The 71,658-nt window shown below is 36.2% G+C and overlaps 5 protein-coding genes across 14 annotated transcripts; 3 read left to right on the top strand and 2 right to left on the bottom strand.

Moving 5' to 3' along the window:
- The first annotated feature begins 974 nt into the window (after positions 1-974).
- LOC132267254 (uncharacterized) lies at positions 975-11,897 on the top strand. Of its 4 annotated transcripts, XR_009468952.1 has the most exons (9): positions 975-1,396; positions 5,156-5,391; positions 8,791-9,123; positions 9,206-9,240; positions 9,645-9,707; positions 10,671-10,803; positions 11,158-11,217; positions 11,453-11,510; positions 11,616-11,897. XR_009468952.1 is itself a non-coding variant. In XM_059768366.1 (8 exons), the coding sequence occupies exons 2-7, from the start codon at positions 5,265-5,267 to the stop codon at positions 11,172-11,174; spliced, it is 708 nt and encodes a 235-aa protein (XP_059624349.1). In that variant the 5' UTR covers positions 975-1,396; positions 5,156-5,264; the 3' UTR covers positions 11,175-11,217; positions 11,453-11,897. The 4 variants fall into 4 exon arrangements, 2 of the variants coding, with proteins under 2 accessions (XP_059624349.1, XP_059624346.1); XM_059768366.1 differs by having other exon boundaries at positions 11,453-11,897; XR_009468951.1 differs by having other exon boundaries at positions 976-1,396; positions 11,158-11,510.
- An 861-nt stretch (positions 11,898-12,758) lies between these two features.
- Positions 12,759-16,373, bottom strand: LOC132267253 (pentatricopeptide repeat-containing protein At4g39620, chloroplastic). 2 transcript variants are annotated; one of them, XM_059768361.1, is made up of 3 exons: positions 15,670-16,373; positions 15,007-15,044; positions 12,759-14,038 (listed from the first exon to the last, which is right to left on the bottom strand). In XM_059768361.1, the coding sequence occupies exons 1-3, from the start codon at positions 16,024-16,026 to the stop codon at positions 12,934-12,936; spliced, it is 1,500 nt and encodes a 499-aa protein (XP_059624344.1). In that variant the 5' UTR covers positions 16,027-16,373; the 3' UTR covers positions 12,759-12,933. The 2 variants fall into 2 exon arrangements, with proteins under 2 accessions (XP_059624344.1, XP_059624345.1); XM_059768362.1 differs by lacking the exon at positions 15,007-15,044 and having other exon boundaries at positions 12,759-14,046; positions 15,670-16,371.
- A 22,794-nt stretch (positions 16,374-39,167) lies between these two features.
- On the top strand, positions 39,168-41,142 carry LOC132267682 (cytochrome P450 71AU50-like). The gene is made up of 2 exons (XM_059768803.1): positions 39,168-40,049; positions 40,472-41,142. Exons 1-2 carry the CDS (start codon positions 39,168-39,170, stop codon positions 41,084-41,086), a joined length of 1,497 nt encoding a protein of 498 aa, XP_059624786.1. The 3' UTR covers positions 41,087-41,142.
- Positions 41,143-43,956: 2,814 nt separating this feature from the next.
- On the bottom strand, positions 43,957-66,090 carry LOC132267252 (uncharacterized). Of its 6 annotated transcripts, XM_059768354.1 has the most exons (12): positions 65,818-66,090; positions 50,216-52,662; positions 49,827-50,129; positions 49,625-49,724; positions 48,244-49,535; positions 47,930-48,086; positions 47,599-47,803; positions 45,211-45,300; positions 44,946-45,053; positions 44,481-44,816; positions 44,288-44,358; positions 43,957-44,187 (listed from the first exon to the last, which is right to left on the bottom strand). In XM_059768354.1, exons 2-5 carry the CDS (start codon positions 50,713-50,715, stop codon positions 49,077-49,079), a joined length of 1,362 nt encoding a protein of 453 aa, XP_059624337.1. In that variant the 5' UTR covers positions 50,716-52,662; positions 65,818-66,090; the 3' UTR covers positions 43,957-44,187; positions 44,288-44,358; positions 44,481-44,816; positions 44,946-45,053; positions 45,211-45,300; positions 47,599-47,803; positions 47,930-48,086; positions 48,244-49,076. The 6 variants fall into 6 exon arrangements, with proteins under 6 accessions (XP_059624337.1, XP_059624340.1, XP_059624339.1 ...); XM_059768357.1 differs by lacking the exon at positions 50,216-52,662 and having other exon boundaries at positions 65,818-66,083; XM_059768356.1 differs by lacking the exon at positions 65,818-66,090 and having other exon boundaries at positions 47,930-48,000; positions 50,216-53,534.
- Positions 66,091-68,037: 1,947 nt separating this feature from the next.
- On the top strand, positions 68,038-69,715 carry LOC132267681 (cytochrome P450 71AU50-like). Its single transcript, XM_059768802.1, has 2 exons — positions 68,038-68,910; positions 69,101-69,715. The coding sequence occupies exons 1-2, from the start codon at positions 68,038-68,040 to the stop codon at positions 69,713-69,715; spliced, it is 1,488 nt and encodes a 495-aa protein (XP_059624785.1).
- The last annotated feature ends 1,943 nt before the right edge of the window (positions 69,716-71,658 follow it).

The following is a 71,658-nucleotide window of genomic DNA, read 5'->3' as shown; positions in this document are numbered from 1 at the left end:
CCTTCGTTTCTCTCACTGTAAATCAAAGAAATTTCACTTATATAGGGTTTGTGGATTACATACAATGCTTCAGTTTGTGAATTTACAGTGCCTACAGTGAACATCCACACAGAGAGCGAGAAAGGGCGATTTACAAGCTTAGGGTTTGAATTTATATATACACACAAGAACAGAGCTACCATCATGAACACTATGAAGAAATTAACTATAAAAACCTGGCGCGTGACCACACGTTGGGGAGAGTCTTCAGACGTGCAGCGTGGCAGGAAGGAGCATTTTACGCGCAGAAGTGTGCGATGTGTTGAAGCTCATTGTGGTGAAAGAGAACATAGATACATGGTGAACTCTTCGACGCGTGTTAACATGGCTGGTGAAGACTGTTTAGCGGTGAGATTGTGTGCGAATCCGACGAGAAGATCGGGTGAAGGTGATGATCTTAGTGGCAAGATGAGGTCGGCGTTGTCCTTGGTAGCGGAAAAATTAGATGTAGCCTGGACCACCGAGGCCGGAATTGCTGCATAATTTTCTGGCGATGGTTGAAGAGATCAGCTTTGTTTGGGTCGGCTACAACTGTGAGTGTGTTCAGTGATTGCGCTATTGTTGTTGCCGGAGTTGTTGGTGTATTGGAGTGTTGGTAATAAATTATAATGGTCATAAGGGCAACTTCGATATTTTAAATTTTTTGGAATGGCACGTGATCAACTATGGCATATTTAACGGTGAGAAATGACCGGAAGTCCACCGGCGGGTAAATTTTGCAAAAAATTTGATAGTTCAGGAGATTATTTGTAAAAAAAAATAGTTCAGGGGAGTTTTTAGGGAGAAAGAGGAAAGCTCAGAGGGGTTTATTACATTTTACCCTTTAATTTACTTGTTATTAAGAGACTCAATTTGAAATTTATTGAATTCTAAATTTTAAATTAGTCAAAGGTTATTATTATTCAATTCTTATACATTTTATATTTACAACCAAATACTAAATAATAGAACGTGAATAACCATTCTATTCACATTCTCATTTTATTTTCACATTTCATTGCTGAAACCAAACGCTGCATGAGAGTATGTGAGGAGCATGCGCTAGACTGGAAAGTTAGACATTCAGAATTATGGATTTTTAGCGGCTCAGATTTGGGCTTGAAAATGAATTGTGTGACGTTTTGAACATTTTTAGTTGGACAGATTTGGGCTTAAAAATTCCAAATATGAAGAGGGAAACTTCTAAAAGGAACACAAAATTTCAAAATCAACAAGAAGAATCTGCCCTTCACTGCAAGAAAGGGATTTGTTCGCATACGAACACCTACAAACCGCGCACTCTCACACCTCCCGCGCACTCTCACGGCGAGGTCAGTCTATCGGCCACCGTCGACAACCGAAGTCCTTAAACACGCTTGTGAGTTTGTTCTCTAGATATCGCTCCTTAAATTTCTGCTTTTGAATTTCTTCATTTTAGTGGGAAAAGCTTTATGAGCAATCAATTCTTTGCCTGTGGGACATTATTGTTGAACAATGGAATTAGGGTTTATGTTTGTTAGTTGAATTTGGGGGTATAGTAGGGTTCGTGCCTGCTTTGAATTATTTCAATGTTGGTTTGCGAAATGCTTCTCTCCGGGCCTTTGTCATAGCGCCTTGAGAGACTGTATTAGTGTGTCAAATGTCACATGAAAATGGGCAGTGGCGATTTGTTCGTCCCATTGGGTTAAACAGTTAATTGGGATAGTGTATTGAACAATATACAGTGTTTTAAGGACTAAAAATCATAATGGCTTGTTTAGTTTCTTAACTCGTTTTTCAAAATCCTTCTTGTGGTTTTACCATCTCTCTTCATTTTTCCCACCACATTGATCTAGTTAACGCGGATATTAGGTATATATTTCTATATTTCAAGTTCTGTTTGGTGGAAATATTGATAACCTATTTGGCTATCTCTGTTAGCCAATGACTAGGATTTCCTAAGCTCATGGTTGGAGCTTAGTTTTGTTTATTGCTCATGTATACTTAGTTTATAAATGGGTTATGCCCCGATTAATTGCTCTTTTGGGTACCTTGGAGGAAGCTGTAGCTTGTTTCTGGAGTGTGATATCTGGGTAGTAATGTAGAGACTTGTCTTGGCACCTTTTCTATATAATGTAAACCAGGCTTCTAGTTTATTGCCCTTTCTTCCATAAGCTTTATCATCTCTAATGGAGTTGTTATGAAGAATGCCTTATTGACTTGCCTGGTTGGAGATTCACTTGAGTTTCTGAAAAAGAGTGCTGCTGATGTGTTGTAAAATTCTCTCTTTCTCTCTATGTTGCTCATTTTGAATTTCATAATTAATTGTTCTATTATTTTTGCAGACCAGGTGAACAACATTTTGTTCCTACATCCCATCTACATGAATACCTTTTGGGGGCTAGGCTTGTACTCGGTTAGGAGGTTTTTTTTTTTTTTTTATAAGTAATACTTGGTTAGGAGTTGGGACTGAGGAGGATTCCACAGGGATATGTACCCCATCAATACAATACCTGGTTGCGGCAACAACATCAACCATTGGTTATGGTGTCACTGTTGGTACTAAAACTGTGACGACCTATTTGTTAATACGATGTCATACCTAAAGTAGTCATAAAGAATTCAAATTAACTAGGAAGAAGAAATATATTATTATATATGTGCAGTATACAATGCATTGGGGCAAATACATATTCTATTATATAATGCACAATCCTGAAGTTCACTACATGTACCTAGTCTATGACACATAAAACTTGAATTTAAAATATCATTATATTTAGTGTCACGATATGAAAATATTTATCATGCTTTTTTCTACCATAAACTTCTTTGTTCCCCTATTCTTTGTTTTTTTGATAAGTTCTTTGTTCCCCTATTCTCTTGACTAATTTACCAAATAGTACATTTTTATACCGATAACATAGGGTGAGATGTCTTCTTATTAACCAACACTTCAGACCATGTATACTGAATATAGTATTGGCTTTACTAGGCAAGTGGAATTTTTTTTTATAGATATTAACAACAATGCACAAGGCTTTAAGCAAAAGCATACCTTTGCAGTACATATAGTCTCTGAAGAACCCAAATAAAACAAAGAAATCGAAATGCACTACAAACATAGAACAAAGACAATAAGCAAAGATGGATCTATTGCAGAAAATAGAAAAAAGATCAACACAGCTTCAACAGCCGTAATAACAATTAAAAAAAAAAAAAAAAAAAAAACCTTCTAGAGCTGTAAACCAGCTAGGTCTTGCACTTCCCATTAAACCAGTCTGGCCACTTCTGCAAAAGGTATACTAGAGTTCTGGTACAGTCTCGTGCTCCTTTCTCTCCAATATACCAAATGACAGTAGCAATAATCAATTTGTAAGCCTTCTGTGAAAACTGTTGATAAAGAAACCTGTCCACCAACTGAAGCATGGAAGTGCAGAGAGGCAAGTTCCATGACAGCAGAGAGGAGAACCAGTTCCAATTTTCAAATATACTTAGCAAATGAAAAATTCACAAACAAATGGTCTGTATTGTCGTATGCAGACCAGCAGTTATGACTTATAGCTGTAAGACAGAGTCCTTTCTTCCTCAAATTAGTGAAGGACAATAGCTCAAGTGAGAATTACAGCTCAAAGTCTGCAACCAGCCCAGCATAGCTGATACCAAGATTCACTCAAGGACAGAGTTCTCCAACAATTCCAAACACTTGAAAGGAAAAGAGTCCATGATTTAATTTAATTGAATCAGGATGAGGGTGAATCTGCACATCTAATAAGAAGTTCCTCCACTATTGTATAGCAGAAGAGGAAGAAGCTGGAATTTTCCAAGATCCATGGCAGACTATGCTAGAAAGTGTATAATTATTTAGCAAATTAGATCTTCTATCAACCTGTTTCTGAACCTGGCCAGAAGAGTCTGATCTTGGTACCCATTTCCTACCTTTAAAACGACATGCTAAAGCATAAAATCTTGAATCTCTAGCATATTTCTTTAGATCACAGAGTGAGCAAAAGAGGGATAACAGCTCCAGTATGAAGCATTGAAAGTGTAATTACTCCTAAACCTAGCTATCTTTAAGCAGTCCTTGACATGAAGTCATTCCCACACCAACCTGCGAGTTGACGCTATGCTAATGTCCTCCGGATTTCTTATCCCAAAACTTCCCTCAGATTTAGAGATGGTAACTATGCTCCACTTCAGACAATGCGAACCCCACAAGAAATTCCTCATTCTCGCAGAAGCAGGCAACTTGAAGACTGAACACTAATAATATGCATCAGAAGTTAGTGCAATTCTCACCAGCTCTAGCTTGCCAGCCAAAGATTAATTCAAACCATCACAAGAGGAAAGCTTCCTAGTGAACTTATTAACCAGAGGAATGCATGATACATTCAAACCATCCATTTGATTGCATATCAAATTTGATTCATTGACCCATAGTTGATAAAATTTATGGGTTTAACTCTAGGTAACTGTAGTTGAGCTAGATATGATTAGTAACACCCATATTTCAAGTTATTAAATTGAAATTAATGACAGTTATTCTACAAAACCAAATCAATTCCACCTGTCCACTGTGACTTCATTGTTGCTTGCCATCTTAACTAATTTGCTAGCCTGACAAACCTTCCACCCTTGTTGCATTCAATATGTTGTCAACACTGCAATTACATTTTGTGCATGCATCTTGTATGCCACATTCGCATCTATAGCACATCTAGAGAAAATGTTCAACAGTTTCCCATGCCACAATCCTCTCTCTCTCTCTCTCTCTCATGCTCTACATCTAAAGGCCTAGTTATCATCATTAGGGATTCCATAATTAATTTGAGTTATTTGTGACAATGATGTTATATCTCGTGTGCTGCTGCCGTTAAATCCTTCTGTTCATATAGTTTTAGTTTGGCATATGTTTTTAAGGAAACTACATTGTCCTGCACACTACTGTACAATTTTTTTAGGTGTTAACATCATTTGAAAGATTTAAACTGGTTTTCTTTTGACATTTATGGAGATGCTCACAAATCCTGCACACTAGTATACAAAACTTGCTTAGGTATTAGTACTATCATTTGGCACATCAAACTGGTTAGTCTGGTTTTCTTTTGACATTTACAGAGATGTTCACTCACATTATTAGAATTTTTTTTTATCCCAGGTCTGGTATTAAGATATGGCTTGTCAATGATGTACTCACTTTCTAAGGAGTTCCTCCTGATAGTGGCAAAGTTAGATTAAGTTCTTCTGAGTTAACATTGCCTTTCTCAATGGCTAAGCGAAGAGTTAAGAGAACTGTTAAACCATCTGCTTCATCCCCTGTAAGCAATGTTGATGGTGCTGGTCCGAGTAAGCCCCCAACTGAAAAGAGAGAGGATGCATCTAGAGACCAGGAAGGTATGTGTTTCATTGCGTGTTTTTTCTTATCTATAAACAAGCTGTTGCTCATATACAATATTTGTCCTTAATGGTTGTTTGTTTATATTTTTCTAAGTAACTATAAGTATTTCGATGAAAAAAGGGAGTGCCATGCTCGCTGAATAACCAAGGTATACTAGGGGTGGAAATTCTGCCCTACCTGGTGTGTTTCCACCCCGCCTCATCCCTAATGGGATGGGAATGGTGATATATGAACTGGAAAAGGGGTGGGTATGGTAAAACAAAGTTGAACTCAATCCGGATTTGGGCAGGAACAGCCGAACAGGTACATTAGTGTTCCGCCACACCCCCACTCCACCCTTTTTATATAGTGCAAGAGAACCATACCCTTTTTGTTTTGTCATTCCTTAATTCTTAAATATCCTCATATATATGGTATGTCTTTATTCACTAGGGTTTCATTTCATTACTGTAAGTGATGCCTCAGCCTCCCGCTCTCTCTCTCCGGCCTAGCTGTTTGAGGCACTCATCTTCTTTGGCAGCAAAGTGGCAGTGAACCTCTCTCTGGCTTGTCCCTAGTTGCAATGGTGTCTTTTCGCTTGCCAGCAATCTGGTTCTAAACCTGCCTTGTTGCCATCCCTAAGTTATACAAACACAAAAGAAGGAAGAGTTGCACAAAATCAACAAAATACACATAGCACAGAATCAACAAAAACTCATTGGACAAGAGTGGCAAAACATTAAAAAGTCCGGTAACCAATTCTCATCTTGCTAGTATGTGTAGGAGAGATGAATTGGTATTATTTACACAAAATCACTGTTGGGAAACTTGATACTGCATTCCACTCTGGCAGTGCCATTGGCAACAGCTACAATGCTTCAACATAATTTCTTTTTCCAGTTTTAGAAATAAAGCTTTGTGCCATCATCCAAATTCTTTGATTTTCTCTTCTCTAACACAGTAAAAAAATAAAAATAAAAAGAAGATAAAAATAAAAAATAAAAAATAAAAAGGAAAGAGGGGCTTTCTTACATAGAAAGTGTTTATTGGCTAGGGTTACATCCCGTGCCAACTATCCTTCTCTTTACTTGATAGGTTGATAATAGATTGGGCAACAATCACGCTAACAAGACAAAGTAGTAGTGAATGAGGTCATTATCTGCCAACTTGGCATCCTCCCCGCACATGCTACATCCATTCGCATGAGGCTGTCTCTATTTATTGGTTGTTTAAAATTTAATTTTGTCAGTAACTAGGAAAATGATGTAATTTCCAGAGGGGCAAGCATGCTCCAAACTGTGTTCCTAGGAAGGACTCTTTCCACTGTTTTTTTTTTCCTTGGCAAGAAAATACTCACCCATTTGCCCCTATGAGAAATTGAACCCTTACCTTCCAGGTTGGGAGGTATAACAGATGCCACTAGGCTACAAGCCTACAATCCTTGGTGATCTTTCCAAGGCACAAAAATGGTTTAACATAAAACCTCTCTTCCCAGTTTAATTTCCATTCCATGACATCATCATCTTTATTCGACCACAACCAAGAAGAATCACAGTTAGTGATCAAATGGATAGTTAACTAGTAACTTTTGGGAAGGGTGAACCTTTGTTGTCTGTATGGGAAGTTTATTTTGATGTCTAAGGAGCTGGAATTTTTGTGCATCTATCAACCAAATTTCTCACCAATCTTCTTGGAAGAAGCATGCAAAGAAAGTGCTGACTAGTGGTCTTCTTCTTATTATTCTTCTTGCTTGTTACTTGTGATTACATTGTTATGGATAAGGATGGCACATGATTTGAAGTATTAGTTCCAGTCATAATATTAGTGTGAGACTGTTTATTTCCCTGTCACTGGTAAAATCCTTTCTTAATTTGTACTCTGTGAAGTGGAAATCTTAGGAAAGCAATCATGTAGTAAACTGTACTGAATGAATTGTTGAAATGAATAAAGTTTGTTGTTTCTCTTTCTCCTTTTCTAATATTGACAAGTAACAGATTTTAAGTTTTTAATAAATAATTTTGAAACTGGGTTTACATTACACATTGGGTAAATATATTAGCACTCTTTTTTTGATAAGTAAGAATATAATAGAAAGCGTTCAAAAGGGGAACGCATCCCAGAGAGTAAATATAGTAGCATTTGAGGCTCAATTTATTCTAGTGAAAAAGATTTGCTTTTTAACTATTCTGATTGTGCCTCTATTGTTAATATAAAAAAGAAACTATGTGTCATCATTCCTTTCACCACCAATTGTTTCTTATCAAATCGTCCTTCAAGCCACTTATGTAATTTTCAAAATGAAAGAGATTATATTTACTAAAAATCTTTTTAATTTGCTTATTGAATTTATTTGTATTGCAGAACAAATATTTACCTATTGATTATGTATTGGCCAAGATATGGCTTCTGAATCTGTGACATGACAAGGCTTCACTCGGTATTATAATCATTTGAGGCATTATAATTTTGTTTGATTTATGTATGGGGATATATGGTGATATGTCTTGTGTTGGCTGGTGGCATGGTTCTTTAAACCATGGCTAGTAGCTCTTATGATTTCGCACATCGATACTCCCTGATCCACTGAGCTGATTACTCATGCAACCACCTATGAGACAATGGATTCTTCTATTAGTCATGTTGTAAACCATGTTCTGATTTTACCTCTTTAATTAATTAAAAAACTGTGTGTCATTGTTCCTTTCACCATCAATTGTTTCTTATCAAATCGTCGTCGGTCAAGCAGCTTATGTAATTTTCAAAATGAGAGAGATTATTTTAAAGGATTATAAATTTTCTCAAAAATCTTTACTTTCTTATTGTATTTATTTGTTTTGCAGTAAAAAATATTTACCTATTGATTTTATATTGGCTAAGATATGGCTTCTGAGTCTGACATGACAAGGTTTCACTCGGTATTGTAATCATTTGCAAGATTATAATTTAGTTTGATTTATGTATGGGGGATATATTGTGATATGTCTTGTGTTGGTTGGTATCTTGGTGTTTTAAACCATGGTTAGTAGCTCTTATGATTTTGCACATCGATACTCCCTGATCCACCAAGCCGAGCTGATCACTAATGCAACCATTTAAGAGAAAACGGATTCTTCTATGATTCATGTCGCAAACCATTCTCAACTCTCTTTCTCTCTCTCTCTCTCTCTCTATCTCATGTTTTCAACCATCTTTGATTTCTCCAAACTATTGAAATGCTGTTTTGATGCTAGCTCTCATTGACTTTTTTTTTTTTTTTGCAAGAGTGACTGAGTTACAGTATTTTTTTTAGTTTCCTGTTTTTATGATTCATATAATAATAATTTCTCATAAATGAGAAGGAAGTGCAATAGTGCTTAAAATTCTTTTTACTTCTTTTACTTTTCTTGTTTAATTATTAGATATTTATCATTTTACAGTTGAACGACAAAGTGCCGCAATCAGGGCCATCCGTGATATGGAGATTGATCATTTGCTGACTGCATTACGTTTGCTCCGCTCATATTTCAATAAGGAACAACTGCAGACTCCTGTTCTGCAATTTTTCAGGGAAAACCTTCCTGATCTGTCAATAGTGAGAAAAGATGGAGAGTATGAAGTGCAATGGAAGGACAAAGATGGTAACTTATCAATGAGCCAGGCTGATAGAAGAAGCATACATGCTTCTCTTCTGCATAGGATGTCCATGGTTTATCCTGACTGCTCTGCCGCAATGCCGCCTTTCGGTGGCTTTGAATTTTCAAGCAAAGCAGGTATTATAGCTCTGACTTGATACATGTGAAATTCGAGTTCTTACTTTGAATGTCTTTTAATGAGTTATTTGGTTGGTGGTAGGGAAAGCAGGCCCTTTTGGTGTGGACAATCTGCAGGTAAGTGATTTTGTATGTCCTTGAATGAATTTTGTTGCATTTATTAATGCACTTCTTTTCCTTGATGTAGTATGGATTTTTTTCTACTAAACAATGCTCCCTTCTGGTACATTATTACTTGGTGGGTGATAGGAAAATTTGGTTATAGTATATTGCTGTAGTTTCACTAAGCTTTAAGAGAATGGTTATTGAATTTTCCATGTTTTCTTGCCTGGAAACATTTTGTTGTTGTTATTGTCGTTTTGTTTTTTTTGGCTGCATATATAGTAGGTATTTTTACTTTTTTATTAAATGCACATATATGTGATTATAGCATTTAACTATATATAGCATGCTTTAATGTCGTAATATGAACATTTTTTTCCTCATTCCTCATATTCTGCTTTAATGTTTCCCTCTTGTAGGTTTTGGAAGAGCCATCAGATACTCAGATGTTTGGCTTGCAAGATGGTCTCCAAACTCCAGCGGTTTGTGCTGCTTGATCATTTCTGGATGATTCTTTTTGGCTGCTCTTTGCTGTTTATTACATTCCTGGAACTCTTCTTTCGTTAATCTAAAACTGAAGAACCAAATTCATGTTTCATTTGCTGAAATAGATAAAAGGGATCATAAATTTACTGGACTGCATAAGTGAGTTCAGGACTTTAATTTCTTTAGTTTTACTCCTAGACCCTGAAGAACTTCCAATGGGCATGCAGTATGTATTGAAAATCTACCCAGATGCTTTGGTGAAAACATACTTGTCACAGCCCCGCTTAGGTGAAAATATAGTTGTCACGACCCGCTCTTCAGTGTAGATGTTGTCCACTTTGTGCACACTCTGTGATTATTGTTTTCAAAATGTGTCTACACAGTTAGGAGATGTTCACACATAAAATGCCAACAAACTCTCCCTTGCCAAACCAACCGCCGCCCCCTGACCCTCATGGACTTGTGCATGCTTCCCCCATTTTGGCTGTGGATTGACTCTGATACCATCATTGTGTATAGATTGTCTGCTTTACACATTTTATGTATCTACACAGTTGGGAGGCATCCACACATATAAGTGCCAACAACCTCTCCCTTCCCAGGTGATGTGGATAGTCTCAATACTCTTGATGGGTTCCATGAGATGACAAAGTTTTAGGGGAGTGCCTGTTGCATACCCATTTCTCTATTTTGTGGGATTCTGAAGTTGGATTGTTAAAATCAAAATAGACTACATCATTTATTTTAAGGCTTTGCAAAATTTTCAATTGGATAGAGGAAATAAGAAAATGTATCCTAATAATTAGTTGGTTAGATTAGTCAAGTCGAAACTCGAAGGACAGCTCTTTGGAAATGTGGTACTAGTCAAAAACTTAATGGAATATCTAGATGGCTGTATGCTTGTTTTTGTAGTACCTGAGATCCTGGAAGGACTCAAGTGGATATCACTGTAACTGCAGGTGAGTAGCCAGAGGTTGTCTGTTGGAATGACACCCAAAACTCTAAGGCTTCCTAAGCACGGGGAGATGCTTTTATCTGTCCATGGCTCACCGCTTGGTGTCTATAAGGAAGACAATATGGAAGCCATAAATGGTATGCTTCTCTTTTGGTAAAGATTCTCCCTCTTTCAGTTCAACATGTCAACAACGTTAAAACTTCATGCTTGTTATTGCCTTCTTTTCTTCACTTGTGATTGTGAAATGGCAGATATGTTCCTCTGACCAAAGTGAAAACTGATTCCTAAAATTGTTAGAAGTTGATTGCTTGTTTTTTCCATTAAAAATAATTTGGTTAAAGGAATCCCTTTGCCTTTTTTTCCTTTACCGGTGAAATGGCAGCTATATTCCTGACCAAAGTGAATAATGATACCTAAAATTGGTCTAGAGGTGATAACACATGATTCCAGATCTCTTATTTTTATTTTGATGTGTTATCTCATATTTGCAGAGTCAGAAGAGGGTTAAGCGGCTACTGGTTCAATTAGGCCGGATGGTTGAAGAATTCGTGGTACCTGCCAACTCAAGGCTGTTTTTGAATGTGATTTCATTATTGTATCATCAGTGTAATTGTGCCTATATTCCAATGGATCAAAGTCTGTGATGAGTGTCCCTCCCCTCCCCTTGAGCTTTCTTTCGTATCTTGCACCTCTTCTTCATATATTTGCCTCTCCATAAAGATAATTGCTCAATGAACTTTGTCTTCTTTTTCTTTTAAACTTCACATAATTTACATGAAATATCAGGTTATATATTGATTTCCTATGAGTACATAATTCATCCCATGCTTCCATACCATTTGAGGTGAGTTTTTCTCTCTTTTTTGTTTTTTGTTTTTTGTTTTTTTTCATCCACTTTATCTTTCTCGCTTTTCATTAACCTCTGGTTCTATTCCCCCTTGTTGTGTAGGCATATGAATTTACCTTAGAATGTTTGTGAAGCAGTATGGAGTTATGTCATCTCCATGGGCTGTCAGGAAAGGTCCCCAGGATTAATGTCAGATATGTTGGTTTTGCAATTTACTGATAAATAATGAGACATTTGTTGTCATTTAGATTGTAAGAAAGTTTTGCTTTGTCTGGATGGCTGCTTTGTCTCGATGGCTGAATGTGGGGATTTTGAGAAATCATTACATGGTTTCGGCCAATCACATGCTCTCATGTATGCAATTGTATTGTTTTTATTTTTTTATTTTTTTATTTTATGTAGTCACGTGTGATAGGTCAGGATGGTGGGACCATGTAGATCCAACGGGAACAGCATAAAAGACTCAGGTTCATTTTTGGATGAAAATGGGGATACAGAGAAAAATAAATTAATTAAATTAAAGTTTTTCCTGATCATTTAATAATTTAAATAACCGAAATTGTATCTGAAGAATTGTAAAAAGTTTAGAGAAATATTGGGGTTTATTTATTTATTATTATTATTTTTTTGAAGTGATTCAAAATTTGCCCAAACCATTGGAAAGGCAGCTAATAATGTGGAGTTGATTATTGAGAATTGCTTTGGGGGAAGTTACTTCTATGCCTCCATGTTGAAAAATTGGAGAACTCGAAATTTTTGGAATGATTATGTTGCAAAATATTGTTTAGTACAAAAAGAAGCAGGCTTTATTTTATGTGGAATTCCTTTTAGGCTGGTTTGGCCCTATCCGACTGGTCACGTGAAGTAATGGGACGCAGCAGCCTGTGGAAATTCACAAGTTTGTTTCTTCTTCTTTTTATTTTTTTACGATTTCAAATATATTTCTGAAATTTTTTAATGAATTTCAATGTTGTCAGTGGCCGCTATGTTTCGTGTTTAATTAATAATGATGGAAATGAAAAAATTAAAAAATATATATATATATATATATGAGCTATTGAACTGGTTGACAGTTTATTATGTCAACATATTTTTAGATTTCATGTAAAAATCCCATGAGTTACAAATTTGAATCCTTTTGATATAAAATTAAAAATAAAAAATAAAATAAAATTTGAATTCCAAATTAATACTTGAGAACAAACAGGATGAACAGAACCTTGAAGAAACAGGTTGAACAGAACATTTCAAAAAAATAATAATAATAATAATACAACTTATCATATAGTCAAACAATATGGACTCAGAAGTTCATTAATTTGCTGCTGAATTGCTAATCATTCATATAAAAGCTCTACTTCGAATTTCAGCTTTGTAGAAAATGAGAAAAATACAGCCAACACTCCCAATCTACTTTCACCTATGCCTTGGCAGTATTCTGTACCCTACTCAAACCATTTTTGACACTAACAGAGTCTGCCGGTGCCGGTAAAGACCTGAAAACCCCCAAAGCATCCAGGAAGAACCTCTTATTAGGGATGATACCATCTCCGTCCATGTGTTTCAGCAACTTCTGCAAAAGCTCCTTCATATTGGCTTTGGTGTATGCCTTATAGAGAAGTTTATAAGTAGAGGAATCTGGAAGCACCCCAGCGTTACGTGCAGTCTCAAACAGCATTGCTGCCTCCACTGGTAAACCATTCATGCAGTAAACATCGAGCATACGGTTTAGAGTTGAAGCCTTCACCTCGTTCCCAGACGCCATCATCCCGTCAAATATTTCCCTAGCCCTACAAACACAATCACAAAATCCGTACATCATGATGAGGCACTCAAAGGTAATGAAGCTAGGGGCATTTCCCATATCATTCATCTTCTGAAAAACGAACTCTGCTTTCTCCCTTAGCCGTGCTTTCCCATAATTCGTGATCATTGAATTGAATGTAGGAAGTGTCGGTTTCTCCTTGGAACGCACCAAGCTCTTAAACACCTGTTCCATCTTATCAAATTCTTGCTTCCTCCCGTACGAATCAATCAGCAAGTTGAAAGTGATGACATCTGGCTTACATTGATTACTCTTCATAAGGGAAAGCACGGATTCCATTTCTCGGATCATCCCATTCTTCCCATAGGCATCCATCACGCCATTGTATGTGAAGATATCAGGGGCAATAATGCTCTCGTCAAGATCTTTGAACAAAGCATTAACTTGATCGACATTTCTGGCTTGAGCAAAAGCTCTCAAAAGAATGTTGAATGTCACAATGTTAGGCTTACATCGCGGCATTCCCTTCATCTTGTCAAAGTACCCAAGAGCTTTAGCCAAAGCCTTCGATTTGTCCCTTGAGTGGAGGTGAGCAGTGATGAGTGCATTGTAAACAGAAGTGTCAGGCCGGCACCCACTGTTACGCATCTCCGAGAAAAGCCACATCGCTAGCCGGGTTTGGCCTTCCTTTCCCATAACTGATATTAACTTCGAGTAAATCCCATTATCAGCTATATACCACCGTTGTTTTTGCATCCACCTGAACACCTAAATATAAGATATCTAAGTGAAGCAACCATTCAAAAACGCAATACCAACACTATGTATCATAAACTTGTTTTACACAAATCAAGCTCGGCAACCAATCCACCATGATTATAAAGTAGCATACCTTTTATGGAATTACCATTAGAACATATGCAAAGCAACCATTTATTCAAGTCATTCGCATGTTTGATAAAACCTGAAAATGAAGTACTGAATTTTACGAGCTAGAATTTATGAGTGAGAGTTAAAAATTAAGATTTTTTGATATCTTTCGAATTTTAAGTGTTTAAAAATCGAAATTACTATCACTTAAAATTCTAGCCCATTCTAAGTGGCGCTTTACTATTTTAAGTGGCATTCAAATTGCGTTATCAGGCACACTTAATTGGAGAAACGCTTAATTTGTTCAGAATTAAGTGTTGAATTGGATTATCAAACAACACCTACATGTTTGAGTTCTAACTTGCTTTATATAGAATCCGGCTGGGTTGCAACCATTTCGCCAAAAAACAAAATTCCATATGCCATATGGTATGGTATTGCTTTGAGTTTATATGAATGTAAGAAGGCGGCAATATATATATATATATTTATTGATCAAGTAAGTACTCAAACACACTTTTGCCCACACTTGAGCTTGAACCCCTCCACTCTTCTGAGGATAGGGAGGTTATACCATTGGGCTAGAGGCCCTTTGTAAGGCGATGATGTTAAAAATATGAACTAAATAAAATACAACAATGTTAACAATACAATGTGTAGCAACATAAATTTACAAGTGACTGTGTTGACTACATATTAAATTCTCACTCAGTATATAATCAATTAAGAAATCAAGCAAAACATATAAAAAATCATCAGTGCAAGCAGAACATGAAGAAATTTAAGACACCTAGAAGATTAAAATGCATGAATTTTCTTTTAGAGAAAGAGATAAATGGGGTGCCCCAAAGACCTAACCTCAAGGCACTGACGCCACTCCCTCCTCTTTCCAAGCTCTTCAAACAGGTGAAAACAGTGTTCAGTTCAGACAAATTTGCGCGTGCCATATGGTATGATATTGCTTTGAGTTAATATGAATGTAAAAAAGAAGGCAATAATGTTGAAAATATGAACTATATAAAATACAACAATGTTAACAATGCAATGTTTAGTAGCATAAATTTACACGACTCTGATTAATACAAATTAAATTTGCACTGAGTGTATAATGTATATACAGATATGATATATAAAAGATCACAGTGCCAGTAGAACATGAAGAAATTCAATACAACAGAAGATTACAATGCATGAATTTTCTTTTAGAGAGAGATAAACGGCGTGCCCCAAAGACCCAACCTCTTGCACGCGCCATATGGTATGATATTGCTTTCAGTTTATATGAATGTAAAACGAAGGCAATAATGTTGAAAATACGAACTATATAAATTACAACAATGTTAACAATGCAATGTTTAGTAACATAAATTTACATATGCTTTTGATGACTACATATTAAATTTGCCCTGAGTGTATAATGTACATACAGATATGATTTATAAAAGATCACAGTGGCAGCTGAACATGAAGAAATTCAAGACACTAGAGATAGAGATGTAAAGGGTGCCCAAAAGACCTAACCTCAAGGCACTGAAGCCACTTCCTCCTCTTCCCAAGCTCTTCAAACAGACGAAAACAGTGTTCAGTTCTGACAAATTTAACATACTTGTCCAGTGTGGTCACCAACGGCCTTTTGTCATCGAAATTCATCAGCAGAACACGAACGAGCTCTTCTGTTTCCGAATTCCTCTCCATCGAATTCCTCTTGTATCGTTTCGCAGCACAGGAGATGCTGAAACCGGGTCTCTTCCTGAGAGTACATAGCTGGGTAGTATTGCAATTCTGTTGGGAAGATACAGAGAAATTTGGGGCGAATATGGTATGAACAGGCAAGAATTGCAGAGACCCAGATGATAAATTTACTGAAATGTTCATCATTGTGTCGTTAAATTCAAAGATGAGAGGTTTCGGTGTTGGAACGGAAGTGATTCATTTGGTGTGCGAGTTCTGAGTTTTCGTTGAGGAAAATAATCAAACAAGTGGTGAACAGACTCAAGAGAAACGATCCACAACCGTGGGATGTAATTTGGACTAAAAAGATTTTCAATTTCTTACCTCGAATTGCAAAACAATTAACTTTTATTTGTAGACTGTAGGAAAAAGATAATGTGGAGAGCCTAAAAAAGATGACCGAGGTGAGGATGAGTGGTCCGTGCACTTGTAGCACTTCAGCATATTACGTGGTTCCAAGAAGGAAGAGTCTCCGTAAACATGTCTATCTCAATGATATATTCCATCCAAAAATATATTATAGTACAGTATATATTAATGCATTATTTCTTTTTAAAATTTTATATAAAATACTGTTACTTAAGATTAGTTTTTAAAAATAAATTAGCACCTTTTTACATGACTAATTAATGGAGACAATTTTATTTTAATTTTTCGTTTTTTTTTTTTTTTTTGAAAGGTGAGATAATTTTTTGGGAATAAAGTATATGTATTGTCCACAATGATGGCGTCGAACTCGAGCCTCTTATCTATAAGAGTAATGATGCTAATATCTACTTGTTAGTAGGACTATATATGGACCGAATTGCGGGCTCGGTTCACTAAGGGCTTGGGTTTGGGATCGTTCGTTAAGTGAATAGTCGAGCTCGATCTTAATTTCTAGGCTCGTTTACTAAACGAGCCGAGCCTGATCAGTGTTAAGCTCGGCTCGTGTAGGTTTCGTGAATATGAACTTTTGTAGATTCATTTATATTATGAACATATATTCATATAAGGTTTGTATATGTTCGTGAACAATAGGTTGGTTAATGATTCGTTTACCCTTGTTTGTTTTTAATTTTTTTGTTGGAATTAATAAATTTTTGGAAGTATAAATAAAAAATAATGATTTACTAAACGAGCCTGGCGAGCTTGTAAACGAGCTTGAGTAGATTTTGAACATGAGTTCAATTTAATTTCTTAATCAAGCCGAACCGAGCCCAACCTCTTTAATACCATGACGAGCCCGAGCCAGAGCTAAGTTTTTTGAGCTCGTCAACCGAGCCCGCGCTGAGCTATAAACAAATGAGTCCGAACAGCTTAAAGCTAGGCTCGACTCAGTTCATTTGCTGCTCTACTTGTGAGACTTATTTTTAATAGTGAAATAATTAAAGCTACTGATAGCTGGAGACTTAATTTTGGGCCCCACTTCAAAAAATCATAGATGTCATCCTGTTAAGTACTCCTATTTTTTAGGGTGAAGTGTAAAAAACACCCTCAAGTATGCTTATAGTGTATATCACACCCCTCCAGTGTAAAAAATACCCCTCAAGTTTTAATTTGGTGCAATCAAGTCCCACTTGCAAATTTAAAATCAAATTTGACTAAAGTACCCTTAGTCAATAATTTTATAAAATATATAAAAATACAAAATTTCGTAAAAAGACTAAAAAGGACAATAAATAGCCCCTGCATCTCATGCAATAGCCGGCACTGGCAAGCAAGGAGAAGACAGGCTCCGCCGTCGTTGCACAGCCATTAGTCCAGCCCAGCTTCATCATAGCCGCAGCCACCGCCGAACCAAACCCATCTCACCGGCCGTCCATCTCTGCCGGTCCACGGATCCGAAGCTCACTGCCGCAATCCGTCCCAAGTCGCCATTTCAGCCATCTAGTCCGCTTCTGTCGCTACCGAAGAGGTTGTGATTTTTGCCGGCATTGTGAATCTGGCCGTGAAGAAGAAGCTCAGTGGATGGAGAAGAACCCACTAGCGACTATGGATCCGGGGATGGGCGGGCGGCTAACGAGATCTCACGATTATATTATATTTTGAAATATAATATACTATACTTAGTCTCTGATGGGCTCCAACATGGTTACCGCAACATTACTAGCAATACCATCCGCCATTTTTAACTCACCAGCAACAACCTTTAATTTGTTTCTTTCTATTTTCTCTCTCTAAGCAGACAGGTGCAATACAGAATATGAAGGAAAGCTACAACTTTTTTTTTTTTTTTCTTTTTTTCTTTTTTGGGAAAAGGAAGAAGCTAAGAAATTAAAGGAAGAGACTTGAAGACAAATACAAAGAGTTTGATTTTGAATTAATGACAAACAAAAGTGAAAGATTTTCTTTTTAGGGGATGAAAAGTGAAGATTCACAAGGAGACACTCGAGAGATACAAATTGAGGTGTAAGAGAGTGCCTAATTCAAATTTAACAGAAAAATTAATGGACAGAATGTGGGAAATTGAAGACACTGAAGGGACAAAAAGAAGAAGCAGATGATGCAATACAAAGGAAATGGAAGCAATAGAAACTAATACACGAAGCTAAAAGATAGTTGTTGTTGAGGAAACTAGAAATGAGATTTAAACATACCTCTGAATTAAGCCAATCTTGTTCAGATAATGCAAGCTATATATATCCCAAATCCAAATGCACCAATTGACTCTGACTTTCAATGACAACCAGAACCAAAGAAATCAAATAGATGATTGGAAAGTGAAGATTCAGTAGATGGATGATGGTGAGACTGTGAGATGAGTAAGAGAGATCAGATGTGGAGGGACTGCAGATAAAGAGAGAGAGAAATGCAAATTCAGATGTTAGAGAGAGAGAGAGAGAGAGAGAGAGAGACTCATTACAAGGTAAAGTAAAATGATAATTATTGATTTGAACCAAAAAAGACAAAAATTAAATAAATGAATAAAAAGAAGAAGAAGAGATTAATCTGCTTACCATTATCAATACAATTTCAAAATAGTATAGTCGCCAATTTACTCACCACAATTTTGCGCAAGAGTGAAAGCATGACAGAGAGTAGAGAGTAGAGAGAGAATGAGGGGTATTTTGGGAAGACTAAAAAGGCAAAATGGGTATTACAATAATAATTTAGGGGTGTTTATTGCATAGAGGGGTAATTTTGCACAATTTCAAAAGATTAGGAGTGTTTATTGCACACTTTTTCAATTAGGAAGTAAAAATGCTACAAAAAGTATACTTCAGGGGTGTTATCTGCACTTCCCCCTATTTATTATTCTATAATTATTGTATGCAATTATTGTAGGCAATTCGCATCATAGATGTATTTCCTTTTTTTATTACAATTTGTTTAACAAAATAATTTATGAGAGACTATTATAGAATAATATGAAGTGCACATGGTAACGCATGAACTGCAAGGGCATCCACAGCACAAGCCATTGCGAACACACTTGATGGGCCAACATCAGGTTACCTATTTTTTACATAATAGTGTGGGAGTGAGAAGGGCTCAAAATGGACCTTCGCCTGTATTTTTCTTTTTCTTAAAAAATAAAATGTGCCAAAGTTTATGAGAGAATAATAAATTTAGAAGGAAGAGAGGAGGTGCACATCGTAAGACATAATTTTCCAAATAAAGTGTAGAATTGTTAATATATTTCTCTACTTTTTAAAAAAAGTGCATCATTGCACATCGAATGCTTCGATAAAAGGGTAGTTTGGATTGAGTCGATTGACAAAGTTTTATCACTGCTTTTATTAGTACTACCTACTTGATTAGTACTTTTGGTCATAAAATTCTTAATATTTATTTATTTATTTATTTTTATATGTCCCAAAATTTGTTTTGATCAAGGAAAAAGGTAATTCACTTACCAAAATATTCTTTTTAACTTTTTGAAAATTTAAACTAGTACTACTTTATATGAGTAGTTTTGTAAATTTAAAAAGAAACAAAACTTTAAATATTTATCCTCTTAAAAAGTTGGAATTCCAAAGGTACTCAAAATTTTTGGAGGAAAGGATTGATAGGTAAATTCAACATCAATTTGCCAACTTAATTAAAAGAACACTTTCTTCTTTGAGTTTTATGAAATCAAATAAATGGGTAAATGCAATATTACAAATAAAAATGAGAAAAGACGTTTTATATTGTGTTTTATCTCTGGATTGACGTTATAACTATTTAGTTTCAAAGTTCAATTTTGAAAGGCATAAAACTATGCGAAGCAGCCTTAAAATTAAATAAAATTGGCACATTTAGGCTTAAGTTAAATAAAACGAGCACCTTATGCCTCCTTGTTGAAATGCGCCTAATCAGAATGTCATCGAAGCCTACTTTCAAGACATGATTGATTTTGGGCCATTTCAAGCAAATTGTATAAATTAAGTAAAGTATGTATAAAGTCCAGCAGGGGCTCAACAGACAGACCCTTTAAGGCCCAACCCAAAGTATCTTTCCAAAATGAACAAGAACTTCCTTAGGATGTTGTTTCCTTCTTCTAATTCATGGGTAAGAGTCTTGCTCTGATGGAGCACAAGAACTTCCTACTAGGATGTTGATTGTAAACCTTTGAAGATTCTGGCATTTCGTTCACTCCAGATGTGGTATACTGACGCAGAGAAGGCTAATTTGTTGGTGTGTTTAGTGCATTTTCGTTTTTTTTCCCGTTTTGTGCGCCAGACACCGTGAAGTGTGCCGGTTGTGTCCGTAAGTTAGTTTGGGGCATTTCATTGAGTTCAGGACTCTTTGAAATACAAGGGTGACCATTTTGGCATTTTTTCATTTTTTAGGCCGGACGGTCTCGTGTGGGATCCGCTACCAGAATTGTCGCGTACGGGGGTGTTGGTTAAGCCCATTTGCATCTCATATATATTATTTGATGTGTTTCATATTGATGTGATTTAATATGTGCGCAAATATATAATTGTGGTGTAAAATAAAAGAATAAAAAGAAAATTTTAATTAAAAAGTAGTAGGACCCACCACAACCATTTTTATAGCTTAGAGACCACTTTGGGCTTATTCTCTCTCTCCCTGGCTGTGCACTTCTATCTCTCTTTTCTTGTTCTTTTTCTTTTTTCTTTTTTCTTTTCTTCTAAATTTCAATCCTAGATATCTCCCTCAATTTTTTGAATTTTTTGATGCCGTTTGCGGCAAATTAAAGAGCACGGCGAGATCTACGATTTGATCGGAACAAAAGTGGTTTTGGTGCACCCTAGGAATTTCTAATTCTAGGGCTTAGATTGAGCAAATTGGGGGTTTTTTCAATTCTTGAGGTAGGGGTTTCTAATTCCTAATTTCTTATTCCTTTGCGAATTTTTGTTCAATGTTTGTTGTCAAACATGCTTGATTTGAGTTGATTGCCTTGAAAATGATATTATTGTTGTAGATGAAATTTATGATTATGTGTATTAATTAAATTGTATGAAAAACATGCCTAAATATTAATTTCCATACCATGGTGTTTATTATCTTGCTAGAAATTGCTATGTGGAAGTATGTTAAATTATGTAGTGGAAATTCTTTTATTTTCATGGTAATGATAAAGTATGTGACATGCATTCATAGCATTGGACATGGAAAAGGGCAAAATGATTTAAAGTGAATGAAAAAGAGATTTTGGGGTAAAGTTTTGATTAAAGTGATTTTATGAAAAATTCGGTCGCCATGGAGTCACCAAAGGGCCGTGGTGTTAATGTAACCTAGAGGGAACTAGGGGAATCACCCTAGTGTGGTTGAGTTATCTGGGCCCCAAATGATGCCGCAGAGATACCAAGGGTCAGGGACAGTAGCCAATCCTTCTCTCGTGTAGTTGCGGAGTCACCAACGGACAGGTTACATTAGTAGTTTGTGAAGTGATGGATGATTTTGAAAATGGGGAGAGACATACATGGTCTCGCATTTCATGGCACGACATTGTTTATTTTGAACTTGGAATTGATGTTATATTCTTTTCCGGGATGGCATGACCCTTATCCTCTATTTATATTCATTATTTGGATTCACGGGGTCACAAGAGGTGTGTTTTAGGCACCACTTACTGAGCAATTTGCTCACCCCATTACATTTAACATTTTTCAGGGCTCGGAAAGGAAGTAGTTGACACAAACCCATCACAAGGCTAAGGAGGACTAGAAATCCATTTTTTTATCATCTTTTGCATATTTGTCATTCTTTTGTAAAGTCTCAAACCATAGTAAAGTGTTTGTGAACCGTAGTCATGTATTGTAATTACAACACTTGATCGTATTTTGAAGTAAAATGAGACTATGTAATTATTTCATGATGAATAGGTAATGAAGTTAATATCTTTCAACTATATTATATCATATTCTATTGGTGTGAATTCAGAAATTGATGGCAAAACAGGTCCAGTAGAGTTTTAGCTCACAATTAACATAGTTGGAGTCCATTCTAAAGAGTTTAAGGGTGTGAGGCTTTGTTTCGGCCGGTTGACCCTCACCATCAGCCGACCGAAACCCCAGGTTCTGCCGACCGAACCTCCTTCACCAGCCGACCAATAGGGTATCTTTGGAAAGTCCTGAGAGCACCCATTTTTGATGACCGTTTCAGCCGGCCGACCATGTAGGTCAGCCGACCGAACCTGCCCTGTCATTTGGCTGACCAAGGGTTTCCGGCCGGCTGATTCTTTCCCTTTGACTTGTACATTTGACCATCTTTGTAAAGTTGTGCCATTGGAGCATTTTGGACCATGGACTAATTTGCGTGTCAAGTATTGACATAGAAAAAGACAGTATTGTCCTTAGTTGACCTCGGGTTTGGTTAAGGACCCGGTTAACGGTTCGGACCCACGGGTTTGGGTTGTTACAAAATGGTATCAGAGCAATAGTTCGAAAACCTTTAGGACGACAGGTAGAGGCCTACCTAGGGCTATGTGGGAAGTTATTTGCATTGTTTGTGTGATTATTTGCTAAAGTGTTTTGTTATTTGAAAAGCATGCTTAACTATCTGCTTGTTTACATGTCTAGGTGCTTGAAAAACATGCTTCCTTGCTATGTGATTGCACATTTATATGTTCATATTCTAAAGTTTATGTTACATAGCCATGTACGAGGAATAGTTAGATAATCTAACCGTGTGAAGGAAATGTGAAAGAAAAGAAAAGCATGTTGATTGTATATGAAGAGTATGGTGACGAGAAGTGGTAGGCACAGTGTGTATAGTTCTAATTTAAATGCTAATGTGACAAGTAATGATGCATGGTACATGCTGACATGTTTCGTGAAGTATTATGGGCTTCATTTATTTTTTATACGTATATATCTATATCCTTATGTAGTTATACGGTTAAGCATTGGGATGGTTATTAGTACGGTGGGGTACTTGTCACGGTATTGAGGGTTGTGTAAGTTTTGGCTTGAGTAGGCGAGGAGCTCGGTTGCTCCAGGGTTGTTTGGGTGCCAGTTTTTGTCAAACTAATGCCATGGGCTTCTAGCTCATGGGTTGAGCTATTTGGCGTATAGTCATCCTGATCTTCTTAGTTGCATTTTGTGCGGTGCTTAGAGCATGACTTTAGAACGGGTTCATATTTCATGGCAAGGTGCCCTTGTTGTGTGTGAGTTTCATGTATTAGTGTATGGGTTCTGGTGACTATAGAGGTCAAATGTATGAGTGAGGGTTTCGGTTGACCTTAGGAGATCAGTGTTTGCGACTTAGGTTACGGTTTGGTGTCGGGGTTCTTTTCGAACCGGTAGTGGTAGGTGTGACGGGGGTTGTTTGAGTCATAAATGTAGTTTATGGATTGTAAATGTGTGTTTCGAGCATTTTGGAACGGCTTAAAGAAGTGTGTTGGTTTCGACTGCCGTGGAAACTTGTTGGATTCTGTAGGTCTATGGTGATTTAGGACTAGTTGTTGGATGTAGATCATTTTATGGTCTTGAAGGAGTCTATTTTTGTGACGACCCTGGTTTTTAGGCCAGTGTGTCCTGTGATGAACCATAAGGATGATCCAATAACGGATCCGAATGCGGAAGCAAAAACAGAAAACAAGACTCTAAGAAGTCAAAGTGACCTTTCATGAGGTCGTGGAACTCAACAAGAACTAATGCGGAAGCAAAAGATCGAAAATATGACAAATAAGCCCCCAGGGGCAAAATAGTTATTTCTAAAAACTATGGATTCGGGTGTCACCGAGCACATCGCTGGAAGGACAACGAAAAATTAATCAAGATGGACTCAAGAATCGCATGATTTGGAGTCCGAACGAAGGAGAAACGGTATGACGAAGAAAAACGAGCACTTAAAGCAAAAAGGGTAAAATGGTAATTATCCAGGAAGAACTGGGTGCAACCGAGCACATTGTTGGAAAGATAGCGAAAAATTAGTCAAGCTCAAAAAAAAATTCACTTGAATCGGAGTCCGGACGAAGGAGAAAAGCCCAAAAGAAGAATTGACGTCGCGACGGCCCGACGAGGGGCCATGGCGCACACGGCGCCCATGCGCGAGCCCACCGGCGTGCATGCCGGCGCCCAAAGACATGGCTGGTGGTAGCCCTTGGCTGCTGCTACATTTTTTTTTTATCTGCCCAGAACTGAGGCTTGAAACGGAGGTCAAGACGAGTTTTTTTAGAAAAAACACGAAGAAGAAACCCCCCCAAAAATCGAGTTTTCTACCCGACAATAGGCACGGAATAAAAAAAAACTCACCGTGAAATCCTGAAAATGCCCTAGATTAGAACTGAACAAGAGGGTCATAAAGCTGCTAAATGAAAACTGGAAGCTGAAATTTCACGAGGGATTTCTGGTACCAAGACGACATTTTCTGGAAAAACACGAAGAAGAAACCCCCCCTAAAATCATGTTTTCTAAGCGACCATGTCGAAAGAAGAAAATAAAACTGAGGTGAAAGGTCCATAATGCCCCTAAATTAGAATATGCAAAAAAAATGCGAAATTAATTCACAAGAGGCTCAAAACACAAACGATAAGGTTTTGCCCGGAAACGACCATGCACGCAAACGTAACTTACCTATTTAGATACGCTACAATGGTCCATGGCTTAAAAATATAGCCGATGCAAAATCCGACCCCCCAACGGGCAAAAAGGCAAAAATGGAACTTGGAATGAAAACTCGGAATCCAAAAATACAAAACGGGGTCAAATGACCGTTTGACCCTTGGCCACACTTCATACAAGATTAATAAGACCCTATGAAAGAACGAAAATGGAATTCCCACACCCGATGCAACTATGGTGAACCAATGACTTGCGATTTTTCAAGGTTTTCATAGCTTTTCAAGAAATCAAAAGTTACATAGGATACAATATACATGTCATTGGCCTCCGGCCTTATCTCATACATATCAAATACATTGAAAGGAGTGTACTTAAGTACACATTACATACATGGAATCAAACATACATATTTTGACATACAAGTCTACAAAATGACATTTCATGCTAACATTTGCATGAAATGGAAACTTGAAAGCTACTCGACATCCAAGGAATGCTAGGCTTCACGAACTAAGTCTTCATACCTGAAATATGCCCCAGTATCGTAGGGGTGAGTAACATAAAGCTACTCGTAGGAGATGAGTATGCATCGACCTAGCATTTTACAAATTTATCACCTTAAGGTGAAACATGTTAAAGGGGCTCATGCCACCTAACGTCTATGTCCAAGTGAGACTCGGGGAGCATCCTAAGCCACCTTAGAGTCTAAGCAACAAGAATCATGATATACATACGTGTATGAAACGAATCATGGTTGGGATAATCTAAAGAACACGACAAGAAGAATGCTTGAGCATATATTAACATGAATTGCATTTTCAATACAATTGAACTAGGTCTAGAGTAATCCATACAACATAACAAAAGCATATTTGAATACAAGTTAACAAGAATCACATTATCCATGTAATTCAACAACAAAAGAGCATGTTATACAATGCAACAAGGTTTAAGCTCTTAAAGCTATCAACTTAGAATCTAAAGCACAAAATAACAGTAGTGGTTTATGCCACCTAACGTCTATGTTATAAATGAATCAATAGGATCAATCCTAAGCTTTATTAGAACGTTAAAACACGATTTTCAATATCGATGCAATTTAACCAACATTGGAACTTCCAATACAACGCATAAAGCACAATTTCGCAAAGTTAACATCCTGTAACTTAAAATGGAACGACAAATAAGAAACAACAAGTTACAACATCATCTTGTTATCAACTTGAAAATGAAATGCGAAATCGAACAAAGTGGATACTCGGACGTCACGCCGTATCAGACCGACAACATAGTTACTTTAGGGTTACTAGCCCATGGGTAACCTCCCTATGTGCGCACTAGACCATATAGATGGACTATCCCCCGTACTAGAACCACGTCTTCGCCATAGTCAAACAACGACATCCCTATGTTTCCAAAATCAACAAGTTGTGCAACAACGCATATATCAACAGGAATATGTAAGATAATCAACTATCTACCAAGCACAACCAAATTTGGAAACCTATACAATATATGCTCTAAGTCCACAACTAATATGATGTGATGAATGTCGAATCTTCAGTATGCGATTCGTTACACGCTATGCATGAATGATGTTAAATACGAAATGGGCAAATCATTACACAAGGTAACAATACATTCAAAAACATATTCTCATGAGTATAAACATAACTATGTTATCCAATGCTCAAAACATAACCAAATGAATATACAACAAGTCTAAGTTCATGATTTGAATATAGAAACCACTTCTAAAACACAACTAGATCATGGAGCAAATTGAAAGAATTTAAATAGATAAACACAATTAAATTCTCTAGATTCCGATTCAATTCCAAATAACCTCAATTTAATACAAGTTAAAGGACATGGTATGGTCATCACCTATATCCATTCTAAAACTCAATTAAGTTGTTGGAACAACAAAGTAGAACTTTAATTAAATCTAAAATAACTTCTAATAGTCCCAAATTAATATATACTAGTAAACAAGTCATGGCCAATACAAATATCAAGTTAAAACCTTAATTAAGCTAATGGGACCACAAAATAGATTTTAATTAATTCTTTTAATTAAAATCTCTTGATTTTCAAACTTAACCAAATGCTCTTAAATTAACCTATGTTGGAAAGCATGCCAAGAACTAATGTAATATCACATTACAAGTTTATTTCATTCAATTTAAGACCATGTGAATTAAACTTTCACTAAAGTTAAATATAAATTAAAAGTTGCAATTCTCATGCAATTAATCCCAATTTAATATATGTGAACAACTATACCTAAGCTTAATTTTCTAGCATGCCACAATACAATCCCAAGTGGTATATCACCATGAGGATTAAATCTTAAACATGGAATTTAATTAAATAAAAGGTTTCAAAACCTAACCGAATATTCTAAATCAAATATATGTGAAGCTATATGGTATGTAAATCAAGAATATCAAGTCGGAATTTAAATAGAGTGAATAGTGCACTCGGGGTAAATTAATTAATCAAATTAATTAATAATTACTAATTTTTAAAACACCTCCAATTACTTTCAAATTCAACTATGTTGGAGAGCATGCAAAGGCCTAATTTAATATGCTAACACATATTGATTTTAAGCTAGTTAAGGTCATGTGAATTAATCTTTCACCTAAGATAAATATTAAATAAAATCTTTAATACTTATTCAAATGTTCCAATTTTAATACATGACAATGAGCATATCAAGGGGCAATGTAAAATCATGCTACATGTTTAAACTAAGTCATGAGCAACCGGGAAAATTAGATCCCGTACAAGAAAAATAAATAATAAAATCTCTAGATTTTATATTTAATCATACAAACAAGTAGTATAAGCATCACAAGCATGCTATATAACAAAAATTTAAACCTAAAACATCTCCTACCTCAATTTGAGATGAAAATCTCTAATGCCATCAAAATGGAACGGCTCCGAATCCGACGAAACTACTAGGTTTTGTCGGGGACAACGCCGTGAACATAACCCTCATGAAAGCCCCATCAAAATCATAACTTGACCGCAAAACCAAACTCAAGAAATGGTCAAAACTGAATTCTAATAAGGGAGAAAGGTAGAGCACGGCGAGGGGAACAACAAACGTTAAGGCCAAAAACTTTCCATCAAGGAAAAGTGAACCAAAAGAGGAGAGAGAAGATGGCAGCACCCCTTGGGCTGCCATGGGAGCTCAAGGTCGTGCATGAAGAGGGGAGAATATCAAAAACGAAATATCTCACCCCCTTTTTATAGAAATCTCAAAAAGTGCCCCGAACGGGCCCCGCTAGGTCCGAAAAAGTAAAATTTGAGCAGACACACTCAAATGGCAAAACTTTGTGAATGAAAAAGATTCAAAATGATAAAATATGAACAATGGAAGAAACGACGTCAAAACCCGAGTCCTGAGCAGAAAGTTATGCCCAAAACAAGTTTGGCGAAAACCGGGGCCAGAAACCCTGAAACTGGAAAACATCGACCATGAGGAAATTCCAAAAGTACACAACTCGATGAAATGTAAAAATGAATCTCGTACGAGGATCCAGGCTCAAAACAAGACATTTTTCAATAACTTTCATTAATTGCACAATGGCCTCTCCAAAAAGTGAAAACTGCACTTATGGCCCAGAATGAAAATAACTTTCAAAAATATTTTCTTAAAAACCCCTGAAATAAAATATCTTCAAAAGATATTTACAAAAAATACCCCAAGAAAAGAAAATAATTTCAAAGAACTTTGTATTCATGCCCCCTATGGACACTAGGAGCAACCAGAGTACTTTCTTGCAAAAGTAAAGATACGTATTTCGTGGAAACCACTCAAGATAAAGGCACGCGAAGTCAAAAACCAACTTCGAGCATGAGAAGTGAGGTTGTGCCAACAATGTGACAAATAGGGAAAAGACAGAATAGGGAAAAAGACGAAATAGGGAAAATGACGAAAGACGCATAGTGTCTGAAAAGTGAAAATGCAGAAATGACTCGGTCCTCAAAGGAAGTTGTCAATCCACGGAAAAGAGTCTCATGAACCAATTCCGAGCACTTGAGATGACACTAAGCGACACGAAATAGAGCTCAGAAAAGAAAATTAAACGAAAAAAATTCATTCGTAAAATTTCAGGAAAAAGGAAAGGAGGCAAATGACCGGGTCGTTACAATTTTAGAGATTGGTTTATCGAGGAGTGATTCTCATTTTGGAGAATTACAGGACTGTGCTAAGGGTAATCGACTCTCGGTGAGTCGGTTGCATGGCTCGGTTAATGAGCGAGGTTTTGGGTTGGCGTGGCTGTCTAGAGAGTCTTGAGGTGGTGTATAGTGGTTAGTCTTAGCTGTGTAGTGTATGATTGCACAATAAGGCAGGTAGTAGGGGGTCATTGGAGTGTTTGGTTGTTTGCGGATGAAGTGATAGCTGGTGAGTACTGTGTTATCAAATGAATTGTGTTTTAAAATTTGAAAGCTGTGGATTAGGGTTGTATTTCAAATTACGTCTAGAGTATCAGGAGATAGTGCTTGTTGTTTGAGAATTCGAAGAGATAGAGTAATGATTGAAGTGATTAGGACGAGTTGATTTTATAGGTTACTTGGTAGCTTCATTTGATTTTTTTTATTGGGGCCAAGAATGTTCTAAGGAACAGTGAAGAAGGGAGGTAGTGACGTTGAACCTGGAGTGTGAGGTTTTCTCATTTAGGTACATAGATTGCCTTCGAAAGAGTGGATTGAGTTGTCAGTTAAGTGTTTATGATTGATGGCATCATTGATGGTATTGATGTGACAGTTGGGTGTTGAGCATTTTGGGTTTTATGCTCATTTTTGTTTTGAGGATTTGTCGGCATGGCATTGCCGTATTGAGATTCTTTTCTAATGGTATGCAGTGATTATTATGGGGAGTATCGAGAGTAATGCTTGTTCTTTAGTTACGATGATGTTACCTTAAGGATATTCGAGGAAAGATCCTTTAGTAGTGGCTTGATGGTCTGGTGGGATGATAGAATAAAACTGTAGTTAGAATGAGTGGCAGTGAAGGTGTTATGGTGTTGTAATGTGATTCTTAGTGCTGATGAGCAGAACGGTTTAAGGTATGATCCAAATGCGGTTTGGAAATTACAAGTTATTTGTTGTGTGTTGTTAGGTAGGTAGTGGACTGTGTGCCAGTTGAGGCGATTGTGGACTGTGTGGTCATTAGAGTCAGTGAGGACGATGTTGCCAAATAGGCACCCTTTTCTTTTGGCGAGTCAGTGGGTTATTGTGACTAAGGTCACGGGTCTTGTGCGCAAAGTGTTCGAGGTATTATCACCCTAAAAGTTGGAAGTGGAATTGGTGGTAAAATGTCTTTTTATGACTTAGAGGTTGTCATTTGGGAGTGATAGTTTCCTGATGGAATGGGATGTGGTGTCCGAAGGGCTGTGTTTGTTTCTAGTGTTTGTGTGCCGTGAGTGTCGGTGCTCTTACCTGATTGGTTTTGGTTAGCAGGGGTATTGTGGTGTATCGTATACGAAGTTTCTGTGTTGATAAAGTGTGATGGTCCGTTAGTGGCGAGGTCACCTGGAATCGAGATCCTTGTCCCGTATATGTTTTCAGTTGGTTCTTCTCCTTATGTGTAGGGAGTTTATTTCATCTCAGGTGAGATTAGGTGTCCATGGTTGGACGATTAGTGAGTAGCATGTGATAGGGTGTCTGGTTCATTCAGGTACGAGTCGTCAGTCTCTTGTGAGAGTAGGGTTTGTTACCCTCTCCATTTGTTCTAGTCCTGGTAAGGGCATCGTTTGTCGTGAGTTTTGTTCTCCATTTAGGAGTTGTGCACGTCTGTGGTTGGATGGACCTGTGTGTGAATTATTACATTGTTAGAGTTTATCAGTGGAGGTCCTGGTTGAATGGGTTGACTTACTTCCACGGAGGGATGTGGAGTCTTGGGTTCTTGTAGTGCTTGTTCTGAGAGTGATTTTGACCAGTAGAATGCGAGGCACGGGTTGCCAAATAGGAGTTGTGTTTCCGATGTTTAGTACTAACGATGGTGACTAGAGGATGTGTTGTGAATTGTACATTCGAGGATGATTAGGTGATGTAAAATGAGTCATGTACTTAGGTGTTTTTATTGATGTTAATTTGAGTAGTGTCTTGAGGACTAGTGTTAGTGTTGTTTGAACGTTATGCAATTAGAGAGTTAATGTGGGATTTTATTAAAGAATAATGGGAATGATTGACTTTGGTTTTGAGGTTTCAGACATGAGATAGTCGTATTGTGTGTTTTATCGAGGTCAGAATTGAATCGAATAATGTTATGGAGTTGTTTACCTGGTATGGATATTATGAGAAGATTAGGAAGCTTTAATGCTGATCGATGATTGAGACATTCGGTGCCTTATCGTTTTGTTTGTTATGGTTATATGGTTGGGGTATGATTGAGATTATGAGAATAGGTATACGACTGTATAGTTGTTGAAGTTATGTAGAGTGATGGATTGATAGTGAGTGGATCTCATTGTTGTTTTGTGGATTGTGTGAGATTGTATTTGAGGTGTGGACCTTAGGACAAGAACGGGGTCTGTGCTGAGACCGGATCGAGAATGAGGATGGCTTGGCCAACCATTTCTCTTGAATCAATCCCTCTTTAGCACGATGTCGGGTTAAAGGTCAATGATTGTTTTAAGTCGACACGAATAGTGAGAGTATAGTGTTGGGCGTGTGTCAGTGTGGTGGTGTGAATTCAGGTGGTTTGTCACGAGTGACGAGGTGCGCTAGGTGGGACCAAGTGTTCAATCCATTTGATTATTAAAGATTTTGTTTTGAGGATTTGTGCCCTGGGTGTAAGATAGTACGTTTTATTGATTTAGTGACTAATGTTTATGCAGTTATTGGGTGACTCATTGTTTAATCATCTTGAAGTTGTTAAGTGTAATGATTATCATATAGTGTGATTAGTAGTCGTTGGTGCAGTTATGTGGTGGTGTGGCTACGTATTAGATAATAAGTGTTTGGTCTGTCAAAGATGTGTAGATTAGAGTTGAGATTGATTGAGAGATGGATAGGATTCCTTGTTTGGGGTTTAGTGTGTCTTTTAAATGATGTGTTAAGGTTAGATGTTATCTTTTGGTGGTCTGGTGATTGTTCTTTTCTTAAGCTTTAGAGCCTTTTGTGACTGTGTAGAATAGACTGATATCCACTTTAAGTCAGGCGTAAGGTCTAGTTAATCTTGTGTTTTGATGAAGAGAGAGATGGGTAACCGCATTGGGTTTTGGTGGTAGTGGTGTGTGATTGCCTGGTGATGTCCGGTGTCAAAGGCAATAATGTCAGTGAGTTCATAGTCTCGGGATTTTGTGAGGTGTTCTCGGGAACCGTGTAGCTTTGACATTCTCTATAAGGAGGGTAGATTTCAAGGATGAAATCTCTTTAAGGAGGGTAGATTGTAATACTTCTGAATTTCGTTATTTTCCGTTTTTTCAGAATTTTTGTCGTTGTAAGGGCATTTTTGTTTTTTTCCTGTTTTGTGCGCTGGGTACCATGAAGTGTGCCAATTGTGTTCGTGAGTTAGTTTGGAGCATTTCGTTGAGTTCAGAACTCTTTGAAATACAAGGGTGACCATTTTGGCATTTTTTCATTTTTTAGGCCAGACGGTCCTGTGTGGGACCCGTTACCTGAATTGTCCCGTACGAGTGTGTTGGTTGAGCCCATTTGCATTTCATATATTTTATTTGATATGTTTCATATGGATGTGATTTAATATGTGTGCATAAATATAATTGTGGTGTAAAATAAAAGAATAAAAAGAAAATTTTAATTAAAAAGTGGTGGGACCTACCACCACCATTTTTATAACTTAGAGATGACTTTGGTCTTATTCTCTCTCTCCCCGGCTGTGCACTTCTCTCTCTTTTTCCTTGTTCTTTTTCTTTTTTCTTTTCTTATAAATTTCAATCATAGATTTCTCCCTCAATTTTTGGAATTTTTTGATGCTGTTTGCGGCAAATTAAAGAGCACGGCGAGATCTACGATTTGATCAGAACAAAAGTGGTTTTGGTGCACCTTAGGAATTTCTAATTCTAGAGCTTGGATTGAGCAAATATAGGGTTTTTGCAATTCTTGAGGTAGGGGTTTCTAATTCATAATTTCTTATTCCTTGGTGAATTTCCATTCAATATTTATTGTCAAGCATGCTTGATTTGAGTTGATTAGCTTGAAAATGATATTATTGTTGTAGATGAAATTTATGATTATGTGTATTAATTAAATTATATGAAAAGTATGCCTAAATGTTAATTCCCATGCCATGGTGTTTATTATCTTGCTAGAAATTGCTATGTGGAATCATGTTAAATTATGTAGTGGAAATTCTTTTATTTTCATGGTAATGACAAAGTATGTGACTTATATGCATTCATAGCATTGGCCATGGAAAAGTTCAAAATGATTTGAAGTGAATGAAAAAAGGGATTTTGGGTCAAAGTTTTGATTAAAGTGATTTTATGAAAACCCAGTCGCCATGGAGTCACTAAAGGGCCATGGTGTTAATGTAACCTAGAGGGAATTAGGGGAATCACCCTAGCGTGGTTGAGCTATTTGGGCCCAAATGACGCCGCGGAGGTACCAAGGGTTAGGGACAGTAGTCAATCCTTCTCTTGTGTCGCCGCGGAGTCACCAACAGACGGGTTACATTAACAGTTTGTGAAGTGATGGATGATTTTGAAAATGGGGAGAGACATACATGGCATCGCATTTCATAGCACGACATTGTTTATTTTGAACTTGGAATTGATGTTGTACTCTTTCTCGGGATGGCATGACCCCTATCCTCTATTCCTATTCATTATTTGGATTCATGAGGTCACAAGAGGTGTATTTTAGGCATCACTTATTGAGCAATCTGCTCACCCCATTACATTTAACATTTTTCAGGGCTCGGAAAGGAAGTAGTTGACGCAAACCCATCACAAGGCTAAGGAGGACTAGAAATCCATTTTTTTGTCATCTTTTATATATTTGCCATTCTTTTGTAAAGTTTCAAACCAAAGTAAAGTGTTTGTGAACCGTAGTCATATATTGTAATTATAACACTTGATGGTATTTTGAAGTAAAATGAGACTATGTAATTATTTCATGATGAATGGGTAATGAAGTTATATTCCAACCAATTATAGTTATCTTTAAACTGTATTATATCATGTTTTATTGTCGTGAATTCGAAAATTGATGGCAAAACAGGTCTAGTAGAGTTTTGGCTCACAATTAACACAGTTGGAGTCCATTCCAGAGAGTTCAGGGGTGTGAGGCCTTGTTTCGGCCGGTTGACCCTCACCATCAGCCGACCTAGGTTCGGCTAACCGAACCTCCTTCACCTACCGACCGATAGGCTATCTTTGGAAAGTCCTGAGAGCACCCATTTTTTATGATCGTTTCAACCGGCCGACCATATAGGTCAGCTGACTGAACCTGCCCTGTCAGCTGGCCGACCAAGGGTTTCCGGCTTGCTGATTCTTTCCCTTTGACTTGTACATTTGACCATCTTTGTAAAGTTATACCATTGGAGTATTTTGGACTGGACTGATTTGTGTGTCAAGTATTGACATATGAAAATACGGTATTGTCCTTAGTTGACCTCAGGTTCAGTTAAGGACCCGGTTAACGGTTCGGACCCACGGGTTTGAGTCGTTACAGGATTTAAGGGTTGTTGGAGTTTGATCTTGAATTGGGCTATTGACTATCTTCTTCAAGTATTTGTAATTGAAGAAGATCGCCGATGATTTCTGATCGAGGGTGGACGAAGCTTGATTTCGAACAGTGTTGTTTGATGATTTTTTGAACTTATTGAAATGCAGGTTAAGAACGGTACGATTTTGATGTGTTTGTTGTTCTCTGTTGAATTTGAGGAAGAACGACACGATTTGATGTGCTTGTTGTTGATCACTGTGGCATTTTGATGAGGAACGGCACAATTTGATGTGCTTGTTACTCTTCGCCTTTAGGTTTGGTTGCTAGGGATGAATGTTGGCAGAGCTTCTGTATTTTTCTCTGGAATTCTCTCCCTCTAGATTTCTGGCCCTTTGGATTTCTGAGTCTCTCAATTGCTGGACGCTCTGGATTTCTGAGTCTCTAAATTTCAGACCTCCTTCCTCTTTCCTCCATGCCTCTATTTATAGGCTTCTTGGATTAATAGGATGATGACACGTGTCCTCTCCTAATAAGAAGAAAATTATAACTGGGCCGGATAGGTTATATTATATATGATAATTATCCATCTATTGTGATAATTATCCATAATTATTTCAAATATATTTATTAAGAATAATTATTTTTTTATTTAATCACCTGAACTGGACTAATTAAATAATTTAAGTGGATTAAGTTTGGGCCAATTAAACAATTCAATTAAAATGTCAAAATAAAAGTCCATTAAAATCTTAGTGTCTATAATGTCGAACCCACATTTTGTTTGATTAAATGGCCGAATTGGCGTTGTCCAGGAAAAAGGGCGGGAAAATAACAGGTGACCAAGAGACTCAAGAGATGATGTGCAAAGGCAGCAATGATTTGGGATATTCCAATAGCTCAGACATTTGTGATTACTGCCATTTCCAAGCCAGTTATGATCCCAAAATCGAATTTAGCTGTCATTTCGCACTTCAAGTTTGACGAAGCAGTCTTCTCCAGCTCCATGAACTTTTTTTTGTGGAATATTGATTTCCAATAAGCATCTCCCTCTAATCAGGTAAGTAGAAGCCCATTGAGTCCATGAACTATTTTTGTTGTCTGCAATAATGTTCCATAGGTGTCTTACCACTGCTAATTTGTCGAGAAGCTCAATGTTGGGGTTGGCTAGTCCACCTTGAACTTTAGGTCTACCCATGGGCGGAGGCAGCATGTGCCCAGGGGGGCAGCTGCCCCCTGCCCATGCTGCCCCATTATAATTTTTTATTTTTTTATACATAAATATATAAAAATTGACATAATGCCCCCCTAAAATTAATAAAATGACCCCTCTATCCCTGAATCCACTAAAATTTATTTTATTTTATGCGTATAATTTGTAAATATTTATAAAACACTCTCATAAAAATTATAAATTATCCTCATAAAATTATCTATTTTTAAAAATGTCTTTAATTTTTTATTCCTTTTCGTTCTTACATTTCAAATTTCTTTTTGTCATCTTAAAAAACTTTTGCATTCTCTTTCTATAATTAAAATCTATTTTTTCCTTCAAAATTGTCCATATTTTTTTCTTTTTATTTCATTTTCTTCTTAAAAATTTATTTTTTCTTGCACTCAAGTATAATTTATGTGCAATAACATTCTTTTTCTTTTTTCTATTCTTATTAATTTTTTATTCATGATTCTAATGCACTGTTGTTACACTTATATTTTCGACTTACTTGAAAAAAAATTATTTTATCAGTGTTAATGCCCCCTGAACCAAATTCTTGGCTCCGCCCCTGGGTCGACCCACCTTAGCCCAAGGTATTTACTCCCCTTGCTTTTTAGTTGAGTCCCTGTCCATGAAATGTCTCTGCAAATTCTGTTAATCTGAGACGGACACATTTTGGTAGCACAAATAGAGTAGGCCAGAACAATTGCATGTTATTTAGGACTGACTGGGTAAGTTGCAATTTTCATGCATGGGAGAGAAATCAGCTTGCCCAGTGACCTATCCTTCCTGTGATCTATAACACCTATCTGATGCTTTAAATTACTTTACTTTTATCAACTTTTGCATGTTGCTTACCCCACCCCCACCCAACACACACACACACACACACACATTGAGTCATCACATTGACCAGATGAGTTCAGAGCCATGTTTGTCATCAACTCAAAATTTAAAGATTATTATTTTATTTTTGTAAATTTTTTTTTTTTTTTTTAATTGGATTATCGGAGTAAAGAAGAATTATCTTACCTCCATTCATTCTCAAGAGTATTATCTTTTCTATGTTTTTTATTTTTATTTTTTTACTATTTCAATGAAATCACACTCATTGATTAATTTGTTCTTTCTGCAATGACAATTAACCATACGATATAGAAAGATAAAAGACATACACAAAAAGTTAAAGAAACCTATTCACAACACCTAATCCTCTCGTTTTTCTCTAAAAACTACCTAGCTGCATTCACTCATGACCTGTTGTTTCAATAACAAGTTAATTAGGATTTCCAAAGTTTTTAAGATGCTTACAATGCTAATTGTAAGATCCAAATCTTATTGCATTTGTCTTTTGTGAATAAGGGTTTTAATCACCGCCTTTATCTCTATCTCATATATTTGGATAGTTAGGTAAGAAGGTGGAGAAGACGACATATTAATACAATTTCTAACTCTGTTTTGTTTTAATCAGCTACATAGAAATCGATGTTTCCAACCTGTTCCTACCCTACACGTGATCATGACTTTTTGGAGCTTCGTAGTTATTTTTTCTCATCACTGGAACAAGGTCACAACAAGCAAGAGCTGTCAAACATTTTTTTTTTTTTTTTTGTTAAAGAGCTGTCAAACATTGTTAACTAAGAAGGTTCAAATGCTGTATGTGACCACTAACATTTATTTAGGAGCTCTAATATATGTTCTTTCACCTTGTGAACTGTTTGTTTTTCTTAAAATCCTTCTGCATTTGCGAAAAGGCGAAGGTGTCAAGTCTATAATTTCATTTATATCTGATTGTCGCTAGATAGCGTTGAGAAACGTGCAAATTTTTAAAAACTTTTTGAGGGATTTTCATACATAGATCTTGGTTCATCACATAGAGACAAGTTTTATACAAAAATAAAATATGATGTATTATTCAATTAATAAATTGAATACTTACATCGAAAGTTTGAAAAAACCTTTAAATCTTTCCTTTAAAGTGAATGTTCTCACTTATTATAGATCTCCTAACAAGATGCCTTCTCCTTGGATCTCCATTTTCTTGGTAATGGTTTTGCCTTGAAAAAATAGGCTTGTGGGGGCCTCTATTAGATGAGAAAGCAAACCCTAAAATCTAGAGAGAGAAAAAATATATTCATTTTTCTTTTCTTCTAAAAGTCTGTCTTAAAATATAAATGAACCTATGCATATATAGACAACATAAAAATAAGAAAATGAAACAATAAATCATTTTCAATCTCTAATTCACATATCTCAAATCTAATAGAATTATATCAAGTTGGGTTATGAGTGAGAATCCTATTGGGCTTATTATTTTCTTGACTACAATGAATTAATAATTGGTCCAGTCTATGGATCCAATTCAATTAATTCAAAAATTAATTTCTACTCCACTAAAAGAAATTAATTGAACTCTAATTAAATAATAAATAATCTTTAAGTCAATGTTGTACTTTAACCCCTCTATGCATAATTAGTTATCGGATAAATAAAGTCATCAATTCGACTACTTAATTAATATATTTATTTTGATACCTTTGATTATTTCTGACTCGACCACAATAAAACATTTGTTTGATAAATAATAATAATAATAATAATAATAATAATTTAAATAAATAAATATATAATAAATCATTTTGTCTAAAAACACACGAATGCCTTCGAATTTATTTTGTGATTAGTTATAATCAATACAAAATAAATACAAGTAGTAATGATGCAAATATTGAAAATATAATCCCCTAACTATTAATTACATAATTACCCAAAGTGCCGGTTTAAGAATTTCGAAGATTCCGCTGAACAAATCAAAGTAATTACTAATCAATAAAAGAGTCTATACTTCTCTCATGCTTAAGAGTCAAATTGAATGACAGTGATATGGAGCAATTGCATACGGCGGCTCTCGCAATATATGTTAACCTAACACGGATCCAGTTCAAGTCTTAATTAATTATGAGTCCGTCCATAATTACCGACTATGAATAATTTATAATTACTATTTATATTCATGTATTGATCGCCATCACATACACATATAAATATCTCTTGTAATCAAATGGACACTATCAATTCTACAATGAATCGAAACATAACACATTGAATTCACTTATTGTATAAAGTATAAATATTTCAAATACATCAGAAATATATGTCACTTTAATCCAAATAGGAATTCGCTATGTTAAGGCATATAAATCCCATTAAATAGAACATTACGAAGCAAAAAGACACAGATAATTGGATCCTGAACTTCTATTGTGTCCATACATGTTTCCTGGATAGCTTATCTTCTGTAAATCACTATAAAAATAAATTAGCATACTTATGCAGCGATTTTAACTATGTTTAGATTTGTTTTCAAGTATATCTTTTATTCCCATACTATATACGCGCACACATTAAGATTTTGATTCTAATCTAACTATATATAAGTAAAGAATATATAAGATCAATCTGAGAGAACCCTATTTGCCATGGCTTGGAATATTTGGGTGACACTTGCATTGGTTGCAATTTTTGTTTATCTTTTGCAACTAGCATGTTCACGGAAGAACAACAGTAGAAGATTACCTCCGGGACCAAAAGCAGTCCCAATTTTGGGACACTTTCATTTGTTAGGGAAGCTTCCTCACCATGATCTGCATCAACTGGCCAAAACATATGGTCCTATTATGTTCATGCGCTTTGGCTTCGTCCCCAACATCGTTGTCTCATCACCAGAAGCTGCTGAGCAGTTTCTGAAGACACATGACCTTGTTTTTGCTAGCAGGCCACCTCATGAGGCTGCCAAGTATATTGCTTTTGAGCAAAGGAACTTGACCTTTGCTGAATATGGCCCTTATTGGCGCAACATGCGTAAGTTTTGCACCTTACAATTGCTCAGTAACCTTAAAATTAATTCATTCCAGGCTATGAGAAAGGAAGAACTTGGATTTTTGATCAAATTGATCGAACAAGCAGCATGTGATGGTGTGGCTGTTGATCTCAGTGCCAAAGTTTCATCCGCTATTGCTGATATGACTTGTCTGATGGTTTTTGGGAAAAAGTACACGGACAAGGACTTCAATGAGAGGGGGTTCAAAGCTGTGATTCAGGAGGGCATGCAGTTGGCAGCCACCCCTAACCTTGGCGACTACTTCCCTTATGTCGGGGCACTTGACCTTCAAGGTCTGACTCGCCGAATGAAGGCTATAAACAAGGTCTTTGATGGCTTCTTTGAGAAGATAATTGATGAGCATCTTCAAGCTAGGGACCAAAGGCAAACCAAAGACTTTGTTGATATCATGTTGGACTTCATGCAATCTGAAGAAGCTGAGTTTCGTATAGATCGTTCCCATGTGAAAGCCATTATGCTGGTAATTATTAGATCGAATTTTATATATTTTGGTTGCATACCTATGCATGATATTTATCATTAATTTTCAAATAAATATATTTTTAACTGTTAATTTTTTTGTGCATGTGTCCTCCCTACTACTGTCTAGCTAGTAACTACTTCAAAAGTTTTAACTTAAACAATTATAGGAAAAGAACCTAGAAGGCTGGCTAATTGTATGCACCAAATGCCACTATATCTCATTACAAATCCAATTATTATACCTTAGAAAATCAATATGGGTGAGAGTCTAGGACACTGCTAAATTTCTAGTCGATCACTTACCATCACTGGGTAATTTTGTCAATATATATATATATGTTAATAAGTGGTGTCGTCAATTTACATTATTCATCATATCTGTATACCTGAAATCATGTTATGCAAAAAAATTCATTGCAGGATATGCTTGCAGCTGCTATGGACACTTCAGCAACATCAATTGAGTGGGTACTGTCAGAACTCTTGAAGCATCCACGAGTGATGAAGAAAGTCCAGAAAGAGTTGGAAGACGTGGTAGGTGTGGACAGGTTGGTGGAGGAATCAGACTTGGAGAGCTTGGAGTACATGGACATGGTTCTAAAGGAGTCGTTCAGGCTCCATCCAGTTGCACCCTTACTCCTCCCACATGAGGCCATGGAAGAGTGCACCATAAACGGCTTCCATATACCCAAAAAGTCTCGAGTCACCATAAACGTTTGGGCAATTGGACGAGATCCAAATTCATGGATTAATGCTGAAAAGTTCATTCCAGAGAGGTTTGCTGGGAGCGACATAGATATTCGGGGACGTGACTTCCAACTTCTTCCATTTGGCTCTGGCCGAAGAGGTTGCCCCGGGATGCAGTTGGGTCTTACATTGGTTAGGCTGGTGGTGGCACAACTGGTGCATTGCTTTGATTGGGAGCTTCCTAATGACATGCTGCCAAGTGAACTGGACATGAGTGAGGAGTTCGGTCTTGTAACTGCTAGAGCCACGCATCTACTAGCTATTCCTACTTATCGCCTTCACAAATGATGAAGTGGTTAGATAATGTTTAGATTTTCCTTTAATATTTGTGTAATTTGACTGCTAGAGGAGGTTTTGGTGGAGGAATGGAAGTGATCAGTTAGTTGGTCTTTCTATAAAATTTAAGGGTGACTTGGTTCTTCCATTAATTAAACTAGCAGAGTGATGCAGTTAACTTGATTTTTTATTTTTTTTAAAAAAAAGAAGAAAAAAAACAGAAGAAAAAGGAATGCGCTATAAATAGAAAATTATTGACCCTTTAAATTGGCAAAGACGGTCGATTCAAATAGAGGGCTTTACGCGGGTGTGCCAGAACCAATAGGCTTGGTTCAAATTTGGTGAGAATGGTCGAACTTAGTCTCGTTTGAAGAAATAGTGCACCAGGCGATTGTAGAAGGAGAGAACATGAAACTTTCCAGAATGGGTATTTGCGTTAGATGAAAAAGGACTTAAAGTGGGAAAGGAATAGCAATGAAACATAAACTTAATTTTAAAAAATGGAAAGCTACTGGAAAAATATTAACGTGAATTGATGAAGTGGTTAGATAATGTTTAGATTTTCTTTTAATATTTGTGTAATTTGACTACTAGAGGAGGTTTTGGTGGAGGAATGGAAGTGATCGGTTAGTTGGTGTTTCTATAAAATTTAAGGGTGACTGGTTCTTCCATTAAACTAGCAGAGTGATGCACTCAATTAGAATAAGCGGAAGCTTGATTTTTTATTTTTTATTTTTAAAAAAAAAGAAGAAAAAAAAAGGAATGCACTATAAATGGAAAGTTGTTAGTGTAATATTTCTGATTTTTCCTATTTTCCATTTTTTGGGATTTTTTTAAATTATTTTAGTTTTCACCTCGTTTTGTGTGCCGGACACCGTGGAGTGTATCGGGTGAGTTCCGAGAATTAATTGGGGCATTTCTTCAAGTCCGGGAATCTTAAAAATGCATGGTTGACCATTTTTGCATTTTTCAATTTTTCGGGCCGAGGGTTTCCGGGCGGGACCCGCAACCGATTTTGTCATGCATAGGGTTATTTTTCGGGACTTTGGCCTTTCATACATTATTATTTGATGCATGTTTATGTGGCTATATGGTTAAGTGTGCATTATATTATGTGTATATGTAAATGTGGATATAAAGGTGGTATTTTGACCGTGGGGCCCACTAATGACTTTAGTCATTATAATTCTCCTCCCTCTTTTCTACGCTGTTCTCTCTCTCTCTCTACAACTTTTTCTTTTTTTTCATCCAAATTCAAGGCTAGATTTACTCTTATCCATTAAGATTTTGACTTTGCCTCTCTCTCCACAACTTTTTTCTTTTTTCATCCAAATTCAAGGCTAGATCTACTCTTCTCCATTAGGATTTTGACTTTGCCACTGAAGGCAAAATCAACGAGCATGACGAGAGCTTCGTTTTGAACGGAGCAAAGTCTGATTTGGTCCACCTTTGGATTTCGGAATTTGAGCAAATTTTGGGGCTTGTGCTATTTTCTTGAGGTAGGGGTTTCCTAAGGTCTATTTCTTTGATCTTTGTTAGTTACCTCTTTAAATTTGATATATAAGCATGTTTAAGTTGTATGAAATTCTTGAGATATGAGCCTTGTTGTGTATATATGCTTTTTATGTGTTGTATATGATGTGTATGGGTTGGCACATAAAAGTGGCAGCCCAATGATGACATGGTGCAATGAAAAGAGGACAAGTGGACTAAATCATGGTCCAATGTTGAGTCTTCCACATAACCCACCAGTGACTTGGCCAGAATTTCCAACATTTCCATAGCCACCGATACAATAGCCACTTCCACAGTCACCGTACCAACCACCTCCAATACCTCAAGTATTTCCTTTAAATTTCCTTGGAAGAGATTATCTTGACCCGTGGGGCAATTATGGAAGATGGAGGAATAACCCACCATTTCTACTAGTGCCACCACCTGTGGTACCTGGGGCCTAACCAATAGCTAATCCACTGGTTTGGCCAAAGAATAATCCACCACCAGTGGCCAACCAGCCGCCAGGAGTTAATCAACCGGCTCAACCAGTTCTTCTGCATAAAGGCCAAATGATGGAATTGATAAATCGAGAATTTGGTTTAGCTGCCAGACGAGTAAGCCGACCGGCTTATAGAAAGCCATACCCAGAAATAGTTGATGAATTTGAGTTCCCTAGAGGGTATAAAGTTCCAGATTTTGTAACTTTTAATGCAGAAGGTAACCAATCTACTGTAGAACCACTACAACAAATAAGGTTTTCAGCGGCGGTCTAAACTGCCGGTTTTAGGTACAAAAAGCGCTGGTAATACATATACCGGCGGTTTTAGATAACCGCCGGTATAGTCACCGCCGGTAAGCTTCACCGGCGGTTTATAAGAAACTGCCGGGTTTGAACTCATTATTGGCGGTCAAATAAAACCGCCGGTGAAATATTAATTAACGGCGTTCTTGTCTGCCGGTGTATTTTAAGTAAACTGTCATTGTAACTATCTATTCCGGCACTTTGAAGCGCCGGTAATGTATGTTCTTTTTAGGTGCGTTTGTAAATGCCGGTGTTAGAATTTATCTCCGGCACCTTAAAGCGCCGGTAATGTATAATTTTTTTTTTTTTTAGGGGCGTTTTAAATCGCCCTTTTTAACGATATACTCCAGCAATTTAAAGCGCCGGTAATGTATAATTTTTTAGTTTTAGGGGCGTGTTAAATTGTCGGTGTATTGTAAGTGAACTGTAATATTTTTTTCTTTTGGGGCGTTTTAAACCGCCGGTAATGTGTTAATTTTTTTAAAATTTTTTATTTTTTTCCTGGTTTAATTTACATATTAGCAAATATTTTATTTTGTTTCCTGTTTAATGAAATCACATGTAATTTATCAATCACAACACATCCAACAACTTAAATTTGATATATAACATAGAACAAAGAAAGTTGCATTAAAATTCAATAACATCCCATAACATCTAAGTTTTGTTTCAAAATGTCAAGTGCTAATAAAAGGTTCAAAAGGAAATCATGCAAAATAAAACATCAAAATTTCATTGAGAATTTGAGTGAGACTATGCGAGGGCCTTGAGAATTAATGGTTCAATTTCATCTCTCGTCTTCCTTCAAATTGCCCTACATACATTTAAAATAAAAGCCATGAAACAAAGAATAATAATTAAGACAATTAAATGTATGATTAAAAGAAAATGATAATTAAAATCTAAATGCTTACCAAGGATGAAATTCCATGACCAAAAATAAAGTTTAAGGATCACCAAGTGTAGTAGTTGAGGAGCCGGGTACCTTCACAATAAAATATAATTTTATTTTGCACCTTCATAATACAATATAATTATAAATATATTAGGACTTATAAAATTTATATAGTTAAATGTTTACAAGGGTACAATAACAAAATTATTTACCTGTACATTAGAATTTTGATTTTCGATATGACGCAAAATCATAGCCATCTTTGCATTCAAAGCTTCATATTTTTCATCATACTCGGCACGCATCTTGTCCACTTTCTCATTCATTTCTGCACGAGCACGACGTGCCACTTCCTCTGCTTGTGAGGTCCTCCTTATCAGCTCCGCTTTACTAGGAGATGGCCCCCAAAGACTAGTTGGCGTAGGTCCCAAGCCATACATCCGAACACGGCCCCTTCTTTCTTCTCCCCTAACTTGGGCATAAAAATCATAGGGTGAAGGTTCATCTGGGTTAAAAGGCTGAGTTGCAGCAAGCTCTTCTAGTTGTGTCTGCATACATAGAATGGATAAGGAAACACAAAAAGATAAAAAATATCAAATATAATAAATTTTAGTACTCATAGTTTACACTTAATCAAACTAGAAAATAAATAATTGAAGGTCTAAAAAAATTCTTACAATCATTTTGGCAGCATGTTCATCACTAGCTTTGCCATCCTTCTTGCTCTTATGTGTTGCGCAAAATAGTTGAGCACGAGTTGGCGCCTTCCCTAATTCCAACTTCATCTGTTTTTTTTTTTTTTTAATATATATATATATATATATATATATATATATATATATATATATATATATATATGTTATTATAATTATATCGCACTGATGTATAATAAATTGTGTGACATACAAGTGATTAACTTAAATAAAAAAAAACAGACTTAACCTTTTCAGCCTTCCACGCATAACTCATTGTCCCAGTTGTGTGCAGCATTGTTTGCTTAGAGCGATTTACTTCATTTTGTTGGCTTTGTTTCTAAAACAAAGGAATAAGAAGGTATATATTAGCCTTTTAAATTGTAAACACACGCATGTTATATATGAGCTAAGTAGATTAATCCTTATTTTTAAACAAATGTTATATATGTTACAGGTTAAGTGAACACTAACTATGAAAAAATCAGCAGGATGTCTAACAACTAAATGATTCAACATTCTTTTGTACATTGACTTCCTCTTTGTTTTTACAACTAAAGTTGTCCTGTAATATCATTTCTACTCCATTTATTAGCTTCTTGCTAGTTGCTTTTGCTTGTAATCTATAACAACACATTCTCGACATATATATTTCCTTGTCTTGAGATTTTGTATTAGAATGTGTTATATCAAAACCTACCAAATTATAAATGGAGAAGCTACATATATCTGGATTGGTTGGGTTGAGCTAAATTATTGGATTATGAACCACCAAGAATTGTAGCATAGTGAATTAAAGTATGCTAGAATTAAAGGAAACATTGACATCAGAAATATTTTGTTGTCTCTATGATATTTTTACTGAACCATTAAATAAGTAAAAAATAATTAGATGAGGAAGTAAACCAACCCTTGAGAGTGTGTATCTGCTTTTGATTAGGCTGGTATTATTGTAAATCGCAATGGATATGGAAGGAGTAATTAAATAATGATCAACTGGAAAAGACCAAATAGCCTACCTAAAAAGGAATCTATATATATATATATATATATATATATAGAGAGAGAGAGAGAGAGAGAGAGAGAGAGAGAGAGAGATTTTATGAAAAGAGGGAATATGTGTGTTTTTGTGCGTGTGTGACCAGAAGGGAATGCTTTTAAGACTAGCAAATTGCTCAAGTTGTCTCAAGCACTACTCAGTTGCTTCACTTATTACATGTTCCTTTTGGGATTTCATTCCTGGGTTATGGCCTCCCAGGCTGTTCTTCCAACCTGAAATGGTCTTTCCACCTACACCGCCTCTTGAAGGTCTCCTCTCCCTCGGACCCAACTCATAGTGCAAGCATGCTGATTTTAGATCCACCAAGACCCCGCCATTAATAATAAACTTATGGTCCACTGATGTAGCAGCACTCAGCACTTCACAAAAATTTGAAATTTCAGAAGTTGATACTTCTCTTCATCTGTAGACATCTCTCGTGCTCTTAATCTCTAGACGTCTTAATATTTTCTATGTTCAGTTCTCTATTGTTTTATTTTTTTCTCAATGTATTCAAGATTGATAATGTCATTGTCAACTTCATGTTCAACAATTACATGATCATGAGAGATGCCATCATTTGGCTTCTGCTGGTATACTTTCTCAGCAAAAATTGTCTTACATTTGAAGGTAAAAGCTTAGCTTACCAGGTATAACAAGTGGCCAGCTATAATTCCACTTTGATTATCCAATTTATCCTGCTTTTTTTGTTCTAAGCGTCTAAGGTAAGGGGTAAATCTTCTATTTCAAGCATCCGTAAATTTTCAAAATTCAATAATCAACCAGGCCAATGAAATTATTTGGATCTTTCTGACTTGACCAATCCTCAAGTTACCAATTACATTTACAAATTCTAAAAGGGTATTTGAATGACAACTTATTACAAATGTTAGATTAATTTCATGGTTTGATTTGTCCTAAGTGAATGTGTATATGAAAATTATGTATTGATTAATTATATACTATTATTACATCATACACATTTTTAGTGAATTATGATCTTAACAATGTAAATTTAACATGGGCTTAAGTAGTAAATATGAAAGTAAATTTTAAAACAGTAAATTAGGACAAAATGTTATGGACATAATATGGCAAAAAAATAATACAGAAATATTACTTACAAAACAAAAGGCAAGGATACCAGGTTATGTATAAGCATTGAAGGAATTTTGGGTCTAATATTGACTTTTCTCTCTCTACTTCTCTATTCCTTGATTGAAAAAAACTAGAAAAAAATGCTAGAAACTGACTGATAAAAACTAGAATAAAATGCTAGAAACTGACTAGGAAAAAATAGTAGAAACTGACTGGAAAAAAATGCTAGAAATCATTCAACAACCAAATCAAGCAACCAAACAGCAACCCCGAACCACCAATTCAGCCACCCATAGCAATCAACACTCGAATTTGAACTCCAACAACCAAATCAAGCAACCAAACAGCAACCTCGAACCACCAATTCACATGTCCTCTTTAATTATCCAATTGTAAATAAGCATTATCCAATTTTAAATACACATTAGATGGGAATATACCTATATACATGGAATGATAAATCTAATATTATTAAATAACCTAAATAACATTATGAATTACCTGTGCTGCCTCTGTACGCCAATATCTAATGAGATAATCCCATTGGTCCTCCTCAACACTTGGTGGTGGGTTTTGCATATCGTTGTTCATCTGTACGCCAAATTTTATAATAGTTACTTTTAATTTCACTCTTCCAATCTCTCCATTTATGACCAAGGGATGATAATGTCCAATCTTTTGAGATTTCTTCTACTGCAAACTTGCCCTGCATATAAAAGATAAATAAATAAAGAATCGAGTAATTAAAAAAAAAAAATTTAACTCTAGAAATGAAATGTGTATACAAGTGAAATCAGTCAGTCAAAGATGTGAAGAGTCGAAAAAATTTTACCCGGACCGTCGTCCACATGTCCTCTTTAACTATTTCAGGGACTTTCCTCCAATTTTTATAGTTCAAGGGAGCTGCAAGACCATTACGGGCAATTGTGCCCAAATAATTAGCGAAATTTTTTTCATCGGCTCCATTAGGCTGTCCATGCTCATTCACACTGTAAAATGGTATAATAATAAATAAGTCATCGATTTGGACCAAATAAGTCAAATGGTATAATAATAAATAAGTCATTCACACTATAAAATGGCTTCACTTGCATGCATTTCCTAAAACTTTATAGTCATTCAATGCCATCATTTAAATAAAGTCACCTTAATGGTATCAGGCCATTCTTTTTGGTGTCATGTTGTACCACATTTGCGCAGCGTGTGGGTCCTCAAGTCTTCTTCGGTGTTATTAACTCATTGCTTTCAGTAGTCCCCACGTCCTCTTCTTGTGAACCATGGGAAGTATGGAACTGCGAATTTGAACCCTGAGAAAGTCCTCCATGCAATTCTAATTCCAAGTTTGTTGTTGCCCTACGTTTCATTATGTTCCTGCATAAAGCTAACAAACCTTTGTTGCCATGTTTATTCAAGCTGGTAGTTAAGATGAAATTTAGGCTGAATATATTAGGTCTTCAAAAACATCAAAATTTGGAAAAGTAACACACTTGAGAACAATTAGAATATGCAAGAAGGAAGTATAAATTTACTTAAGTATGATAGTACCACAGTTTTATTTGTTTTAGGACAATATCAATTTGAAATATGTTAAAAAAAATAAATAAATAACTAATATTATGTATACTCTTTTTACTGACCAAGTTATAAGAAAATGAGTAAGGGAGGGAGAGATGGAAAAAAAATCATAATATTCCATAAGCACGAAGCCAAAAAAAAGATGAAAAATAAGAAAATGCAACATTTAAGAAAAAATTATCATCATTCTAAGTATGTTATTCATCCAGAATATCTTCTTTTTCCGTGTTTGCTGATGAAGATTTATCAACCATTGTTCCAGGCACATCACCTCTATCCCAATGAATGTGATCATCAGTTGCATCCGAGTGTATAGAACTAAATGGTTGCTCAAATCCATAGGTCTCAGTATCATCTTCAGGAATATCATATAAATCACGAGGTTTTGTCCCTATAACAACATGTCAATCTGTATCAACCGGGTCTTGAACATAAAACACTTGCTCAGCCTGAGATGCTAAAATGAATGGTTCGTCAGTTCGCATTACACGTGAAAAATTAACGAGCGTAAACCCAAAATCATCCTCCTTTATCCCTCTACCCTTAGAGAGTACATCAAACCAATCACAATTGAACAATACAACCTTCCTTTCTTCATTGTAGTCCAACTCAATGATATCAATCAATAATCCGAAGTAATGAACATTTCCTGCAATAGGATTTTGATCACTGGCTCTTGCATAACTTGATGTGTGTGCTTTTAAAACAACATCACTATTTTGGGTCTTCCTCTGATTATCATGATCTCTAACATTAAACTTAAACCCATTAATCACGAACGACTTAAATCGTTTGGAAACGACATTAGGACCCCGAGCTAGCCATCGAATCTCATTAGGGATAGGATCCTCCGTATTCCGCAGCTGTATTTTCAAAGATATAAGTTTTACAATAAAGTAAATAGCATATATAATATAAAATTTAATTAACCGTTCTATGTGTAGATACTTACACATTCATTAAACCACTTATGAAATGATAGATGAGACATTGATTGTATTTGTCGTGGCTTTAAATTCCGTTGCCTTCTTTTAAGAAATTTCTTATGCTTTCTGTAATGAAAAAATATCATACTCTATATGTTATATTGTTAACAACAAATGAATAATAATAATAATAACAACTAGGTCAAATATTGTAAACTTTTCACTTACTCAATGAATTGTGTAGCTCCGTCGTAGTTAAATAACACATACCGATGAGCTTGTGTTTGACAATCATCATCTAAAACAATCATCTCCTGTTTTCTTAAGGCACGACCTCTAGGGCCAAAAGTAGACATCTCTTCTCCATCATCAAGGTTGTCATCATTCCTTGAGGGCCTATTGAACCTTGTCTCCACGTTTGCTAGGTATCTTGAACAAAAATTTAAGCATTCCTCAGCTAAATACCCATCTGCAATTGAATCCTCTGGGCGACTTCTATTGCGCACATAATTTTTTAAGGTTAAAAGATACCTGATAGGATACAACAAAAAAATGAGAAGTATTTGCAATATTTAGTGGGGAAAAAAGCCTACGAAAATAGTGCAAAAAAGTTAAACCTCTCAAATGGATACATCCAACGATATTGCACTGGTCCTGCGATCTTTGCTTCCTGAGCTAAGTGAATTGATAAGTGGACCATCACATTAAAAAAAGATGGTGGGAATATCATTTCCAATTTACAAAGTGTTAAAGCAATCTTATTTTGCAAATTGTCCAACTCAGCCGGTATGAGAGTTTTTGAACATAATTCCTTATAAAAGTTACTCAACTCAACAAGTGTAGAGCATACATTCTTTGGCAATAGCTTGCGAATGGATACTGGTAATAGTTGTTGCATTAGGATATGGGAATCATGGCTCTTTAAACCGCTAATTTTTCGCTCTTTCAATTTCACACAACGTGATATGTTAGCTGCATATCCATCTGGAACTTTAACTTTTTTCAACGCCCGACAAAAGATTTTCTTTTCAAGTGGAGAAATTGTGTAACTTGCTGAAGGCAAATAATATTTGTTTGCACCACGTTCCTGGGGGTGAAGTGAATGCCTTATTTGCATCTCCTACAAGTCGAGTCTTGATTTTAAACCATCCTTTCCTCGACCTGGTTCATTCATCAAAGTATAAAGTACATTGTTGCATATATTCTTCTCAATATGCATCACATTAAGATTATGACGAATAAGAAGGTGCTCCCAATAAGGCAATTCAAAAAATATACTCTTCTTCCTCCAATTGAACATTGGATTTTCATCTATTTCATCCACTTGTGCAACATTCCCCTTGCCATCATCCCCTTTCCCAAATGCTGGAAAACTAATGCCCTCTAGTTCATGTAGCACTTCTGTTCCAGATAACATAGGTGGTGCACATCTAGTCTCTTCTGTTCCGTCAAAAGCTGCTTTATTGCGTCTGAATCTATGACATTACTCAACAAAACGCCTATGGCCTGTATAACAAATTTTTTTGCTATGCTTTAACCTACAAGAACAAGTGTCTTTAAGACAAACTGGACAAGCCAAATACCCCTTTGTACTCCAACCAGATAAGTTTGCAAAAGCAGGAAAGTCACTTATAGTCCACAATAACGCTGCATGCATGCGAAACATCCCTTTTCTCGACGTATCATAGGTATCCACCCCTTCAACCCACAATTCCTTTAATTCTTCTATCAAGGGCTGCAAATATACATTAATATCATTTCCAGGACCCTTAGGACCAGGGATTAAGGTGGACAGTATGAAAAAAGGTTGTTTCATGCACATCCACCCTAGCAAGTTGTATACAGCAAGAACAACAGGCCATGTACTATGTGCAATACTCATAGTCCTAAATGGGTTGAAACCGTCTGATGCTAGGCCAAGTCTAACATTTCTAGAATCCCTAGCAAACTCTGGATACTTTTTGTCAAAATGATCCCACGCTAGAGAGTCAGCAGGATGTCTTAATTTTCCATCTTTTATGCGTTCTTCCTCATGCCATCGCATATCTGAAGCTGTTTTATTTGACATGAACAACCGTTGAAGTCTTGACTTAAGAGGGAAATACCTTATAACTTTGGCTGGAATTTTTGTCTTTTTTGATCGGGGTGATGTACTTGTACTGCCCTCGGAATGAGTGTCAAAATCCTTCCACCTAGACTTGCCACATTTATGACATGTTTCATCATTAGCGTGCTCCTTCCAGTACAACATACAATCAAAGGGACATGCATCAATCTTATCATACTTGAGACCTAAGTTACTAATTATCTTTTTTGTCTCGTAAAAAGATTTTGGCAGTGTCTCACCTTCTGGTAGTACATCTTTCAAAAACATTAGCAACTCACTAAATGATTTATCAGTCCAATGATGCAAAGTTTTCAACAAATATAGTTTCACTATAAAAGACAACTTCGTAAAGTTTTTACACCCAGGATATAGATCTGTTTTTCCATCATCTAGAAGCTTGTAAAACTTATCTGCCTCTTCATTAGGGCCCTGATGATACTCATTTTCCCTATCAGCTTGTTCACCCATTTCATTTTGAATTCCAAAACCCTCATATAAGAGTTCGTGCATGTCATCATTATTTACATTGGAGTCGATGTGCTCGTATAAGGTGTGCCCATCATTATGCCTAGAAGACGAAGGTAATTGTTCTCCATGATAAATCCAAGTTGTGTATGTTTGGATAAACCCATTCCACATCAAGTCATCCAAAACTTCTTGTCGTGTTTTCTTGATACAATTCCCACAATTGTTACAAGGACAATATATGCGTCCACTCTGCCCAACTCGCTCAAACGATGTATCTAGAAATTGTTCAACTCCATTTGAGTATGTAGTACTTATCCTATTTGTATAGTAAGAAAGACAAAAGTAAAAATGAATTCATCGTAAATATCTAAACCAAAATGAGAATTAAGCTTTATTTATTTATTATTTTTTTGAAAATTGACGAGACTAAAATTTAAATTACCTTGACTCCGTAATCCAACTTCTGTCCATTATGATAGATTCTATAACCTAATAAAAGAAATTATACATGAATCTCTACAAAATAATAAATATATTACAACAAAGTTACAAAAGTAACAAAGTAATAAAAATTATTTATTATCCTCATGAAGAATAATACATATGAGAGAGAGTGTTGGTTTTAACTATAAATACAAGTTTAATGCATTGGATTTCTTTTCCTTTTCCTTTTACAGTTTTCTTTTCCTTTTTCCTTTTCAGTTTTAATACATACAAGTTTACTTTAATTCATGAAAAAATATAAGGCTTGACTAGTTAATTTGTTTTGTGAACACTAAAACCAAAAGTTAGGGTTCACATCCATAGCAAAAGTTGCTGGAATTTAAAGAATACGACAAATTGGAAGAACCCATGTATCTCACCAATCAATGAATTCTTAAGAAAGAGACCCTATTAACATAATACAAGCCACAAAAATACAAACTACAATATAAGAACAATAAAAACCCATCTGTTTAGAAAAGAAATAAGCCAAAGCAGCAGAACCAACATGAAAGCCTCAAAATCATAAGACCCCAAAATCGGCAACAACATACCGAAAATCGGCAACAACATTACCCTATTTCCTTCAAAAATCAGAAGCCCCAAAATCGGCAACAACATACCAAAAATCGGTAACAACATTACCCTATTTCCTTCAAAAATCAGAAGCCCCAAAATCGGCAACAACATACCAGAAATTATATATGCAGTAGTTGGAGCTGATTCGTTCAAGAAAGAGTAAAATGGAGAAAAACCCAAAACATATATGCAATTGTTCTCTTTACTTAAGAAATTAACGACAATATAAGCTAATTACTTAAGAGAGAGAGAGATAAGTGGAGCTCTTAAGAAGGGAGGGATTAGGGTTAGAAGTTTTTAGAACTAACCGTATGCCAACTAAACAACCACCACTATGCAGATCTCTGATGCGCCACCAATCGGCCACCACCGCCGTGATCTTCCCTGCGCCACACCAACCGCACCACCAAGGTTTGAAGCCGTGATCGAGTCAGTGAGAGAATAGAAGGGAGGAATAGAAATAGTGTGAATAGTAATAGCCTCCCCTAAACGTGATTTTTAGGAAAAAAATAATAATACATAAAATAATAACAATTAAATAAAAATTACATAATTTCTGGCATATTTTTTATATCCGCCGGAATTATTTAATTAATTCCGGCGCTTTTATAAACACCGCCGGAAATACTACATATATACCGGCCGTTTTTATCATACCGCCGGTATTATAACCAATAATGGCAGTTTATTATAAATTGCCGGTAAAAATTAATTAACAACGGCACACACATAAAAACTGCCGGTAAAAATGATATTTCTTGTAGTGAACATATCGGCAGGTTCACTATTCAATATGGGGAAGCAGGATCCAGTCCGTGGTTGAAATTGAGGATTTTTCCAAACTCCCTCATGGGATCAGTCTTCTCTTGGTATATTCACTTACCACCAGATTCTGTTCATTCTTGGCAGTAGATGGAGGAGCTCTTCCATATGAAGTTCTACCGGACAGAATTAGAGGTAACTCTGGCCGATATATCTCGGTTGTGCCAGATGGCCAATGAATCTGTGGAAACTGATGAGCCCCTCTCTAAGTGTTTAGAAAATGAACTTTTTAATGTGAGAGGTCGTTTCGCAAGGTCAAAATATGATTGTAGTTTAGGAAGCATTTAAAGGTCAAATTTACATTTATAAAACCACTACTACAACTAATGAAGTATAGCGAGTAGGGATCGTCCACAAAGATTATACATGTTGGAATTTAATTTCGACTTTAGCGTATCAAAAGATTGCAAAGAAGGGTTTGGTTGATTAAACTATGGTGAAGTGAAATTAAAATGCAAGTAAAATAAACTAATGAGAGATAGGGAATTAAGATATATGAAGAGAGGTCTTAGGGTGTTAGAATCACCACTAAGCTCATGTAATTAACCACTTAAATTCCATTAATGGAGAATACATTTTTGCAATCAAGATGTAGCCATAAACATAAACACAATTTGCATGTAAAAGTGTGAACTATCTAATGCAAGAGTGAATTGTTTACCTAACCAACATGTAAACTAAGTGTAGAACAACCCACCAAGACAAAGGCATAATCCATCAATTAGTTAACAAATGGGTCTAATGAGAGCACACATCAATCTAGAGAATCATGAAATTTGCAATAATAAGTGTAGAATATCAAATCAAGAATAGATTGTCTATCTACCTACAAACATGAATTAAATTGTAGAACAACTCATCAAGTATAAGTATAATCCATCAAATTAGTTTACAAACCCATTTAATGAAAACCCATGATTAGCATCACTAAATCCTTAATTAATCACACATAGATATGCAACCAACATAGATAATCTAGTGTAGAGATCAATTCCCAAATAATCACACATAAGACAACATGTAATTAAAATAAGGAATCATTAGGAAGAATTGAATCAATAATCATAAGGTTAACTACTAATCACAACAATATATATATAAATCCCCAAAAATAGAAATACAAGGGTTTAGATTACACAAGACTTAGGGCTCATCTAAGCCCTAAGTGTAGATCTAGCCAATCATAGAGGAGGTGAATGTGGTCATGAAACCCTTAAGGGTAAGCTCCAAACATGGCTTTATCTTCTTCTTCTTCTTCTTTGAAGCTCTAGAGAGAGAGAGAGTATGTGGATCTAGAGATGTATTCTTGAGATGTGCCTCCACTTCCATCTTTTCTTCTAACCATAATCTCTAGCTTTCTAGAGAGAGAAACTAATAAAAATATAGGAATTACAATGTAAAAATATGAATCTCCCCACAAAAAAGGTTCAATCCCTCATATATACAAGGCTTTTAGAGCCCAAAAATGTGAGAACTCAACCCTAGGATCTCCTCTTTCAAGCACAAACCGAGTTGGTTTGAAATGAGCTTTAGATCTGCTTTTTAATAATTTCAGCGAACAGTTCGATCGATCTCAAGGTTGGTTCGATCAATCAGGGTTCAATCGATCCAACTTTTCTTCAATTGATCCAACTTGGCAGTTTTTCAGCATCAGCCTCCTTTTACTCCAAATTCTCACCAAGACTTAGTTTGACTGGAAAAAGGCCTTAATAGATCGAAATTAGGCCGTTTTAATATTATTGACTTGAAATAGATAAAAACATGAAATTAGACTAAAACAGGAAAATAAGATAGAATAAGGTCCTAGAATATTCAAGCTTAAGGGGTTTAAATGCGCACTTTTCAGCGCCTATCAGAAATATTCATTGCCAGATTCAGAAGGGCTAAACTTAAGTGTCGCGTTTCTATTCCATAAAGGGAGTATGTTAGGCTAGCCCTTAATGGCCTAGACTTTGAGCACCGGAAGAGGATTAAAGGAATAGAGTTCAGAGACTTATTTGAGTTAGCTGACAGAGCCAGCAGATTTGAGTCCATACTCAAAGAAGAAAATGATAGAAATAATTATTCCAAAGGAACTTACTATAGAGATCCTACCTACGAAGTTTTCTCAATAGAATTGGAAGATGATTTGGAAGCTAATGTAGCCGATGTTCATATCAAGAAGCCATATGTTTATGAGGCTTTGGTCAAATCAAAATCTTTCATAAGTGTCGGACAAGCATCTACCTCTTCGGCCAAGAAAGGAATGGTCGATTCAGGAAAAGTCTATACTTTCGACCTGTCTAAAAGGAAATAGATATTTGATCATCTTATGGCCGATAAACAAATATTGTTGCCAAAAGGACATATTATTCCTATAGCTAATGAGCTAAAGTGAAAGGAATTCTGCAAGTACCACAATTCCTAGAATCATGGTACTAATAATTATTATGTATTTTGAATTTTTTTGCAAAAAGCTATTGATGAAGGTATGTTGAAATTTCCATCAAATAAATCAGAAGTAATGGGAGTGGACATTGATCCATTTCCTACTATTGTTGCTAGCAATATGATCAGCCTTGCTCCAAAGTTTCCAAGGAAAAAGGTTGATACTGGGGAAGAAAAGCAAATGCAGGAAGTTCTAATTAAGCTAGACCCAGTTACTTCCAATAGTGAGTTGATAGTGACTTGGAAAAGAGGTTCAGAGAAGCCAGATTGCTCTTATCAATCATAGCCAGTGCCCAGATTACCAGGGTTGTGATAACAGAAGGCATCACCATGACTGTAGAAGGGATTCTCATTCTTCCAGAAGAAGTATTCATTACCAACTGATGGATGCATGGACGACATATGACCGGCAGAAAAGAATTACAGTGATATGTTCAAGCCAACAATCTCCTATTTTTAAAAGGAGACTCCAGATTCAATTTGAGGTTTGGGTACAAAAAGGGATGTTTCACACAAATTCTGAATGGTGAGACCACCTGTTACTTTACCTGAGAGATGGAAGAGACTAGAACATCCGAAAGAAAGGCCTTCGGCCAAGTATGGCCTCACTTGGACCCAGAAGAGGAGGCTGCAACGCAGAAGGGCTGAGGGGTGGAAGAAAGAAGAATCTTATAACGGCTATTCTAAATCTGCCGTTAACTGAGATGGGAAATCAGAGCATCAACCAGAAGACATGGACATAACCATTGCTTTTAGTGATGAGGTTGCACCTGAGAGGCATGAAACTGATACAGATGTGGATCTCAAGCATGCTCCTAAGTACAAAATTCATTTTGGAAGTTTTCTAGAAGAAGTGGCTTGTAGTATGGCTTTTGTTTTACTAGCCGTCTTTAAGGCTACTTAATGTCAGTCAATGACAGCGGAAGAAAGCCTTAAGACAGCAGAACCACTTAGAGCCACTAATGAAGAAGTGGTGGCTATTGAGGCAACAACATAGAGTACTGATTCAGCTAAAAAAGGATAGGTTACTACAAAAGTAACAAATGATGCTGACAATGTGGTATTTGAAAAACCACCGTTAGCCATGACCAAGCAGTTAAGGCCACTTTATGTGAAGGTTTGGGTAGAAGGACAACCGATCAATAGAGTTCTGGTTGACAATGGATCAGTTTTAAATGTTATTCTAATAACTACATTGAAGTTGCTTGGCAAAAGCACTGAAGATATTATCTTTAGTGATGTAGCTATTAGTGGGTTTAATGGAGGAGCCATTAATACCAAAGGAATTCTGCCTTTGGAGATTACCATAGGCTTTCGTTTGCCGCATTCTTCTTGATAGAATCAATAGCGGCATATAATCTCCTTCTAGGACGGGATTGGATCCATCCCAACATGTGTATACCTTCATCTCTACATCAGATACAGATCTTCTAGGAAGGAAGTGAAGTGAAGAAAGTGGAGGCTGATGACAAACCTTTTGTGGCAAAGGTATATTTTGCTGAAGTAGTTCTATAAGATGAAAATTGTGTACCAATCAAGTTTACAGGTACATATAAGATGAGAAGACCAATATTAGCCACTACAAGAAGAAGGTTAGCTGATGGGGACATGTAAGAACTAACGAATGAGATGTCTAGGCCGAGGATTGAATTCCCATGACCAGTTGCTGAAAATACTCAAGTGGTTAATGATGAACAAGGACCACAGTAAAAAGAGAGAAAGAAAGCAGGCTTTCTGGGCCGCTTGTATTAGGCTAAAAGTATATTTTGTTGAAAAAAGATTGGCAAGCATGAATAGTTACTTTCAGAATGTTCGGCTAATGTGGCCGAAGTTAGAGTTCCAGAGGAGATGTAAGAAAAACTGGATGCAATTCAGTTAGAAGATTTGGGATCGGCTCCTTGTAGAATGGATGATAGCAAGGTAGAAGTTCAAGATCCATTGTTGGAAGTCAATTTGGGCACGTAAGAAGTTTGTTGGAACCTATTTATTAGGTAAAGATGATTAATCTGCTGAAAGAATATAAGGATTACTTTGCCTAGAATTATGAAGAAATGCCAGGATTATCAAGGGAATTGGTAAAACATAAACCATCGATCAAAGAGGGTTATCGACCGTACAAACAGCTTCCAAGAAGAATGTCACCGGAAGTTGTGCGTAAAGTGAAGGTGAAGTTAGAAAGGATATTGAAGGCAGGCTTCATAAGAACTACCAGGTATGTTAAATGGCTCTTAAATGTTGTACCAGTTATAAAACAGAATGGGAAGATAAGGGTTTGCGTAGATTTCAGAAATTTAAATACTACCACACCAAAAGATGAATATCCAATGCTAGTGGCTGATCAGTTGATAGATGCTACCTCTAAACATGAGATTATATCTTTCATGGATGGGCATTCAAGCTACAACCAGATATACATTGCTGAGGAATATATTCCAAAGACCGCATTTAGGTGCCTAGGGTCTATTTAAAACTTTTGAATGGGTTGTCATGGCATTGGTTTGAAAAATGCTGAAGCAACCTACCAAAGGGCAATGAATGCTATCTTCTATGATAAGATCAGCCATTTTTATTAAAGTCTATATTGATGATGTGGTAGTAAAGTCATTAGCTAATGAGCAACACTTGGCCCATTTGAAGACAGTTTTCAAAAGAATGCATACTCATAAGCTCAAGATAAATCCATTTAAGTGTGCCTTTGGAGTGGCCGTTGGAAACTTTCCAGGATTCTTGGTTCACCATAGGGGGATTGAAGTAGATCAGAATAAAATCAAGGTCCTCATGGATGCTATGGCGCCTACTAGTAAGAAGCAACTATAGAGGTTCATCGGCTAGGTTTAGTATCTTAGAAGATTTATCAAGAATTGTGCAGGAAAGATCCATACTTTCTCACCACTACTGAAATTAAAGCTGGAAGAAGAGTTTAGATGGGAAGAAAGGCATCAGTATGCTTTTGACAAAATTAAGGAATATCTGGCTAATATACTAATTGTAATGCCACCATAGAATAAATGGCCGCTGAAACTTTATTTATCAGTGGCGGAATAATCCATTGGCAGTATGTTAGCTCAAGATAATGAAATAGGGAAAGACCATGCTATCTTTTATTTGAGTAAAACATTAACATCGGTCGAGTGTAGATATACACCGATTGAAAAACTCTGTTTAGCTTTGTATTTTTCTACCATGAAACTAAGAATATATATGTTGCCGTTTGTGGTGTACATCATTTGTCAAACTGACTTGATCAAGTATATGCTGTCGAGGCCGATGATCACTAGCTGAATCGACAAGTGGGCATTGGCCTTTACGGAATTTAACTTTGTTTATGTTCCACAAAAATCAGTTAAGGATAGAGTGTTGGCCAATTTTTTGGCTGACCACCCATCAACTGAAATTGATCCATACGTGTGTGATAAATTGGAGGCATTGGTAATATTTGAAATGCCATGGGTTTTGATGTTTGATGGTTCCAGCACAAGTGAAGGGGTTAGTGCTAGAATTGTAATCATAGCTCCCAATGGAAGAAGAGAATCTTTCTCTTTCTTCTTGGATTTCAAATACTCCAATAATTAAGAAGAATATGAAGCATTGATTATTGGTCTAGAGATTCTACTTGAAATGGTTGTAAGGAGTGTACATATAATTAAAGACTTAAATTTAGTGTTGAGTCAGTTATCGAAATAATTCAGATGTCTAAGTTGGCAGTTGGGACCATTCCACTCTCTGGTCACTCAGTTTACCACACAATTCAATAAGGTTAAACTTGAGTTTCGGCTGAGAGAACACAATAAAGATGCTAATTGACGGTTATAGGGCCGTTCCTATACGCCAAACTAATGTAGTGAATTTATGGTTCAAGAAAAACCTTTTTGTGTCAAGTTTAAATTTATAAAAACCACTACTACCTCTACTACTAATGTAGCAAGAGTGAGTAGGGATCGTCCCAAGGGATTGGAGGGCTACTAGTAATGGAAACAATGCTTAGGGTTAGTAGGTCGAGTGATCAAAGGTAGATTGTTTGGTTGATTATACTACAATTAAGATTAAACAAGCTCAATATAAAATAAGTGATTAAAGGATAAAAAAACAAGAGAGAGAGGTCTTGGGACTTAGAGATCACCACTACGTATCACCTTTCTATACACTCAATTCATAATTAATGAGGGGGAAAATATATGTTGCAACAATAGTGAGTGTGTGTGGTTGTTTCAACAAGCATGGATGACCAATTAAGTGTATATTGTCTAAACAACACAATGAATAACACAATATATCAAACTAAGTCATTAATCATTCTTTAAGCTCACAATCCAAACACATCACTTAATTAGAGAGATATACTCCTTGCATTCATAAGTATGGAATATCAAAGAACAAGTATGGATTGTCCTCCCATTTAACAACTAAGGTAACTACACTACATCTAAGCTAATGACATGAATATTAAACCAATTAAACTAAGGGAGAGGCACAATCCATCAAGAAATGAGTATGAACCATCAAATAAATCATAAGAGCATTATATTAAGCACTATGTCTTGACAATCTCTAAATCTATGGCATCAACACACATAGACATGCATCAACAACACAAGAGATAGAGATAAACACATGAGCATCTATTCTAGCATATATAGATATATGGATAGAATGAAATGATCAATTGGAAGAACTAAAATACATAAATCATTGAATAAATAAATCTGTGTATATAAGTACGTCAAAACATGTATTACAACCCAAATCCCCTCAAAAATACATAAATCAAGGTTGTGACGACCTTGGATTTTTCAACCCAGCGTGTCTTGTGATGACCCGAACTGGATCCAGAATGCAGAAGAAAAAGATGAAACAATGGTCTCTAGAGATACAACATGTCTCTAAGACACCAATGTGACCCTCAACGAGGTCACGGAACCCAAAAGAAATAAATGCGAAAGCAGCATTTCAAAAACGGACAAGAATAAACCTAGGGGCAAAATGGTCATTTCTAACATAAAATTGGGTGCTACCAAGCACACCATTGGAAAGACAATGAAAAATTAGTGAACTTAGACTCAAAAATCACTTGATTCGGAGTCCGGATGAAGAAGATATGGCTAACAGAAGAAGAAGGGGCAAAAAGATCAAAAGGAGTCAACCTTAGAACATCTAACCGGTTACCACACCTTTCTAACCGGTTAGAAGACCAAAAATCATGACCAAAACACTGCCCAAGCACATCTAACCATTTAGATGACCCCATTTAACCGGTTAGATGGCAAAAACTAGAATGCTCAACCCAAAAACCTAGAAGCAAGGGTTTTTCGTCAAAAAATAGATTTTTGAGGGCCAAGATGACATTTTTTTTGGAAAAACACAAAGAAGAAACCCCCCTCAAAATTGAGTTTTCTACATGACATCTTAGAAGGAATAGAAAAATACTCACTGTAAGATGCCAGAAATGCCCCTTCATGAAATCAGGTCATGAGGTTCCAAAAAGTTGCTAAATGCAAAACTGAAAGCTGAACTTTGTGAACGATTTTCGGTACCAAGACGACATTTTCTGGAAAAACATGAAGAAGAAACCCCCCCTAAAATCACGTTTTCTATTCAACCATGTTGAAGAAAGAAAATAAAACTGAAGTAAAAAGTCAAGAATACCCCTAAATCAGATTATGTAATAAAAACGCAAAATGAATCCATAGAAGGCTCAAATCACAAAGGATGAGGTTTTGCCTGGAAATGACCATGCACGCAAACATAACTTACCTATTTGGACGCGCTACAATGGTCCATGGCTTAAAAATACCGCCGATGCAAAATTTGACCCCCCCAACGGCCAAAATGACAAAAATGGAACTTGGAATGAAAACTCAGATTTCAAAACTATGAAATGGTTTCAAAATATCATTTGGCCCTTAGACACACTTCATACATGATTAAGGAGACCCTATAGAAGAATCAAAATAGAATTCCCACGCCCAATACAAACATGGTGAAGCAATAACTCAATATTTTTCAATATATTCTTAATATTCCATGAAGTCAAAAATTGCATAGGATACAAATTATATGTCATTGGCCTCCGGCCTCATCTCATACAAGTCAAATACATTTTATAGAGTGTACTTATGTACACATTACATATATGGAATCAAATATACACATTTTGACATAAAAGGGCTACAAGTGGCATTTCAAGCCAACCTTTACATAAACTAAAAACCTTCAAGTCAATAATCATTCAAGCAATGATGAACATCACGAACCAAGTTTTCGTACCTGAAATAACCCCCCAGTAACTTCGGGGTGAGTAAACAAGTTTACTCGTAGAGAATGAGCATGCATGACTCGATTTCTTTAGAGATTTTTACATTGACTTGAAACAATTCAAAAGGGTCATACCACCCAACGTCTATGTCAAAGGTTAGACTTAGGGAGCATCCTAAGCTACCTTAGAACATTTATAACATACATTACATCCTTCATGTAATTCCAAACGACATAAGAGCATGATATACAAGCAACACGATAAAGGTTCCCAAAGTTATCAACTTGAAATCTAAGGTACGAGAACAACTAAATATGACAATTTAACATAATTAGAATTTCTAACACAACGCATCAATACATAGATTCTCAAAGTTATCAACTTGCAATTTAAAATACGAAAACAACTAAATATGACAATTTAGCATAATTAGAACTTCTAACACAACGCATCAAGACATAGATTCTCAAAGTTATCAACTTGAAATCTAAAATGCGAAAACAACTAAATATAACCACTTAGCATAGATGTACTTAACAACATCAAAATTTACAATGATTCATTAAAATCATAAAGCTCGGATGTACTTAATAACATCAAAATTTACCATGATTCATTGATATCATAAAGCTCAGATGTACTTAACAACATCAAAATCGCCAATAACCAAAACCACAAGTCACAATTAAACATGATTATCAACTTGGAATTGAATGCGAAATCAAATAGTGGAAGACTTGGACATTAAAGCTCGGAATTCTGCCGAGACCTCAACGGTTATTCCAGGCATTAACCTGCAGGGAAGACCACCCTAAGTGCGCACTATCTCAATTGGGGAGAACTCATACCTCCGGCACTAGAGCCAAACTCTACCCATGTCACTTGTAACAATAATGTCCTAAGACTCCAAAATAAACCAAATAAGTTCACAACTTATACATAATTTATATAATGCATGAAAACACCTTCCATGCGCAAGTAAGTTGAAACCACACAATCCATGCCTTAGAGTTTCAATTCTAAAATGGCATACATAATGTCAATTACAAAGTGTGCAATTCATTACACAAGGTAACAATATATTCCATAAAAAAAACATGTTCTCATGAATATAAATATAACAACAATGTTATCAATTGCTCAAAACACAGCCAAGTGAATACATAACAAGTCCAAGTCCATGATTTGAATATAGAAACAACTTCTAAAACACAAATAGATCCATGGAACCATTAGATAGAATTTAATTAAGTAAAATAATTAAATTCTCTAAATTTCAAATCAAAGTCAAATAACCTCTAATTAATATATGTTAAACAACATAGCATACTCATTACATATATCAAATTAAAAGTGCAAAATGAGCAAGATAGAATCAAATAGAATTTAATTAATTTAAATCAATTAAATCTCTAGATTTAGAAGACATATATAGAAATTCTATCAAATAAGGACTTTAGAATTCGTACAGACTTCCAACCTAATTTTGACAAGGTAAACAGCTGTTTTAAGGATTCCTCGTGAAATACAAAATTGTAGCTCTTCGAATTTCCTTTTAACCATTGTATGAATTTAGTCGTTTTGACACTTGAGGAGAGAGATATAGCCAGATTACCAAAACGGGTTCAAGTTACCAACTTTGGCGACAGTTTCCTTTTTGGAGAAGGATTTTTTCTTTTCTTCTTCTTTCCATTCTTATCAACTTGTGGCTTCTTTTGGACTATTTTCTAAGTATAATTAGAACCAACTCTTAGACATACCGGGCCCATCCCATGGTGTCCGGCACGCAAAACGTGAAAAGACTAAAATGCCCTCGTAAAAACAGAAAATTTCAAAAAATAGAAAATGGTAAAAACTGGAAATATTACATTAATGCACGAGATAAAAACCTCCGGTGTTTTATGTAATTTGCCCTTTTTGAATTGGTCCTGGTTTTCTTCTTTGCTGATATTTGGAATTCGATTGAATTTTGACTTGTCACACGTGTTGCTCTTACTGATGTGTTCCGTGCCACATGCCGAGTGATTATTTGTTTTTCGTTTAAGCATATGGCTTGTTTCTATTAATGGGAAGTTTACCCACCATACCAAGGGCAAATCAAAACACGGTATCATCCATCCTATCACAATTATCTTAAATTTATGTAGTATTCACCATAGTTGTTAAAGGCTCAAGGCGTACAAAAGTGTAAATGCCTTCTAGAGCTTGAGGCGCAAGGCGCAAGGCGAGGCGCGTGCCCGACTGAAGCAAGGCACACGTTGAAAAAAAAAAAAAAATCAAAACCCACCTATGTGACAGGACTTATTAATATACCTTGGGCTCAATCCCTAAACTCATGGTTAATCAGACAATACAAGCCTATTCATCCATTAATATTTAATATAGATAATACACATTATGAATTCTTTTTAAGTATTTTTTTTTATTGCTATAGCAACTAAGTGACACGACTTATTACAACCTCGGGCTCAATCCCTAAACTCATGGTCAATCCAAAACTGAGACAACATATACAATCCAATTCATCCATTAATATAGACAATACTCCAAGCAAGTAATAATTAATTATTTGTACTAATTGAAACGTGTTAAACAAAAATGTAAATCCAAGAGAACCTCTTTACAGTTTACAACAATAACAAACTCTAAGTTTTCTCAAAAAAAAAAAAAAAAAAAAAAAAACAACTAATTTCATTATGAACTTCAGTCAGAAACTACTACAGTTGAAAGAACCCTTGGATACTAAAAGAACCCAAAACCAGAGGTGACATATTAAACACTATACACTAGACATATTAAATTTGAGATTTTTTGAATTTGAGATTGAAATAAAACTCGAGAAAAAAAAAATAAAGTAAAAAAATAAAAAGCAGAAGAAAAAGAAGAATAAAACTGGAGAATAAATAAATAAATAAAAAGAAGAAGAAAAAAAAAAAAAAAAAAAAAATCTGCCAGACTCTCGAGAGAGCCGAGACTCGAGAGAAGAAAAAGAAGAGAAGAAGAAGAAAAGAAAGAAAAAAAAAAAAATCTAAGCAGATCCGAGAAGAGAAGGAGGAGGGAAGAAGGAGAGAAGAACTTACCAGCTGGCCGAGCTGCCGATGCAGATCCAAGAGTCTGAGTGCCGCAGCGAGCCTCTGTCTTCTACTCTTCTTTCCTTTTTTTTTTTTTTTTTTTTTTTTTTTTTTTTTTTTTTTTTTTTTTTAACTTGTAGACTTGTAGGCATTCTATCATATTGACTAATAAAATAATAATATTCTATTATACATAAATAATAAACAAACAATAAACAAAGTTACAAAACGAAAATAAATAAAAAAAGAAGTAAAAAATGATTTTTTCAAGCAGGCGTGGTGGGAAAGGCACACGCCTTACATAACTCAGCCACCTTAAGTGTACTCAACGCGACAACTGCGCCTTTGACAACTATGGCATTTGGGTTCAAATCATTCTACAATTTTCTTTTGGTGAACAAGGATCTTTATATGTGAGTCTTTGATCTTTCTCTCATACTCGAAAGAGAACATAATATTATTGTATTTAATTGTGAGCTAGTGGATAACTACAACTTGTAACCAACCCAGATTTGATCATGACTTGGCGTTCGCATCCTATTCTGAAATAAATACTAGTATAATAAGTACAACACATAATTTTCAGTTACATATCTTCTAAAACGTCCTAGTGTTACATAATAATGGTGATATTCAAATTTGAAAGCTAGTGTGTGTACCTAGCATGTTAAATGCTAGTTACACGGCATTCTCTTAGCACAACACAATATATTTAAAAACACGGCATTCTCTTAGGAGGACACAATATATTAAAATTTTTTTTTTCTTATTGTTCTTTTAAAAATTAAACTTTTTAAGAAGATAATTTTTAATGCATTTTCTATTGTAATAAACAACGAATTTTCAAATAGATATAGAGGGTGCATATACCTTCAAAGTAAAAAGAATTAATTAAAAATATTATATTAAATTTTAAACTGAAAAAATTACTATGGGACAAGCAAAAATGAAAGGTAGATACTTTTTTTTTTGGGATCCAGGTATTAAAAAAGAAACATTTATTGCACAAAATCCATACAAATTACAAGTGAAGCAAGCTTGAAGAGCGCCATCAAAGAACCAATCCAACAAGGAGCTACCACCTCACTATAGACTATACAGCACTCGAGTTGAAAAACAAAGGAAAAACAACAATTAAGTTAGCAGATCTAAGTATTGGTCTAAGTATTGATCTAAGTTCGACATTTAATTTATAAAAAATAAAAGAAAAATAAATTTTAGATATAATTTAGTTTTTTAGATAGGAGAGTATCTTGGACCTGAATAATGATTCTCAATTCAATTGTAATTATTTTGCCTAATTCAATCAAAGTGAAAAATAAACTTTTAAAATGGGCCACTTTTTATTTTCGACTACTAAATCTAATTGTAGTTTACGCAAAAACATTCATCAACACAGCTGAACCAGCAAGTAGGCATGACATATTTTCCCGCAACAGAACAAGGAATGAGAATATGAATGAGCATGAACTGAGCCACAATTTATGTTCAGCCGTTCAAAGGAGAAGAACAAATTCATTTCAGTATCTAACCATATATATATATATATATATATCTTCCGAGTCAGGTCAGAAATGGACTTTGGGAGGTTTGAGTACAAGGCAAAGATAAAATTGAGATGTGTTATTGAAGACTCTTATATGGTAAACAAATCTCGCAAGAGTTAGGTTTTGAATTAAGTTTGGAGTTACCACCAAGGGTTCTAATTGACTCCTACTTCCTCACCCTCACAAGTAGATGTGAGTGTGAGTTTCTACTTCCATTAGAATTATCAACCAAATCACAGACAACAAGAGCTGAAGCTACACTTCATATTTTTCTGTTTAGTTTCTTCCTTACTCCGAGATGCGAAAAAGGCAAAGGCATGAAAACTATATGTTCATCTGAAACTGATTGCCCCCATAGCATGAACAGACAAAAGGGATATGCTTCCAATACAGTTCTCCATGTTATGTCAGTTACATGGACATTCTTATCTTACGTGAATAAATTGTCAAAATAATTAAATCAGCGTATGCATTCTTTGATCGATCCATCCTAAATATATTTGGATGTTATTTGTTTCTGTCCCAAACTCCAATAATATATATAAATATATATTTATATATATTTTGATTGTGACCTTGTTCATTATAAGTAAAGAATTAGATTAGTCTTAGCATTTAGACTATATCCAGCATACTTGAGCACCAGAGGCCTAGCTTGATACTATACCAAACCATGTCTTCTATGGCTTTGACTTGGACAACAATTGCACTACTTGTTGCACTTGCTTATGTTGTGCAAGCATGGTTGAGGAACAGTAATAAGCGATTACCTTCTGGTCCGAAAGCAATCCCAATTTTGGGACACTTTCATTTGGTAGAAAAGCTTCCTCACCGAGATCTGCAACAACTAGCCAAAGAATATGGTCCTATCATGTACATGCGCTTTGGTTTCGTTTCCAACATCATCGTCTCATCCCCAGAAGCTGCCGAGCAGTTTCTCAAGACACATGACCTTGTTTTTGCTGGTAGGCCAGCTCAAGAGACTGCTAAGTATATTTCTTATGATCAAAGGAACTTAACCTTTTCCGAATACGGCCCTTATTGGCGCACTATGCGTAAGTTGTGCACCTTAGAATTGCTTAGCAGCCTTAAAATAAATTACTTCAAGCCTATGAGATCCGAGGAGGTTGGACTTTTGATCGAATTCATTAAACTGGCAGCCCGGGATCGTGTTGCTGTTGATCTTACTGCCAAAGTCACATCCATGAATGCAGACATGAGTTGTCGGATGATGTTTGGGAAGAAGTACGCGGACAAAGAATTTGACGAGAGGGGGTTCAAAGCTGTGATTCAAGAGGGCATGCAGTTGGGGGTCACGCTTAACCTTGGAGACTTCTTTGCCTTTGTCGGGGCACTTGACCTTCAAGGACTGCAACGGCGCATGAAGGCTATTAGCAAGGTGTTTGATGGGTTCTTTGAGAAGATAATTGATGACCATGTTCAAGCTAGGGACAAAGGCCAAACCAAGGACTTTCTTGATATCTTGTTGGCCTTCATGGAATCTGAAGAAGCTGAGTACCGTATTGATCGTGCTCATATCAAAGCCAATCTGCTGGTAATTTTATTGTATCTACATCAGTACTTTTAGTAGGATCGATGCCTATACATAATATATCATCAGTTTTGACTGAAATTATACTGCAATTACTTGGAAGGCTGGTGTTATAGCCCAAATGCTACTATATTAGTATATTGTAGATTACAAATTATACTATCATTTTACATACCCCCAATTTCCTTTGTAGGACATGCTTGCAGCTTCATTTGACACTTCTTCAGCAACAATTGTTTGGGTACTCTCGGAACTCTTGAGGAATCCAGAAGTGATGAAAAAGGTCCAGAAAGAATTGGAAGAAGTGGTGGGCATGGACAGGATGGTGGAGGAATCAGACCTGGAAAGATTGGAGTACTTGGACATGGTGCTGAAGGAAACCTTCAGGCTCCACCCAGTCGCACCATTAATGCTCCCACATCAGGCTATGGAAGACTGCACAGTTAATGGTTTCCACATACCCAAAAAGTCTCGAGTCACCATAAACATTTGGGCAATTGGGCGGGATCCAAAGTTATGGACTGATGCCGAGAAGTTCATCCCAGAAAGATTTGTTGGCAGTACTATAGATATCCAGGGACGTGACTTCCAACTTATCCCATTTGGCTCTGGCCGAAGAGGCTGCCCTGGGATGCAATTGGGCCTCACCATTGTCCGGCAAGTGGTGGCACAATTGGTGCATTGCTTTGATTGGGAGCTTCCAAATGGCATGTTGCCCACAGAGCTGGACATGACTGAGGAGTTTGGTTTAGTGATAAATAGAGCTCAGCATATACTGGCAATTCCTACTTATCGCCTTAACAAATGATGAATTGCTTAGACAATGTTTGCGATATTCTTCTTTTAAGATAAATGGAATTTGAATAACTATGGACTCGAATTTCTGTTTCTGTTCCTGATCATGTTAAAGTTTTCTTTTTCTAGTAGCAATTAGTTGAGAAAGGCTTTTATGCATAGGTCCTGATTAGAACCATAGTGCTTATAGCGACAACAAATAAAATTTTCCAGCTATGGATTGTATTACCAGTTCCTGTCCTTTGTCTGTATGTATAAACGTTTTGTATATATTGGGTATGCTTTAGAAAATTAGAGTTCTTCCTTACTCTGCAACAAAAGGGTTTTTGGTCTCTCTTGTATATATTGTCAATTCACAGAGAAAACATTGCCCGGAAACCAACCCCCCGGGGACGGCAGCTAACCCCGGTTCTACAAAAAAAAGGGCAAGAATGGAAAAGAAATGAGATGGATGAATCTTCATCCCTAAAATAGGTTTTGAGGTCATCAATATATATGTACCCAAGCAACCCCGCAAAAATCTCTAACAGAGTCCCCAAACAACACCCCCAGCGATGCTGCTCAAGAATGGCCTGGATAGTTATGAGGAGCTCCAGGGTAGCAAAACTAGGACACAAAATTTCAGCATGGAACTGGTTCCCCAAAGCAGAACCGGATCCGGTATGGCAGAATGTGCATTTTGCCCCGAAATGACCCCTTTTTTTATTTCAACAATGATCCAAAGTTTTCCCATCCTTGAACCAAACCTAATTGACAATAGAATGGGCACAAAAGTGAGTACGATGGGGACCTAATTGAACATGAGAATGGTCATACGCTCAAATACATTATAAATTCCAAGTAAATGGAGTACAACCCCTCTCACTTGAAACGAAAAACAAAGGCCAACAAAGCCATATATGTCCTTATCATTCTAGTATACGGGAATGCCACATGAAAATCATAAGACTTAATTATGCACGAAATAATCATAAAGCTTATCTATACATATATTGTAACGACCCGAACCCTGGGGTCCGAATCGTTATTTGGGTCCTTATCCGAATCCGAGGTTAACTAAGTGCAAAATGGTCATTATGTACCTTACTATGAGTTAGAATGTAACGACCCGAACCCGGGAATCCTGGGTCCTTACCCGAACCCGGGAATCCGAATCATTTACTGGGTCCTTACCCGAACCCGAGATCATCTAAGGCATTGCCGTCTTTTCCTATGTCAATGTATAAAATATATACGTCATTCCAAGACTCATAGTACATCATATCACTAACATCACAGAAAACTCACCAATGCAGGTAGAATGTCAGCGGCGTCTAAGTTCATGGATACAAGTCATACGTCCATACTTCTCTGATTTCCTGAAAATGTTAAGATAAAGGGCGAGCTCAATAGCTCAGCAGGTAATGCTTAAAACACAGATTTTGAACTCCCTTGAGCCAACAACCAAAGAACAAGAATAGAAAAAAGACCAGGGTCATGCAATGGGAGTCCGCACAACATTTATAACATAACAATCAAAACACATAGTCACATATCACAATTCTTTAAAATCATGCACATGATATGACGTGTGATGCATCCTATCCCAAACTTGGGTTTATACCGACCCAACACTCACTTTTAAAAAACCCGCTAACTAACTTTACCGATGCGAGATTGATAACTATCTCCGGTTCCAATTCTGGCAAAGCTTGGCAACCGTTAAAGGGCCTAGTATCAATTTTTTTACGCCCTACATCGGGTTACGCTCTCTCTAGGTCAAGCTAGCCCCGGAATCGCGAAATCCAGTTCATTTCTAAATCATTTCCTCACAATCCTTTCCAAATACATTTATTTAAAAAAAAAATAAAAAATCATTTCAACCTCACTTTTCCCAAACTATGCCCATGCCATAAATGACATTGACGTACATATGCTTGCATTTCATCAATTTAGCCATACATACTCATCATTGTC

This window comes from Cornus florida, unplaced genomic scaffold, assembly GCF_030987335.1.
Source record: "Cornus florida cultivar Cherokee Brave unplaced genomic scaffold, ASM3098733v1 CherokeeBrave_3.0.0_Hap2_Chr07, whole genome shotgun sequence".
Classification (NCBI taxonomy): Eukaryota; Viridiplantae; Streptophyta; class Magnoliopsida; order Cornales; family Cornaceae; genus Cornus; species Cornus florida.
Note: the sequence above shows the minus strand (reverse complement) of the source record. Positions and strands in the feature narration are given on the sequence as shown.

Excerpts from the sequence above, each read along its gene's own strand:
- LOC132267254 (XM_059768366.1), top strand. The coding sequence starts at position 5,265 with ATGGCTAAGCGAAGAGTTAAGAGAACTGTTAAACCATCTGCTTCATCC. Across the intron at positions 5,392-8,790 it reads TGCATCTAGAGACCAGGAAG|TTGAACGACAAAGTGCCGCA; the intron begins GTATGTGTTTCA and ends ATCATTTTACAG. Across the intron at positions 9,708-10,670 it reads ATGGTCTCCAAACTCCAGCG|GTGAGTAGCCAGAGGTTGTC; the intron begins GTTTGTGCTGCT and ends CTGTAACTGCAG.
- LOC132267253 (XM_059768361.1), bottom strand. The coding sequence starts at position 16,026 with ATGATGAACATTTCAGTAAATTTATCATCTGGGTCTCTGCAATTCTTG. Across the intron at positions 15,045-15,669 it reads AGTGGCTTCAGTGCCTTGAG|AGCTTGGAAAGAGGAGGGAG; the intron begins GTTAGGTCTTTT and ends ACCTGTTTGAAG. Across the intron at positions 14,039-15,006 it reads AGTGGCGTCAGTGCCTTGAG|GTGGATGCAAAAACAACGGT; the intron begins GTTAGGTCTTTG and ends TTAGGTGTTCAG.
- LOC132267682 (XM_059768803.1), top strand. The coding sequence starts at position 39,168 with ATGGCTTGGAATATTTGGGTGACACTTGCATTGGTTGCAATTTTTGTT. Across the intron at positions 40,050-40,471 it reads ATGTGAAAGCCATTATGCTG|GATATGCTTGCAGCTGCTAT; the intron begins GTAATTATTAGA and ends AATTCATTGCAG.
- LOC132267252 (XM_059768354.1), bottom strand. The coding sequence starts at position 50,715 with ATGCAAATAAGGCATTCACTTCACCCCCAGGAACGTGGTGCAAACAAA. Across the intron at positions 50,130-50,215 it reads TGGATGTATCCATTTGAGAG|GTATCTTTTAACCTTAAAAA; the intron begins GTTTAACTTTTT and ends GTATCCTATCAG. Across the intron at positions 49,536-49,624 it reads ATAAGTGGTTTAATGAATGT|CTGCGGAATACGGAGGATCC; the intron begins GTAAGTATCTAC and ends TTGAAAATACAG.
- LOC132267681 (XM_059768802.1), top strand. The coding sequence starts at position 68,038 with ATGGCTTTGACTTGGACAACAATTGCACTACTTGTTGCACTTGCTTAT. Across the intron at positions 68,911-69,100 it reads ATATCAAAGCCAATCTGCTG|GACATGCTTGCAGCTTCATT; the intron begins GTAATTTTATTG and ends TTTCCTTTGTAG.